This window comes from Manis pentadactyla, chromosome X (assembly GCF_030020395.1).
Source record: "Manis pentadactyla isolate mManPen7 chromosome X, mManPen7.hap1, whole genome shotgun sequence".
NCBI lineage: Eukaryota > Metazoa > Chordata > Mammalia > Pholidota > Manidae > Manis > Manis pentadactyla.
Window position 1 is genome coordinate 70,999,678 of NC_080038.1, and position 72,089 is coordinate 71,071,766.

General features: G+C 38.2%; 2 protein-coding genes across 2 annotated transcripts; both read left to right on the forward strand.

Moving 5' to 3' along the window:
* Window positions 1-25,510: 25,510 nt before the first annotated feature.
* P2RY10 (P2Y receptor family member 10) lies at window positions 25,511-53,773 on the forward strand. The gene is made up of 2 exons (XM_036930004.2): window positions 25,511-25,632; window positions 51,480-53,773. The coding sequence occupies exon 2, from the start codon at window positions 51,529-51,531 to the stop codon at window positions 52,513-52,515; it is 987 nt and encodes a 328-aa protein (XP_036785899.2). The 5' UTR covers window positions 25,511-25,632; window positions 51,480-51,528; the 3' UTR covers window positions 52,516-53,773.
* Window positions 44,828-48,827, forward strand: LOC118922871 (transmembrane protein 47-like). Its single transcript, XM_057495529.1, has one exon. The coding sequence runs from the start codon at window positions 45,087-45,089 to the stop codon at window positions 45,630-45,632; it is 546 nt and encodes a 181-aa protein (XP_057351512.1). The 5' UTR covers window positions 44,828-45,086; the 3' UTR covers window positions 45,633-48,827.
* Window positions 53,774-72,089: the final 18,316 nt, after the last annotated feature.

Here is a 72,089-nt window from a genome sequence, read left to right on the forward strand (position 1 = left end):
CCAGTGTTCTCAACTCCCCATAACACTCCAACCCTCATTGGTGTCCAGCCCTATTAATTCAAATCCCAGTGCAACTGGGTCTTGTCTCTTCTTGGAGCAAATCTCCAGAGTCAGGTGTGCCCAGTTCCTGAACATTTATCCTCTCTGCACTCTGTTGCTCTCCCTCCTGATTGTAGGATGGGATGATGGAAGGGCTTGGATCCTGATTGATTATTGCTCTGCTGCCTTACTCTTTTCAATGAGGTTTTCTCTTTGCCAGATCTATAGTCTGTTCTGTGGCTTTCAGGTCATTTTCAGTTAGTTGTATTCAATGTAGCTATTTCCTCAATGTGTACATGAGAGGAGGTTATCACAGTGACCTCCTATTCTGCCATCTCCCTACAACCCATGTTTCATCTTTCAAAAATATTTTATATGTCTTTGTTGAAGCTCTCCCTGTGTCATCCACTCTTCTCTCACTTCCTGTTAGTATCTCTATAGCCATTACTTAAAACTCTTTATCAGGTAGATTGTTTAACTCCATTTAATTTAGTTCTTTTACTGAAGTTTTATCTTGTTCTTTCATTTGAAACATATCCCTCTGTCACCTCATTTTATGTAACTTTCTGTGTTTTTATCCATGGATTAGGTGAAAAGTTTACCTCTCCCAGTATTGAAGATGTAGTTTTGTGCAGTATTGTCTTCTGAGTAGACTTCATTTGCCTGGTTGTTTTGGCTGGAAGCTGAGTGAACACGGTCAACACGTCCTTGTGCCAGGGCCCCTAGGACATGTTCCAGGGCGGGTTTCAGGTGGTTATTGTTTGAGACTGCACTGATTGGGTAGCCTGGGGTGGAGAGAAATATTCCAGGGGCCTCCAAATTGGGTGCCTTATGGGGACATGCTAGCAGGGCAACTGGTAACAGAGAGGTGTCATCCTTCAGCATCCCAGGTGGGTGCCAGGCCAGAGCTATGCTCACTGGTTGATTGGAGGTGGAGAGGCATGGTCCAGGTGTCTCCCATGTGGGTGTCATTTCAGGGCATACCAATGGGTGTCCAGGAACTGAAGGAGCATAGTTGGGTGGAATCTAAGTGAGTGCCAGCTGAGGCTGTGCTGATTTGTTGGCTGGGATCTGAAGGAGCATGAGCAGGGTGAATCAGTGTGAATGCTATGATGGTGATCCCTGGTGCATTGCTGGATCTCTGGAAAGTGTGTTTGGGCCTGACTGGGGACCAGGAGGTCACATTGGTTTCATCTAAAACTGTGTGTACACCCAAACTCTGCTCCCATCTGCACTATGTGTGGGGACAATGTAAACAATAGTGCTTACTGGCACCTCCAATTCTGGAAAGACCTGGCAGTTCCCCTGCCATTTGGTGGGTGTTTATTTTGAAAAGTGTCCTCCATCACATGTAATGTAGTTTCCCCTAAACTTCATTTTTTCCTGTGCCACAGGGTAGGTGAATCTGTATTCTAGTCCCTCAGTGATATTCCTCCCTACTTCTGTCTCGCATTAGGAATGGGGTTCCTGTCATTATCTTGCTTCCATCTTTCCTGCCATTTTTGTGTGATCTTTTATCACTCATTATGCAGAAGATGTTTACTCAGGCCTCAAGAGGAATTGTTCCCTCAGGAGGAATTGTTTTGTGTGTAAGTGTAGATTTGGTGTGTCTGTGGGAGGTAATAGGATCAGGTTCTTTCTACAGCACTATCTTGAACCCAGTCAAATGATTTTTTGACAAGGTGGCCAGGACCATTTAACAAAGAAAGATAATCCTTTGAATAACTAGTTTTTGGAAAGACTAAATATACATATGCAAAGTAATGATCCTTACCTTATACTATATAAAATTTTACTCAAAGTGGATCAAAGATCTAAAAGAAAGATCTAAAGCTATAAAACTGTTAGAAGAAAATATCTGAAACAAGATTCATTACACTGGACTTTGCAATTATTTATTAGATAAAACTTTCAGAACTAATCATCCACAAACAAAGGCCAAAAATGTTAAGAAATATATAAGTTGGACTTCACCAAAATTAAAAACTAGAATAAACAGAACAATCTATAGGGGAAAAACAAAGTTAGAATTGAAAATCGGAGTATTCATACTTCTTGATTTCAAAAGTTATTATCCAACTACAGTAAATAAGCTTATGTGGTACTGACATAAGTATGGGCCTATAAATCAATGGGGTAGAACTCACAATCCAGAAATAAAATAATACATTCATGATCAATTGATTTATAACAAGAAGACCAAGACATTCAAAGGGTTTATGAATAGTCTTTTCATAAAGAATACTTGGACAATTGTGCATCTATTAACATATAATGAAAATTGACCACTTCATGCAACCACACAGAAAAATTAACTCCATGTGTGTCATAAATATAAATGAAAAAGCTACAGATATAAAACTCTAAGAAGAACACAGGGTAAACTATCCTTGAAATTGTGTTTGAAAATGACTTCTTGGGTATGACACCAATGACACCAAAAACAGTCAACAAAAGTAAAAATACATTATTAGATTAAATGAAAATTGAACCTACTGTGTACTAAAAGACATGATCGATAGAATAAAAAGGCAATCAAGAAAATGGAGAAAATATTTGTAAATCACATATCTGCTAAAGTGCTAATACCCAGAAAATATAATAAACTCCTACAACTCAAATACAAACACAAAACATAAATTAAAAATGTGCAAAGCACTTGAAAATAAATTTCTCCAAGGAAGATATACATTTAATGAAATAATCACATGAAAAGTTGCCCATTATCATTAGTAATTAGGGAAATGCAAATCAAGACCACTAGGAGCTATCACTTCACACCCATTATGGTGGCTATTATAAAAACAAACAAAATAGCAAGGATGTGGAGAAATTGGAATGCTTGTGCTCTAGTGGTAAGAAAGTAAAATGGTAAAGCCTCTATGGAAAGCAATATGATGGTTCCTCAAAAAATTAAAAATAGAATTACATAATACAACAATTCTTCTTTTGGGTATGTACATAAACGAATTCAAAGCAAGAATTTGAAGATGTATTTGTTCAACTTATGTTCAAAGCAGAATTATTCACAATAGCCAAAAGGTGGAAGAAACCCGGGTATCCACTGACAAATAAGTAGCTAAGCAAAGTGTCATAGTATAAATACTGAGGAATGTTATTTAGTTTAAAAAAGGAAACAATTTCTGACACATGCTACAACATGAATGAACCTTAAGGATATTGGCCAAGTGAAATAATCCTTTCAGAAAATTAAAAAACTATTATTCCACTTATAGGAGTTACGTAGGGTAGTCAAATTCATGGAGCCAGAAAGTAGAATGGTAGTTTTCAGGGGCTGAGGGAAGAAGGAACAGGGCATTATTGTTTAATGTCTACAGAATTTCAGTCTTACGAGGTAAAATGATTCACGTGCTGGATGGTGGTAGTTGCTCAGCAATATGAATGCCCTTACTGCCACTACACAACTAAAAATCTACACCTAAAATGGTTAATATGGTAAAATTTATATTAAGTGTATTTTACCACAATCTGAAAAAAGTTTAAAGGTTGTGAAAATCAAAGGCACACTAGGAAACTGACACATATTAGGGGAGACTAGGGAAACACAATGACTAGATGTAATATGGTCCCCTGGGTTCGATCCTAGAACAGAAAAGGGATGTTATTGTGAATACTGTTGAAATCTGAATAATGTATGGACTTTAGTTAATTATATTGTACCAATATTTATTTCTTATTTTGAAAAATATACCATTGTTATGATAACATTAATGGAAAATAGATATAAGATATTTAGGAACTATCTCTGTACTATGTCTGCAGCTTTTTCCTAAATGTTAGTTACTTCAGAATTAAAAGTTTGCTTAAAAATTATTTAGACAAAACATAGGAGAAAATTTTCAGGACCTTGAACTGAACAGAGTTCTTATATTTGACGTCACAGTTACAATCTATCAAAGGAAAAACTAATATGTTGAATTTCATCAAAGTTAAAAATTTTTGCTCATGCAAAGACCCTTTTAGGAGGATAAAAAGACAAACTATAGACTGATAGAACATATATCCAACAAAAGACTATTAGCTACGATATATAAAAAATTTTAAACACTCAACATTTACAATAGCTTGAAAATAACAAAATGCTGAACAGACACTACACCAAAGAGATATACAAATAGCAAATAAGCACATGAAAAGATGTTCAACATCATTAGCTATTTGAAAACTGTAAATTAAAACCACAATGAGATTCCAAATGGCTAAAATAAAAAACAGTAACATCAAATTCTGGTGAGGATGCAGATAAATTGGACTGTTCATATATTACTGGTGGGAATGTAAAATGATATAGCTTGTTTGGAAATTTTTTCTTATAAGCTAAATATTTTATAGTTTATGAATATCTTATGCAAATATTTTCTTATAAACTAAACATGCATTACCATAAAACCCAGCAACTACACCCTAGAACATATTCCCCAGGGTAATGAAAACCTATGTTCACATAAAGACCTGTATAGAAATGTTAATAGTAGCCTTACTTTTAATATCCCCAAACTAGAAACTACCATTATCTCTTTCAATAAGTGAGTAGTTAAACAAATTAGGGTACCTACATACCACAGAATACCACTCAGCAATGAGAAGGAACAAACTTTTCATACACACAACTTGAGTGGTCAAAGGCATTACACTGGGTGAAAAAAAAACCCAAAATATTATATACTGTGTGATTCCATTTATACATTTTTGAAATAACAATATTATATAAATGGAGAATAGTTTAATGGTTACTAGGAATTAAGGGTTAGAGAGTAGAGGATGCATAAGGTGATTGTAGCTATAAAAGGACAACAGGAGGGATTTTTGTGGTGGAGCAACTGTGGTATCTTTATTTTGGTATTGGATACACAAACCAGTATGTATGACAGAACTGCATAGAACTAAATAGCTCCAGCCCTCCTGTTCCCCAAATCAGTACAAGTAAAATTGGGTAAATATGACTAAGATTAGTGTATTGTAATGTCAGTATTCTGGTTTGATATTGTACTATGGTTTTGCAAGACTGCATGATTTTGCAAATTATCATGGATAAATGGTGCATAAGATCTCTGTGTATTATTTATTAAAATTTCACTATTATGTTATTTCTTACAAATTTCTCAAAAATTTATTTTAAAAAGTCACAGCTATGGTCACATTGCTTTAGAAGAAAATCTTTAGTAGTTCCCCAATTTCAACTAAAGTCCAGACTCATTAGTCTGGAATTTAGGCACATCTGTGACTACCCTCAGCCTAACTTCCAGTTCCTGTTCCTTACTATTTCTTCACATGTAATCTTACACACCAGTCAAATTCTATTACTCACAATTATTTTCACATAGACTCATAAAACTATCTAATAGCCCCCTCCAACATTTGCATAAATAAACAGTAATAAAAAGTCTTCTTTTAAAAATGCAGAATGATAAAATGGAAGCTGCTTATGTTGAAGTGCTGGCCTTTTACTGCACCTGGAATGTCTGCCATGGAACAGAGTATGGTTTAAAAGCTCTGATACAGTTGAACACTTTCATGTAAAAGATAAGGAAGATGAGCTTTTGATGGCTAGAGATACTATGTGACTTGTCCAAGTTCCTTATTAAATTAGTGATAAACCTGGAATTTCACCTCATGTTTTTTGAATCCTAAAATTTGTGTTCCTTTCATTATTGACATTATTTACATTACACTCTATCCTACTTCTATGTATCTGTCCATGCCATCACCTCCATAAGCACATTGAAAGACCACCCCAATTGCAACATATGTGTGCATGCAAAGAGTCCTCTCCACATACATTTCTCCATTTTTAAAAATCCTGTTGAGAGTTCGAAGCTCTTCTTCCTACATGAAATTTTTCCTAATTTCCCCAGTGAGAAATGATAGCTCTAACTGAACTATCTTAGAATATTTTTCATTCATTTTTCAATTTATTGAGATTCATTTTGTGGCCTAGTATGTAATCTATTCTGGATAACATTCCATGTACACTTGAGAAAAATGTATATCCTGCTGCTTTTGGGTGGAATGTTCTGTGGATGTCTGTTATGTCCATCTAAGCTAATGTATTATTCAGTGATTCTGTTCCCTTATTTATTTTCTGTCTGGTTGACCTGTCTGTTTATCTGAGTGGTGTCTTCAAAATCTACTAAAATGAAGTCGTGGCAATCTATTTCCCCCTTTAATTCTACTAGTATTTGTTTCACATATTTTGATGCTCCTATATTGGGTGCATAGATATTTATAATGTTTATATCCTCTTCTTGGACTGATCTATTTATCATTATGTAATGTCCTTCTTTGTCTCTTGTTATTTTCTTTGTTTTGAAATCTATTTTGTGTGATATAAGTACTGCTACTCCTGCTTTTTGCTCCCTATTATTTACATGTAATATCTTTTCCATCTCTTCACTTTGAGTCTGTGTATGTCTTTGGGTCTGAAATGAGTCTATTGTAGGCAACATTATGGACGGGTCTTGTTTCTTTGTCCATTCTGCCACTCTATGTCTTGTGATTGGTGCATTCAGTCTACTTACATTTAAGGTAATTATTGATAGGTAGGTACTTATTGCCATTTTATTCATTATTTTCTGTTTTTATAACTCCTATCTGTTCCTTTTCTATTCTGTTATACACTTCTCTTGCTATTTGATGGCTTTCTGTAGTATTGCGGTTGGGTTCCTTTTTAAAAAAATTTTTGCATATATATTATAGGCTTTAGGTTTATGGTTACCTTAAGGTTCATTGATAGTTTTGTGACTATATAACAGTCTATATTAACCTGATGATTCCTCTCTTTCAAACACAGTCTGAAAGTACTTCTTTTTTCTTCTTCCTCCTCTTCCACACTTTATGTATTAGATGTCATAATCTTCATTTTCTGTTTCTTTGACTGACTTTGTATATAGTTGGTTTTACTACTTTTATTTTATTTTCATACTTGCTTGGTAATTAATTGGTCTACTACCTTTACTGTGGGTTTTTCACTGGTGAAAACTATTCAATGGTGAAAACATTTCTATCTTCATTTATCTGGGAATTGTTTAATCTCTGCTTTAATTTGAATGATAATCTTTTAGGGTAGAGGGTTCTTGGTTGAAGGTCCTTCTGTTTCAGTACACTGAATATTGTACACCACTCCCTTCTGGACTATAAAGTTTCTTCTAAGAAGTCTGCTGATAGCCTGATTGGGTTTCCTTTATAAGTAATCTTTTTCTTTTTGTATGCTTTCAATACTCTTTTCTTATCCTTAATCTTTGTCATTTTAATTATTGTATGTGTTCATTTTGTCTTCCTGGGGTTACTTTTGTTAAGGCCCTCTGCACTTCCATGAGCTGAGTGTCTATTTCCTTCCCCAGATTGGGGAATTTTTCAATAATTGTTTCATCAAAGAGACTTCCTATCCCTTTGTCTCTCTTCTCCTTTTGGTACCCCTATTATGCAAATATTGTTTCATTAGGATTGGTCATACAGTTCTCTTATCATACTTTCATTCCTAGAAATTCATTTTTCTCTCTGATCCTTGGCTTTGTTGTGTTCCTTTTCTCTAATTTCCATCTCATCGACTGTCTCTTCTACTTGCAGCAATTATTCATTTCCTCCATTGTATATTTCATTTCAGTTAATGTATTCAGCTCTGAATGGATCTTTTTTAGATCTTATATCTCTTTGTCGAAGTCTTCCCTGAGATCTTTAATATTTTTCTGCAGATAAGTGAGCATATTTCTGACTTTTATTTTGAAATGTTTATCAGGAAGATCGGTAATGTCCATTTCATTTAGTTCTCTTTCTGTTGTCTTATCCTGCAGTTTGTTTGGAACATATTCCCCTGCCTCTTCATTTTCTCAGAGTTTGTGTGTTTTTCCTTCGTATTAGATGGATCTGTTATGCTCCCTGGTCTGGAGAGTAAGGGCTTTATGAAGAAGACATCCTGTGGTGCCCAAAAGCTCAAGATTCTTTATTTTCCAATGCCTGATTCTCCTTTGTGGTGGTGCTCCAGTTGCTGTTGGTGGGCAGTGGGCTGTGTCAGCTTTCTTTCTACCTGCCAGCAGTGTTCTCAGTCCACTGCACCTGGAAGTTTGCCTCATACAGCCCACTGTGATAAGAGCAGTAGTTTCTCTTGAGTTTGTTTTGAGCAGGATGCTCTCTGCTTGCCCTGCAGAGATAAAGGTGTTGTTAGGAACAGTGTGGGCAGGGTAGTTGCATGGCTCTGGAGTGGGTTGGGGCACAGTATATCTTGATGGCCAGGATTTCTGTCACAGTCAGTTGCATGGGTGCCACCTGGTAGTGGTGGGGCATGCAGCATGGGGCTTTTCTGCTTGCAAGGAAGAAGGAGCTCTCAGAGCTGGATCCTGTAGGCACCTCCCCAGATGGGCTAAGATAGGACTGAGAAAGCTGGGAGATCTTCCCTCTGCCCACAAGTCAGCAAAATCTGATGTTGCTGGGCAAAGTAGACTGGCACACCTGTGGAGCACAGGGAAGTGCCTGGGGCTGAGCCATCAGTGAGGGAGATAGAGTGTCTGGAGCTCCTGAGAGTGCCTTACTTATTGGGCTGAGAGAAGCCTGGGAGGTATGTCACCCTCCTCTTTCTCCTGCAGAGAGAACTCAATCCAAACCTTGACACCCTAGTACCCCTTTCTACACCATTGTTGGCAAATCTTTCAAATTGCCACTACTGCTTTGGGTCCTCCACATGCAGCTGGAATCTCAGCCTTCCAGAGTTTTCCAATTGCCCCTGTTTTCCAGCTCTGCTAATCACAAGAACCAAATACTATGTGGACTTGGGCTCCCAGAACAGATCTCCAGGACCAGGTGGGCAGAGTTCCTGAGTGCCTATCGCCTCCCTTCTCTGTTCTTCCTTCTGTCTGTGGTCTGGCATGGGGGAAGGGCTTCGATCCCACTTGATTGTGGCTATGCCACTTCACCATTTTCTGTGTGACCTTCTTCACCAGGTGTACATGGTCTGTTTTGCAGTCTTCAGGTCATTTACAGGTTTAGTTGTATTTTCTGTAATTACTTCCTTGGTGTGTGTTGGGGGGACAAAGTTTCCACCTTGCCTTCCTACTTTGCCACATTTTCCCCCCAGCTCCCTTCATTTGTATTCTTGATGATGGTCCTCAAGTCTCAAAACTTTGTTTAATTTTTCTTCATTCTTTTATTTTTGCGTGTTTATCATAAGGGAAAAATTTTAATTGCTCAGTCTTCAGGTTTACTTATTTCTTTTTTTTCTGCCTGAACTATTCTGCTCCTTTGTTTATCTAGTGAATTTTATTTCTGATTTTGTACTTTTTAACTCAAGATTTTCTGTTTGGTCCTTTAAAAAATATTTAACTCTTTTTTGATATTCTCTCTGTGGTGAAACATTATTTTCACACTTTTCTTTAGCTTTTTAGCTATGGTTTCTTTTAGTTACTTGTACATACTTAAAAGGAATTTAATCTTTTTGTCTAGTATGTCTACTCTCTGGGTTTCCTCCAGGACAGTTTCTTTTGATTGCCTTACTTCTTTGGATGATTGCATACTTTCTTGGTTATTTACATTTCTAATATTTTGTGTTATAAGCTGAGTATTTAAAATAGTAATACCCAGCTATTTTAGAAATTAGATTCTTCCCCTCCTTTATATTTGTTTTTACTGGTTGTTTTTGTTCTTTACTGTTGTTATTCGTTTGGTGACTTTTCTAAACTAATTCTGTTAATTCTTAATGTAAATTCTATAAATTATTTGTTGTGTGTTGCCACTAAAGTTTCTTTTCATTTAGCCTATTGATTATCTAATCTTTGAACATAAATTGCCTGGAACCAATGGGTCTCCCAGTTTTTCTTCTGGGGATCTGTATACATATTGTGGCAACTCTCAGCAAGTTTCAAATCTGCCTTAGATTTCACTTGTTCCTTGTACAAGGTCTTATGTTTGGCCATAGGTGAGGGCTTAGAGTCTTCTCAGGTATTTCTTGAGTGTGTGCATATCTCCATGCACAGGGAAGCCCCTGGGGCTGAGCCATGAAGATTTCTAGGAATATGATACAGCTTTTGAAAGCTTCTTTTTGACTTACTATTCCATAGCTTTTCCTTCTAAATACTTTGTTTAGATTATTGCCTGTCCCAGTTGCATTTACCACTTCAGGCCACTGGAGTCTTAAACAATTACTACCAATATTTTGGAAAATTCTGTTCATGCTGGAAGATCTCTGCTAGGTCCAATAAGCACTATTAGTGGCATTTTCAAGGAAGGTCTAGACAGGTCCAATAATGACAATTCTCTGAGAATGTAGCTTTGGAAGGCCTAAATTTCATTTTGACCTCTCCATCAGCTGCTGGGCTGCTGGTTTTCAATTGTTTTTCAAAGCTATTGGTTTTAAGGGCTACTGCAGTTGTTGGGAGAGGGTTATAGAAGTAGAGCAAGTTAAAACATCAGTGAGATCACTGCTCTCCCAAAGATTTAACCATTTTTCCTTTAATAATCATTCCCTGGTTGTTTCAAGCATTTACTCAATTTCTAGAGTACTGAAAAAGTTGATTTTGACAATTTTCCCAGTATTCTTATTGCTTTTGATGAAGTAGAGCACTTTCAATGGTCCTTATTCCATTTTGAATCTGCTGTTCTTAGTTCACTGAACTTATTAAATGCATAGATTAATGTTTTTCATCTAGTTTAGGACATTTTCAGCAATGATTTCTTTGAAAATGCTTTTGCTTCCTTCTCTTTCTTCTTTGTTTCTGGTACTCTCATTATGTGCCATGAACTTAATAACATCCCATATTTTTCTGAGGCTCCATTCATTCAGTCTCCTTTTTCTGTCTCTGTTCTTCAGACTGCGTAGTCTCTATAAGTCTATCTTCAATTTTACTTATTCATTTTTTTTCTGCCAGTTTAGATCTACTTCTGAGCCTGTCTAGTGATTTTAAATTTTTTAATTACACTTTTTATCTTCAGAATTTCCATTTTAAAATATAATTTCTGCAGCATTTTAGTGACTTGGCTAGGTTAACTCAACGAAGTCTATTTATACTGCAGTATGAAGCAGAATGTTATTCTCAGAGGGCAGTCTTAGGCCCTCATACTGAGACAGGGATGGTGAGTGTAGTCAGAGTAGGCTGAGGGTCTCTGGGAAAAGCAGGGTAGAATATTTACAGTAAGAGCAATGTAACTGTGGGCAAAAAAGACCCTATTGAAAGTCTGTGCTAAGCATAATGCAAAGTCAAGGTCACACTAATTCTCTAGGGTAAAGATATAGACATTTTCAGTGAGATCATTTAAAGGTAAAAAGGCCAGGAGCAACTTGGCCTGGAATGTTTGACTGTTCTGCAAGGGTATCAGCATAACCTGTGACTCCACTGTCAGCCCTAGCAATCAGACTATGACCTAGCCCACCTCGAGGACAGGGCAGGTGATGCAAATCCACACCCCTAAGTTTTTTCATGTTCTCGAAAAATCCTCAACTGCCTATAAAACCCCCTAGACAACACACCACTACGGACTCTCTTGTCCCCTCCTGTGTGAGCCAGGAGCTTTTCCCTCTCACTTTATTTCCAAAATAAGCCTGTACCTTGCTCTCCTACCTTGAGTGTTTGTGAAGCTCATTCTTTGGCTTCGTGAACAAGAACCCCAGCATCACTACTATCTTTCTTATAACTAAGATTGCCTTAATTTTTACCTGGGAAACTTGAAGGATTTCACATTAATCAAGGAGTATATTCATGGAAAGTAGCATATTTATGGAGGTATTGGATACACTGAATATCTGCTGCAAGTATATTGTTAAATTGTTAAATCTGTTCTTGAGCTTTGCGTTTATTATGAGTACAGATTTTGATTTTTGATGAGATTACTGAGGAGTAAAGAATAAAAGAAGCCTAATGGTAAGCCTAAAATATTGAGATGTAGAGATGTAAACCCTATAGGAGGAAGAGGAGCTAGAAATAGATTTTAAAAAAGGTTTAAAAAAAGGTAAGGAAGCCAGGATAATGAATAAAGCAAAGTGGGCATTGCATGGAATGTGGAGAAAGACAATTAGAATTTACTACAAGTTGATTATGTTAAGACCTTTTAAACAAGCAATTACATTAAATTCTCAGAATCAGCCTAAGAAATAAATACATTATCTACATTTCATAGATGAAGTCACTGATACTCAGGTAAATAGTGTAAGATAGGTTGGCTACTAAGTGGCAAAATAAATATTTGAGCCCATGTCTGTTCGAACTCTGATGTATTTTCTTATCTATGGTGTCTTAAAACTGGCTAACCATATCAAATTTGAGAGTCCAAGAAGGTTCAGTAATGAAGAAAGATCCACCAGAATAGGTGATTATGAAGCATTTGATAACTTTTCTTAGATCAATTTTTAGTATAGGTGAGGAGATAGATGCCAGATTTCAGAGATATTATTTGGGAAATGAGCAAAGAAGATTGGCATGGGGATAATTGGATTCTTCAAGTGAGGAGGAAAAAAGTTAGCAGTATATTATTGAAAGAACTTTTGAGCCAGCTTATAGAGTTCAACTCGCTTTTCCAGTCACTTAACCTTGGGCATATTAATTGACTTCTTTGAACTTCAGTTTCCTTATCAGTAAAATGGAAATTATAATCTTGCAGGATTGCTGTGAGGATTATAGATAATGTATGTAAAACAATTTTTATATGTTAGGCATGTATTTATTGAAGGGACTGAGACAAGAGTTGTGATGCACAAGAGGCTGATGTTATAAAAGGGCATAATCAGAAGGATTTAACCCAGTAGCTATTTTATTATTCTCAATAACACCATTTCTTGAAGATCCCATGTTTCTTTCAGAATCTAATGAAAACTTTGAATTCTCTCCTAGAAAATTTCATAAACACCTAAAAATTTAAAGATCATTTCAGTGGCTTTACTGATCCCATGAAGATTAAAAATAATTACATATGTTAAATGTTTACTATGTCAAATACTATGCATTAACTTGTGCTTATTTTTAGATGAAGAAATAGATTGAGAGAGACTAAGAAACTTGCCTAAGGTCATGCAGCTAGTAATTAGGAGGGCTAGGATTCAAACTCAGACAACTCTACTATGTTACGTTACACATCATACGTTGAGAATGTCACATTGTGGGTAAAATTGCAATATTTCCAGAATCTCTCACTTGGCATTAGTGCATCTCCATATCAATAGGTGTTTCCAAGGGGTGGAGACTTGTCCATCTCCATATCAATAGGTAATTACAAGGGTGAGCAAGGGTAAATGTGGACTGGAGAGGTTGGGTGGGGTCCCTGTCCTCCAGCCAGGTCATGAGAGACACAGGAGAGCAGAAGTGGATGGCTGCTTGTGAGCAGTTAAACAGGTTTCCCCCACTTTATTTCTCTCTTTGACTGGTTTTTGTTTCAAATGTGTTTTGCCCCAGGATTTCCACCTGGAGTTACATCTAGTGGTAGTGAGCAGGACCTCTGAACCTAAAATCTGTATACATGGGTGCCTCAGCTAGCAATGGCTCAAAAGCAAGTTCTTCATGCCTTCCATTGGTATACGTGACTGGCCCCAATAAGTGTTGCAGATATCCAGTTAAGGGGCTATTGGAGAGGGTGCTACACTGCTGTATGTGCTCCATTTGGCCGATGTAAGCATCTGTGCCATGGCACTCTTTGGTCTTTGGGTCCAGTCTCGCTCCCGACCCGCAATGGTTTAGGGGGTTGTTACCTTGGTCAGAGCTGTTCCAGTTATGGGCTCTAGAGCCAACAACGCATAGTACACAGCAGCAAGTTGCTTCTCTTTCAGGCTGTACCAGACCTCTGCTCCTTTCCATAGTAGTGACCAGAATCCAATAGTTTGGCGTCTACATTCAAACTGCTCCCAAAGTCCCCATTCATAACCATCTTCGGTTACATGAACATTTAGCTCACAGGGCCTTTGTGAGTCCTTTAGACTCAAAGTCTGTATGGCCTTGACCAATCACTTAACAGCAGTAAAACACCTGCACATGTTTCATCCCAATCCCACCAGATGCTCTTTCATACTAACAAGTATAAGGGCTTCAGAATTTGTGCCAAGTGCAGGATAAACCCTCTCCAGTAGCCCCAAAGGTTCAAAATATCTTGTAATACTGCCACAGTGGTAGGGGTAGGGAAAGCCTGGACCTTGTCTATTACTGCCTCTGGGATAACTTTAGTTTTACCTTACCAGACAACTCTCAAGAACTTTACAGACAAAGCAGGTCCCTGAACCTTGGTGTTGTTCATAGCCCATCCTTTCTCCTGTAGATGTTGCAGCAGTCTAGGAACTGCCTATTCTAAATCTGCAAGAGAATCTGAGATGAGCATAACATCAGTGTAGTGGTACAGTCACACCATTGTGGTTTCTTCCATGTGGTAAAGTCCTGGGTTACAAGTCCCACAAATGGTGGGACCTCAGAGGTATCCCTGTGGAAGGACAGTGAAAGTCCAATGCCAGCCTTCCCACATGAAGTCTGTTTCTAAGTTTCCTGTGCTATGTCAATAGAGAAGAAAGCATTAGCAAGGTCCACAACATAATGATACATCCCTACTTCATGACTGAAGGTGTCCATAAGGGCTGCTATAGAGGGGACAGCAGCATGCAAAGGGGGTGTGAAATTATTCAATTTCTTGTAATCCTTGGTCATACACCAAAAGCTGTCCATCTTTTCCACTGGCCACCCTGAGGAATTAAAAGGACTATGAGTGTGATTTTATGATGCCTCTCTTCTAGAACTCCTGTTGAGTTTCTCCAATTCCCTTGTGTTCCCCTGGCAATTTACACTGCTTAGTATTTGTCACCTGCAAAGGTGGGTGCTGAGCATGTCCCCTCAGAACTGCCTTTACCACATGTACCCTCAGTCTGAACTCACCTTCAATGGTCTGTAACCACAGGCCCTGCAGAATATATAACCCCAAATATATTCAGGGATGCAAGAAATGTACACAGTATTCTCCGTTGGGGTTAAACAACTATTCCTAATGGAATTTGGGCTTTCTTAACTCTAATTGCCTTACCTCCATAGCCATCTTTTGCAGCAGGGGTCCCAGGAAAACACACGGTTGTCATAAATCAGAGAACATTCAGCTCCTGGGTCTACCAGCACCAGGAAACATACATTCATGGGGTATCAATAAATTGCTAATTCTACATGTGGCCTCTGGTCACCACCACATCCCAAAGATGGAGGACTTAACCTTTCCCCAGTCAAACAGCAATGCCAAATCCTCCTCCTGTGGGGGTGAGGGCTCAGGTGGATCCTGAGTACTGTCCTCCAGGAAGTCTTGCAGGGACACAGGCCACACATGGGGCTTTGCCTCCAGTTTCTGCGTCCTGGACCTCAGCGACTGGAACTGCTGCTCTGGCTTTAATTGGTGCCACAGTTCTAACAGGATCCTATTGGGCTGCTGTCATTTTTCTTTCACTACCACCACCTTTATCAAATCAACCCACATCTTGGTGCTCAAGACCTTCACGGGGCCCTTTGCACTTCTCCTTTCAGTTTTAGCCTTTACTTCCTTCTGTGCTTTTATTCTTTCAACTTCCTCCATATCTGCTCAATTACAAGTAGCCTCACTTATGTGTTGCCCTATGTGAGGGGCAAGAATAGTCAGTAGAGAACCAAAGAGAGATGGGGTAGCTGCATAGAGCACCATATTTCTCATTCCTAAGGTGAACAACTCCTTATCGGGGCCCTGGGGTTCCATATTATAGATGATATTTTTCATCCCCAGCTACCATTACACCTGCTGGAGTTCTGCATATGTTTTCCAACTTGTGGGTAAGTATAGTAAATAGCTCTATTAGGCCAAACTGCCTGATGGCTGCTGACTGCCAACTCAGAATTTCCTGATTCCCTGAAGTGTGATGGGCACTTTGCTACCACTGCCGGAGGGAAAGGTGAGTCATCAGAGAAGCCAGACTACCCATTTCAGAACCAGACATAATAATGTTTTCCACCTCCATATTCCAGGATAGCAAAAGCCATGTATACAGATGTACCAGTGGCCTCTGATGAAACTGGATGCTCATGTTCACCAGCTCATCCTGCACATAGGGGAGGAGTGGGGAGTGCTCCAAAATCTAGGGTGGGGGCGACTTCTCCCCCTGAGGATCCCATGGTTGCTGCATTTTTATTTTCTTAATTACAACTGGGAGGTCCTTTAATATGGGAGAGGCTTCTGCCTCAGACAGTGGCCTTAGCAACAGATTGGCCCTCATTCCCACCCCCTCATTCTCTCCTGACATCTCCTCTATCATCTCTGGGGATGAAGGCACCACTCCTTCCTCCCCTTCCCCCAAAATCCTCCTACAACATTGATTCCCCTGCTGCCTCCTCTCTTCCTGCTCATGTATCTTCCAGGAGCATGACCTGTCTTGTCAATAACTATCTCTCATTCTTAAGGGTATCCCATAGGTCATCACCCAGCTCCTCCAAGTGATGCTAAAGTGTGTCTCTCTCCTGCTGAAGTCTCTCTCTCTCCTCAGTAACATTTTCCATTATCTTGAGAAGCAGCTGTCCCACAATCCTGGCTGCTACATGGCCAGTCAGGGCCTCTAAGCATTCTTCTTTATCACAGAGGGCTAATTCCACAGCTTCCAGTGTCTCTACCCTTGGGGAAGGCCCAACCCATTTAGGAGGTGCTTTACCCTAGACCAATTTCCCACTAGGGGCTCCCCAGGTGGAAGCCCCATGGACAGTGGGCTCCCAGGTGAAGCTGCATCCTCTACCACTGCAGCCACTGGGGCCTCCACACCATCCACAGGGTGAGTTTTTGGCATCTCCCCACTATCTCTAGGGGAGCCAGCCAAAGGGTCACACCCTTGTAGACATATTTTTGGTTCAGAGGTCCTGCCCACTACCACGAGAGGTAACTCCAGGGAGGAAAATCTGTACCCAGTCCAGGGCAAATTACCTTTCAAACTGAAATCAGTCAAAGGAAGAAATAAAGTGATAGAAACACATTTATTGGCTATAAGCAGTTGCCCACTTCTGCTGGCCCATGTCTCTCTTGACCCAGCTGCAGAAAAGGGGCCCCACCCAACATCTCTGGTCCAGATATGCCCTCACTCCCCCTTCTAATTGCTTTTTGATATGGGGATGGACTACTTCTCTCCACCCCCTGGAAAACACCTATTGATATGGAGATGCACTAAGACCAAGTGAGAGATTCTGGAAATATTGCCCACCCTGGGAAAATATATTTGGTCAAAAGAATGACCAAATATATATTTCTTATAACTCATTATATCACTCTTCCCAAATTATACTTTAAATTCCTTAACAGCAAGGACTTGTCTTATTCATCACTGAACCTACCCCAGCATAACTTAGCACAGTATTTTGGAATTAGCATATTCTCACTTAAGATTAAGTAATTTGTAACTGCTCTTAATTGAAATGAATAAAGTGAAATAAAAGAGAATACCAAAAATACATTTGAAGACAGCCAAAAATACTCTACAGAGAAAATATCACTTTCATGTTAATATTAGAATTGTAGCATTAAAGATTGTATAACTGTGTCTGTAGTTTTTTACTTATAACATTTTGACTGAAAATTTATAACAATCCCTTTTGTGGTTACCTATGAAACATGATTTGAAACTTTATTTTACCTATGAAACAAGGTGTCTCAAGGTATGGTATGCAGATCCCTGGAGACCCTGAGACTCTTAGTAGGCCATCAAGGTCAAACTGCTTTTATAATAATACTAAGACATTTCTTACTTTTTTCATTGTACTGGAATTTGCACTGATTTTCAAAACCCATGGAGTTTTAAACTTCTGGTGCCTTAATACAAATCAAGGTAGTTTTATCAAACTATACTAGTATTTTTCACTGCCATATATTTATGAATATAAAAAGCAGTTTTGCCATCTCCTGAATATAAGCATGAGCAACTTCTTCCTGAACCCATCTCCTTGAGAAAGGGAAACAAAAGCAAAAATGAACTCATGGGACTACATCAAACTAAAAGTTTTTGTATGGCAAAGGACATCATCAACAAAACAAAAGGGCATCCTACAGTATGGGAGAATATATTTGTAAATGACATATCCGACAAGGGGTTAACATCCAAAATATATAAAGAACTTACACACCTCAACACCCAAAAAGCAAATAACATGATTAACAAATGGGCAGAGGATATGAAGAGACAGTTCTCCAAAGAAGAAATTCAGATGGCCAACAAACACATGAAAAGATGCTCTACATGACTAATCATCAGGGAAATGCAAATTAAAACCACAATGAGATATCACCTCACACCAGTAAGGATGGCCAACATCAAAAAGACTAAGAACAACAAATGCTGGCGAGAATGCGGAGAAGGGGGAACCCTCCTACACTGCTTTTGGGAATGTAAGTTAGTTCAACCATTGTGGAAAGCAATATGGAGGTTCCTCAAAAAACTAAAAATAGAAATACCATTTGACCCCAGAATCCCACTCCTTGGAATATACCCAAAGAATACAACTTCTCAGATTCAAAAAGACATATGCACCCCTATGTTTATCACAGCACCTTTTACAATAGCCAAGATATGGAAGCAACCTAAGTGTCCATCAGTAGATGAATGGATAAAGCAGATGTGGTACATATACACAATGGAATCCTATTCAGCCATAAGAAGGAAACAAATCCTACCATTTGCAACAACATGGTTGGAGCTGGAGGACATTATGCTCAATGAAATAAGCCAGGTGGAGAAAGAAAAATGCCAAATGATTTCCCTCATTTGTGGAGTATAACAATGAAGCAAAACTGAAGGAACAAAATGGCAGCAGACTCAGAGACTCCAAGAATGAACTAGTGGTTGCCAAAGGGGAGGGGTGTGGGAGGGTGGGTGGGGAGGGAGGGAGAAGGGGACTGAGGGATATTATGTTTAGTACACATGGTGTGGGGGGTCACGGGGAGAACAGAGTATCACAGAGAAGGGACATAGTGGATCTCTGGCAACTTGCTGCACTGATGGACAGTGACTGCATTGGGGTATGGGTGGGGACTTGATAATATGGGTAAATATAGTAAACACATTGTTTCATGTGAAACCTTCATAAGAGTGTATATCAATCATACCTTAATAAAAAAATTTTTTTAAAAAGCAGTTTTGCTTAAGAATGTCCTTGGTGAAGGATAGTAGTCCCCCACTTGTCCATGGGGAATACAGTCCAAGACCCCATGTAGATGGCTAAAACTGGATATACCATATATATTACTATGATTTTTCTTATACATACATACATACTTATGAAAAAGTTTAATTTATAAGTTAAACAAAGTAAGACATTAACAATAATAGCTAATAATAAAATAGAACAACTATAACAATATACTATAATAAAAGTTATGTGAATATGGTCTCTTTCTTTCTCAAAATAACTTATTGTATTGTACTCACCTTTATTGTGTTTATGTGAGATCATAAAATGCCTTTGTGATGAGATGAAGTGAGGTGAATGATGTAGTCATTGTGATATAGCATTAGGCTGCTACTGACTTTCAGACAAAACATTAAGAGGATCGTATGTTTCCAGAATGCAGTTGACCACGGGTAACTGAAACCACAGAAAGTGAAACTGCTGATAAGGGGGGGGGCTACTGTAATAAAAGTTGATTTTATCTTGATCCTTGAGTACTCATCTTTTTAATGTTCTGTGACATTAGAAAAGGGGAACTATATATATAAATTACTCCTTGACATACATACTATTTCACAACTATATGTATATATAATATTCTGTGACAAAAGGGGAACTATATATATGTAAGGTACTTCTGCATATTGAAGTATCATGATTCTCTCAAATAAAAGCACTTGTAAAATTATTTAAGCCTGTTGCTTAACTAGATCTTTTTTTTCATGGAACACCAGTTTTACTTGAAAGGACTGAAAGAAAGTTGTGATTATTCAGACAGGTATTTCATAGAAATACATGTTACTTCAATGAAAAACAATGGCAAGTATTTGTTACCAATGTTAAAATTTCAGTTCTCAAGTAAAAATTAGAGCTTTGGATAACTTGAACCCATAGCCATGTGCTCAACAGACACCTATTACTTAGATAGTTTTCTAATGAAATCCATGATGATAGTAACAAATATGATGCATTTTTTATTCTTTATACTGAATTGCTTCAAAAGTTGCATGATGTAAAGAAACAATATTTTCCAAAAGACCAAAGCATGTAGTTACAAACAATGCATGACTGAAAGACTCATTCAAAGTACAAGATAGATCAATGAATTTTAATGAAATAGAGTAGGAAAAATTTCTTAATATACTTTCATAATCCACATTGCAATTTTCCCATAAAAACCTACTACTTATCTAGCTTTGTTGTATCAATGAAGAATATGTACATTTATGTGAAAAAGTTATTTAAATGATCCTCCATTTTTCATCCACATAACCCATGTAAAGTCAACTTTTTTTCTCTTATATTAAAACTAAAATAATATATCACAACAGATTGAATGAAAAAAACAGATAGGAGAATCAAGCATTCTTCAATTAAACCAGACATTAAAGAGGTCTGAAAAAAAATGTAAAATATTGTTCTTCTTCTTATTATTTTTTGGTATATTATGTCTCATAAACTATTTTTATATTACCATATGAATTTATTTTTACATGGATTAATAAATTGATATTTTTAAACATCAATCTTTATGTCTAATATCATATATGTTGATAGATACAATCCATATAAACAAAAGCTCTTTGGGGCCCTAAATAATTATTAAGAGTGTAAAGGGGTCTGAGACCAAAAAGCTTGAGAATTGCTGATTTGAGAAATTGGTTTTAATTGCTGATTTTAGGAATGTTGATTTGAAGAGTCCTTTGCTGTTTGTCAGTGCATGAAATTCCAGACACTTGGAATCAATTATCTTGCATTTGTAAGGTTCAGTTTAAAAACCCTTTTCGGTTTAACATTAAGGATCTGCTGAGATTACATTATTTTGTGACAAGAACCCAGAGGTCTGGAACAGCACAATATCCTTGGAGAGAAAGCTGAACAAAAAGGCCAACAAAGGAAGTGTGAGACACATATGTAATCTTCATCTATTCCACCATTTTTCCTGAGGTCAGTCCTAGTGACATGTGAAGTTAATAAGTCTCATAGCTAGGATACCAAAATAAGAAATTAAGACAAGATATACAATTGTCACATCCCTGTCTTCTTGCACATTGTTCATGGCTTTGACTATATAGAAACCAAATAGACCATCATGAATTTGGTGAAATCCCATCATTTATGTTAATTCACAACATGCATACCCCACCAGCCACTTAGTTAGCTGAAGGAAGCCTCTTTTTTTGGAAATTCTCTGGAGTATATTTCTTTAGAAATTCACATCCTGTGAGACTAACCATTCTATTTTCAGGAGGTCTCAAGAAGTTGCCTTGTACTGATACCTGTCTCCAAAACAAACTTCTGTGTTTCAGGAAAATGAAGTCCTCTTCCAGCTACAAAGTATGTTTTTCTCACTGAAGAAAGATAACTCAGTGTATGACTTTAAAAATTTTAGTGAAAAATATGCAAAAATTAAACCCCTTAAAGACTGATTTATTCCTACTTGTGAAGATTCATTTCCTCTTTCACTTAACTGACTACAGTTTTAAGTGCTTGTTTGCAAAACATAACTCTTTTGAAATTATACTTTATCTTCATTCTTACTGTCACTGTCCTAATCCATGCTCTTATTACCTTAAATTTGTTATGGGTATGTCCTCCAATAGGGATCCCTACCTCCTACTTCACTCCCTTCTCAAATCTATTCTTTATACTTTTCTCTTAGCAAAAGTTTTCATGGAGAGGTAGAATATAGGTTGGATTCTAGAGACAGACAGATGTGGGTCTGAATCTTGCCTATCCCACTTGTATAACTGTAGGGAAATTAACCTTTATGTGCTTCAATTCACTCATCAGTATCCTAGGAAATAGTAGGCCCTACTATATACAGTTTTCTGAGGATTCATTGACATGATATGCCTATAATGATGACCATTACATAAAAAGTACTCAATAAAAGTGTTTATCTCCTTCCCTCAGCTCTGCTTAAAACCCTTCATGACTTCCTGTATCCTATGACTTCTATAGTCTAAAATCTTTGTATGGTTCTACCCTTCAGACTTCTTCCCACTGTTCCCTAACATGCTCTATGTTTTAGTCAAAATTTGGTCCTATGTACCACCCAACTAACACATGTTTACTCTTCATTCATATCCTTAGCAATATTCCTTCTTTTTTCTGGAATCCTTTGCCTTTTCCCTTCTCTTTGTTTTGGTATTTGCCAAATTTCAGATGCTCAAACTTTCTTCCATAGTTTTTGTTATGTTGGCTCACCCTCTATACTTTTATTTGTGTTTGTATTTGTTTAATCATACTTTAAAAATATTAGCTTCCTATTTTAGCCTCATTCTAAATAATATTATCCATGAAATTATAGATGTGAAATGGTAATTTTTATTACATTTAAAGTCTTAAGACAAATGTATAATGTGAAAATTATTATAAAGCTATTCCTTGTACCACCAAAAATAACCTTGCATGCCCCCAGTGGGACAGGTTCTACCCAGTGAGAATGCTGGTTAAATCAAACTTGCCTATTGAGCAAGGACCAGCAAACCTTCCCAGACAGGTTCAGTAGGTAGTGATCTCACCTTCTTAACTTTCATTTATTGAATATTAAACCATATATTATGCTATTTTTTCTAATTCACTTATGAGTGACCAGCTTACCACTTAAACTGTGGACTCTTGTAGGATAGAGCATATTTTATTCTTCTGACCCCCACCCTTACCACTTACCGTCCAACACAGTTGCTCATTGTTGTAGCTTTTTATGTACTTGTTGAATGATTAATTCCAAAAAAGTTTAGGGATACTCTGTGGATATAGAATCTGATATGGAAGCTCTTGAAGACAGTTTATCTAAGACAATTAATATTCACTAATTCTAACAAAGGAATTGAGGTGACAGTTTACTCTTTTTCTTTTTTTTTTCTTTTTGTTCCACTATTATTCCAGGAAGGATTAAATGTCATTTTAAAGGTTGCATATTAAAGCAAGAAAATAGAAATGAATGGTAGGTGGAAAAGAATAAATAAAAAATAAGCAAGGGCATAAAAATAGAGCCATGAAAGAGGATAATCAAAAACAGCCCATGACATAAAGATCTCCAAACTTGTTATAAGTAGACTATCAATTAGTTCCAGCTGAGTTTCAGCGTACACTGTAAAGAGACATGGGACACAATTATCAGTATCCATTAGAATCAAATCAAACCAATTACTTAGGAATAATAGAGTTCTTCCTAATACTGGGATCAGGTCATACTGTTGGGTTCTCCTAGAAAATACAGTATATTATTATGAATAATGTCCTCAACAACAGCTATCTCTCTTAATCTATTGTTACTGTTAGAGAAGATCAGTAAGCACCAACTCATAAACTTTCCCCAGCCTAGGGAAGATAAGATGCAAAAAGTAATCTTTGAGGGGACACATAAAAAAAAAGAAGAATTTGGAACTGTGGGCAAAATGGGTCAGCTGTATTGTTTATTAGACTCTTATACTGGATATTTTTTACTTGGTTTGAAATGTAATGATTCCTGGATAATCAATTATAACAAAGAGAAGTCTTAAAAATGTTAACTGAAAATTGTTAATAAGTTATCAGCTCTCTTGATTTGTCAACAGCTTTTCTCCTTTTAATTAATACTCAAAACTTTACCTGGATTTAATTTTTCTTTGCCTAAACTAGATCACTGACTTTTGAACTACTTTTACTTCCCCTTTTATGGCCAATGATTGGAGAAAATACTTGCATGCAAGATAGAAATATGGTAATCTGGCAGGCTTGCTTCTTATCAATGTTAAGGTGTTTTCTACGAAGAGAAAGTGGAAGGTAGCCATAATAGCTAATTGTTAGGACAGGGTTCCTTTTCTCCCTCTGTCTCAGAGTATGGATTTACAGTTCAATGAGCCTACAAACCTCTTTGTTTGAACAAGAATCATACACTAGGAAAACAGCCTCATACTGCCCAAACTCACAAGGGATGAATTTGTACCAGAAAGCCAACTTCATAATTTATAATGTGGAACAGAACTGCCAAATGGACTGAAATATGTGTTTGCCTGTCAGTGTATTCTCCTTTCAGTAGGGATGCCAAGTCAGAGAACTAAATTAACAACAGATTGAAACTGGATAAATACATGAAATTAGAGTTAAGTTAATTGCAAGGTCAAGCATGTTTCATTTAATATACCTCAGCCAGGATGGGTACCCTTTTTCTTTGACAGTCCTCACAAGTCATGGATTTTCCATCAATCATTTCAAGCTCTTAGTTTCTAGTGCTGAAAGTGTTTATTTTCCATCTCTTGACACCCTTGCAGTTTGTATTAGAGATCTCTGAGTGTTGGGCATGGCTCCGTCTAGTTCTTAAATGGGCCTGGTTCTATGAAAGCATGTTGCAGATCCAGATTGCCCTACTACAAAAATGCTGTCATACATTTCATTCTTTAATCGGTTTTATCCATAAATCCAAATGCTGCTGTTTGACTTAACCCACAGTGCTTTCTTTTTCTCCTTTGCTGTGGATATTACCAAGAAAAATCTTAGTAGCTCCAGGTTCTGGGCTCTGAATGTGGTTTCCTTACATGCCCACAGAGTTTTGTGCTGCTTACTTTGCAAGCCCTTTTTCTCAGGTCTAGACTCAGACTTGGCTGACTCTATAGTCTCCAAGTGTATTATCTTCATTTACATACTGATAAAGGCCCCATAGACAATATACATAAAGACCAAAATCTTAATACACTAGAGGAAGACTCTGTAATCAACACTGTTCATTTATTTATTCATGTTATTTGAACTTCTATTTTTTAAATTCATTCCCTCACTTATTCATTCAACAAACATTTGTGAAATTGCCTTTTACTGTACTAGTTAGGTATACAGAAATGAGTCAGATATTCTTTGCCCCCAAGCAGTTTGCAATATAGTAAGAGGCTAGTAAGTGAACAAAAATGACTAAATTACACCTTAAATTATGAGACTTGAGAGGTTGAGAGAAAGCCACTGTAGATGGAGGGAATGGCTAAAGCAAAGGTAGTCTTACAGCTGTCATTCTGACTTTTATTCTTGAGGTTTCCTGACCCTTTGTCCCTCAGGTTTGAAGGAGCTGTAACTTTCTTGTTCAGATAAACTCTTCAGATTTTGCCTCAAAGTCCTATCTTGCCATGGAGCCTACTGGAATCTAATGAAACTGTCATATGGGTTGTGGTGGAAGGAGATAGGGTGAGAAACAATGAGAAAGGCTGGTATCCAGTCATTGTTTGATTTTGAATAGCCTTTGGCTCCCGGTTCTTTGCATTTCTCTGCACCAATGAAATAAAAATGAAATAAATCGAACAGCGTCATCTGCTCAAGGGACTTACCTTCTGTTTGTGCAAATAAGGTTTCTGTGGTGAGACACCAAATGCACTGAACTTCCTCTTTCAACAACAAATTTGTCAGTTATCAGCAGGATCCATGCCACACAGTTAGGCTTTTTCATACCCAGCTCCCTGCAAAGAAACAAGAGTGCTAATCTCATCAAGGCTCCAAGGTAAGTTATAGCATAATATCTGGGAATTGGTGATTCCAAGCAGGAGGACTGGTTGAGGCATGAAGATCCAGGACAGAAGCAGATATGGGGCCAGTGTCTAAATTGAAAATGGTTTGTGGTTTCTCATTTTAGATTTCTTGCAACAGGAGCAATGTTGATTTCCCTTTAGTCTGACTTGAGCACAAAATTAAGATTAATGCCAACAGTTTCCACCATTATTACCAGTCTGTGATGCAGTTCATTCTTTGCTAAGGACTCTATTTCTTCATGAACTAGGGAAGACGACACAAAGTGACAAGGGAAAAAAAATGTGCTCGGTGAGGTTCACTGGGACTTGACATTTTCAGCCAGAAAAAGGGGATTTGAATTTCTATTCTGTATAATTTAGTTTCATAATAAATGAAAAATTTATGTAAAATATCTTTGCTTTGGTAAATTTAGCTTTCACAGATAGTTACAGATAGTATATTCTTTTAGGAGAGAAGGAAAAAAGTCAGGTCATAGATTTTGGAGTTGAACAAGCTCTTAGAAATCTAAATTCTTCACAAACCGAGAGCCAGTGAAGTAAAGACACTTAAGATCACCCAACTAGTTAGTGGCAGAGCTTAAGTCACCCTGTGTTTTCTAGATCATGTTCTCTTACCCCTACAGAATCCTGTATCTCCCAGACAATATGTTGGATTTTTAGGTTAAGAAAGGAGAAAATTTCCCATATTACTTTGGTGAATTGATATCAGAGTCTGTTCAGAGATTATTCTTGATCCTTTGAAAGCTGATTTTTGACCCAAGTTCTGCCATACTGGATAGCAGAATCCAAGAGAAGCATGTATCTTTTCAGTGATTATTGCTCTTATTACTCTGGGTGCTATCATTATTCTCTGGTTCTCAGCCAAGATGACTGAGTCTAAAGAGGACTTCCAGTGGGGGAGTCCTTGAAGATAGATTGTACCATACCAGTTGGTACCAGGATCATTCTGGATAGAATGATGACAAGCTTTGTTATACTTTTGGGGGGAGTAGCCTCAGCTCCAAGCATCCTGCAAGTGGGAACATTTTCATTTTAGCTCAAATGGATGCAGGGAATCATTGCAATTTCTATTAATTGAGGAGTTTATCTATTAGCTATTGTGACACAGTAAAAATATTTAATCTTGAAATCAGGTAGTATGCTGGTATACTGAGGTGGGAAATGGCTTAAATTATACTGAGAAGTAGGTCATGCATTCAGGGTAATTGTCTTTGCAATGCTTTTTTTGAACACAGGTCCTCCTTTGGACAGAAGCAGTTTCTTTTTAGGCTCAATCAGGAAAGTTTTTAAGTTCAAGTACAGACTGATCAAATCCTGGCAATGGTGGAACATAAGACTTTAAATGGATGAGCATACCTCTGGGTGGTTTTGGACAGCTCTTCATGGCCAGTTGTATTTGAAGTACATCAGTTGGTATCCCAAGAAGCAGGGCCGCCTATAGCTCTTAGTCACTTCTTTATCAAAGAGGATAGATCTGTCTGTTGAGAAATCACCATTTCGGAGAGTCCCAACATTCAGGGCAATGATTTGCAGGGAATCTGTGTTTATCTTGAAACTTTTGGTTTAAAAGGTTACTTATACTCCACAGTAGGATATTTTTTAGGAAAGTTTTCATCTAGTAGTGGTTCACATGTATCACAGGCAGAGTGATGAAGTAGATGGATCTACACAGAGAGTCAAGAAGTCTTGGTTCTAGCTCAAGTTCTGACGATGACTCGCTATGTGCAGCCTTGGACAAGTGGCTTTATTTCTCTTAGTCTCAATATTCTCACCTAAAATGATGGCGTAGAGCATGGAATTGGTGGTCTTTAGTTTCCTTCTTAGCAATACAATTATTTGATTATAGGCTTCTAAGTAGCTGTAAAGAGTTATATATCATGTAGTCATAAATAATGGGGCCATGGTAGGGAAATCTAATAATAGGGGATCTTCAGAAATTAAAATTAGATCTTAGAGGGAACATATTATACTTTGCCTAGGGCCATTTTATTGCTTTCAGAACAATGTTATCATGAAAGCTTCAACTTTTAGACCACAGACAAGTGTTTTGTAAATAATTTCTTTTTTTTAACGATAAATAAACAAGTGAAAGTACTCTGAAGCTCAATTTGCACAATGACAATGTCACTCAATTTCTCAACTTCTTAAAATCAGGGTTCCCTTTGACAAAAATACAAACTCATTAAAAGGTTACTGTGAACTTAATTCTCTAGGAGTCAAATCCTGGACTCCTAGAAAAACCTACTCCATCACATTGATATTTTCCAAACTGTGCCCAACAGCCAAAAAGATATTGTAGATCTGTGCTTTCAGCAGTTTGTATTAGAGGGATAGTGATTTTGATTTCCAATATATTTACTATAATAAAGAATATTATTTATTTCAAGTAACACCCTTCCACTTTGAGAATTGTCTTAGTCCTGTCAGCTATCTCTCACAACCATACTTTATGGGGGATTTTCTAAACCCGGAAAAGTACAAGAACCAGCCAAAGGCCTGTGGTGATAACTCTCTGTACAAGAGGAAATGGGCTAATATATATTTAAGGTATTATTGATATACACTCTTATGAAGGTTTCACATGAAAAAACAATGTGGTGAATACATTCACCCACGTTACCGTGTCCCCGCATTACCCCATTGCAGTCACTACCCAACAGTGTAGTAAGATGTCACAGTGCCACTATTTGCCTTCTCTGTGCTACACTGTCTTCCTCATGATCCCCCCACACCATGTGTGCTGATCATAATACCCCACAGTCCCCTTCTCCCTTCCTCTCCACCCTCCCTCCGCCACCCTCCCCTTTGGTAATCACTAGTCTGTGAATCTGTTGCTGTTTCGTTCCTTCAGTTTTGCTTCACTGCTATATTCCACAAATGAGGGAAATCATTTGGTATTTGTCTTTCTCCACCTGGCTTATTTCACTGAGTATAATATCTTCCAGCTCCATCCATGTTTTTGCAAATGGTAGGATTTGTTTCCTTCTTATGGCTGAATAACATTCCATTGTGCATATGTACCACATCTTCTTTATCCATTCATCTACTGACGGACACTTAGGGTACTTCCATATCTTGGCTATTGTAAATAGTGTTGCGATAAACATAGGGGTGCATATGTTTTTTTTGAATCTGATAAATTACATTTTTTGGGTAAATTTCTAGGAGTGGAATTCCCTATTCTGTACATTTTTCATCCCTATAACTTTTATTTTATAGTCAGAAGTTTATAGATCACTGGTTTTGATAGAACCTTACCTTGACACCTGGTGGGCAGTCATTTGCCACATATGCATAGCTATGAAAGTGGTAGAACTATAACAGAGAATAATAGCTTCTTAATCTTTGAAGAAGTCTTATCCACAAAAATGCCTTTTTAAAATATCTGTCTGTGCAACAAGTTGTTTGGGTAAGAATAATTTTTTACTTTCTCTGCTCATGGAAGACCTTATTACAACTGATGTCATATAGCTGTGACTTTGATAAAGAAACTTAACCTTGCTAAGCCTCCATTTTCTGATCTGCACAGGGGTACAACAATTCACTCAGAGTTCTTACAAGGTTTAGAGATAACATATGAATAGTGCTTAGCTAGTGATTGACAGGATGTATGTGGGACATTCTTGAATTGGAATTTCACTGAGACTTAGGACTCTGTTACAAATTCTGATGCCAAATACTTTTTCTGTACTTTGTGAAACCACAGTGTTTAGAAAGTTTGTTGGAAGAGGAAGCTACCTTGGGTAGATGTTATTGGGTACCTACTGAGTTCTTGGACTCAGTACCATTGAGTCATATTTAAAAGACCTAATATACCTTTGTGTTCTGAGACAAAATCTGGTTATTTCTGTAAAGTGAAGTATTTAATAATGAAATTCTCACTAGAGCTTATGGGATTCCCACTGAATTTTAAACAAAAAGCTGGGACTGCAGGCCTTGGAGCTCTAAGGTGTCCTAATTTATTATATAACCTTATCCTTGCCTTGACCACATCTTAAGTAACAGAGAGAAAGATAATGGCTGTTGCTTGGGAAAATAGCTCATGGGAGAAACATTAGAAGTAAGACTGCCTAAAGCTCTGCTAATATGTGCCTATTCTTTATACCCCTTACCTTTTCAAACCAATGCATATGAACTGAGCCCCTACTGCATGCCCTAATAGCCTGCTAAGCAAAGAGAAGAATATAAAAGTCTAAGATAATCTTCCCTCAGAAAGACTACATTCTTACGGTGCAGTCTGTAAGTCTAGTAAGAGTACAAAGGAGGAATAAATCAAATTGGGTTACCCTGAGAAGAAAAATATGAGTCCAGTGGGGCCCTTAATAAAGAGGTACAATATTGATCTTTCTGAAATGAGGTCCAGGGATAAAGAAGTTTGATGGAGCTTTAGAGATAACTTTTTAACATTTTTTGGACACAAACCACTATTAGGAACATCTTTAGAATCACACATTGAAAGTGAATCTTGTTAGCTCAGAGATGGTAGCTGATTTTTCTGCTCTGAGTATTAGCTTAGAACTATGTGCTGGTCATTCTCTTTAGAGTTTGGCTCCTGTCACCTCATCACTCTTTCATGAGGAGAGACAATCATCTCCATAGTCTTTGCCTCTGGTGTAGCCATTGTGTACCCTGGACAGAGCACTGAATACTGGAAAAATCAAGAGGCATTTACTTCTATAAGGGTAGTATTGGAGGCACTGGGAATTCTGCTCACATTCCATGTGGGTGGTTTATAACCACAGGGGCTAATGTATAGCATAAGGATATGACATTTTCACATGTTATAATATTGTTTGACCTTTATTATCTGTGTGTTCATGGTTAGCTGAGCTGGTTATGCAAAATCAGTGAGGATGAATCCTTGGGATTAATTCCTACATGGCTCAGTTAACATTAATTTTTAAAAATTGTGGTTAACTTGCTTACATTTCATTTATTTTGATGATATGGTTACAAAGGAATAAAGACGTTAGGCCTGATCTATTCATTATTAAGACAATAATCACTAACGCTGTAAGAGAACTAAAAATATTGTAGAATAACTCAGTAGAAAGGTTTAAGAAGAGAGCTCAATGGAATAAATTACCTTTTGGTTTTCAGTGAGATACATAATTTAACTTTTTACAGGATTGAAGAAAATTTCCTTTTAAGTAGGTTCCCTTAAAGACACAAAAATCATTAGCCACTTTCACAGCTTTCTGAAAAAACTGTCAAACTATCATGAAAGCCATTAAAATAAAAGGTATATATTTATGAAGATTTATGTATATATTGAGAGGTTTTTCTAGATAGTTTAAATAGATTTTATTTTTAATTGAATTATATTCAATATACCATATGAGATTGGTTTCAGGTGTATAGTATAATGATTCAATAATTATGTACATTATGAAATGCTCACCACAATAAGTGTAATTATCATCTGTAACAATACAAAGATACTACAATATTATTGACTATATTCCTTATGCTGTACTTTCAGTCCCCATGACTTATTTATATTACAATTGGAATTTTGTATCTCTTTATCCCTTTTAACACCAGTTAAAGAAAAGCTTTCATAGTACTATATGTTTAACCTTGTTCTAGGTTTAGTGAGAAAGAGAGATAAAGAAATTTAGGGCTTGGTTTCCAACTTCACAAAACTCACAGTCCAGTGTGAAGAGGTACACAAATAGTTAAGCAATGTAAGAGTTGTTACAAGACAGATATCTGTTCAGATATTTACTGAATGACTATGTGCCAGTAATTCTGCTGAGTTCTAGAGATTTCAAGATGAGTAAGGGATGGCCTTTTCCTTTAAAATGTTCACAGTTTAGTTAGAAATACAAATACATAAATGGAAATATTTAATATAAGGCAATGAGCATATTGTTAAAGCAATTCCTGTAGTGACATGGTAGACTAGATTTGCATTTTTGATGTATCATTTTGGCAGCAGAAAATAGTTTTTAAGAAGGCAATCCTTGAGGAAGGTTGGTCAGTTAATGACTGCTTAATAATCCAGAGAAAGAGAGGGAGATGAAGAAATTGTTGTTGATTCAATGAAAGGAAAGAAGCGGTCTAAGATTATTCTAAGGATTCTGGCTCTTATAACTGGATAGATGGTCATGTACAAGGTCAGGGAGCAGGATAACTTTTGCTTTGGGCATATGAATTTTGAGATGCTCTGAAGACATTCAAATGATAAATCTTGGCTGGAAGTTGGACATATAAGCTTAATACCTAAAGAGAGGCCAGGCCTGAACAAAGGGTTATAAGAGTCATAAGGATATGGATGGTAATTGAAGCCATATCCTGTGGATATGAAAGTGGATATTCCTTAGCATGAAGATACTGAATAAGAAGAGAAATGTAGTTCTAGGGAAACAAACACTTAAAAATTTGTGGGCATAAAAGACCATGAGACTCAGTATTAATTGACAGAGAATAAAGAGAAGACAGAGTGGCTTAGAAGCCAAAAGAACAGAGCATTTCAAAAAGATGGAAGTGGTAAGACTGTGTCCAGGGCAGAAGAGAAGTCCTACATGATTTATCACCTTGATGCTCACTTGTCACCTTTGCTAAAGCAGTTTCAAGTGAGGTTGTGAAGATATGCACACCACCTTGGAGTGGATTGAACAATAGTAGAAAGTGAGGAAAAGGAGGCAATCAGTGTAAAAACTATTGTGAGTTTATTTAAGAAAAGAAAGGACAAAGAGCTAGAATAAGATGCATAGACAAGAGATTATTTTGGGGGTTGGAGAGACTTGATGACAAAGATCTGAGAGTATACAACAGCATGATGATCTAGGAGTAGAGGATCCTGAGATAAATGGAATGAATTAAGAACATGGGAATTCATCTTGAGCAACAGGAAAGGCAGCTGTGTTGAGAAGTATGATGGATGCAGTTGTAGATAATACTATGTGTGTTGGAAGGAAATAATGATAAAATTGAGTTGCATCTTGCCCAATAACCTCAATTTTCTCTGTAATTTAAGAAGTAAGACCCTGTACAAGAAAAGTAGGGGAATGAGAGAACTGAGGAGAAGAAATTTCACTAATGGAGTTGTGAAGATGCTAAATGGAGACGGTGGGAATAGAAGATACTAATCAGGGGTGTGCAAAAAAGGCTGGTGAAAAAAGTCTTAGGCTGGAAATCATGTTTCTAGTTTTGGCCTTCCAAATGGATGATGGTATTTTTAATAGGATCATTCAGCCATTTTAACAGTTAAAAAAGAAAATGGATTGTGGACTTGATCTGGAATTAAGGGCTTGCCAGGCTGGGACAGCAGAAGAATGGTGAACAAGGTAGTTGGGGGTTCTTGAGTGAGAGTAGTTAATTTGACCATTTAATCTAGTCTGGGCAGGGAAGGAAGTAAAATGAGGGAAGGTGGCAGGTCAGACCAGGAGAAATGAAGAAACTTGGAAACTTAAGGTTGCTGGAAATGTATGGTGGAAGCTAATATGGTGTAATTTGTAGTGAAGCTCAGTAATTATAATGTTCAAGAAATAAAACCATTTGAAGAGTCAGGGACTGATAAAACTTGGGAGAGAGTACCAATTGGAAAATTTCTGAAACAGGGTGAATTGGCTCAGACTGTCAGGAAAGGTGAATGCTGTTAGCAGCTGATTTGAAAAGGCTTTCAAAAACTGAAAAGTTGTGATACTTTTATTACATTTCACATGTTTTATAAATGAAAATACCTTTGACTTTTCAGTTAACCAGTCTAGAAAAGTGGTCAATTCCAAATTTGACTTTTACTTAGAATTCTAATATTCCTGCCATACCAAGTTCAGAGCTTATTTTTTATTACTTCAACTGTTACAAGAGTAGGGTGACCAACTATCCTGTTTGCCCTGGTCTATCATAGTTACAGTACTGAAAATTCTATGTGTCAGGAAGCTCTCGGTCCTAGACAAATATGAACAGTTGGTCACCCTACAAACTCTCAGCTGTCTCTGATTTCCCATTTTTAAATTTCATCTTCCACACTATTGCCAAAGTTATTGTTCTAAAAACACAAGTATGGTAATGTGTCTTTTGCCAGAATCTCCATAAAACCCTCCATGATCTGGCTGTATCTACCTTTTTAGTCACTTTTCCCTTCCCCTACCTTTTCCCACTCTCATCTGCCACTGCACCTTCCCCATAATCTCTCCCTGTTCTCCAGCTGGGCTAGAACACCTATTATTCCTTTCTACAGGTCATTAATTTTTATACCTCAGGACATTTGAATGCTATTTGTTTATCTCTGGAACTCCTTTCTAATTCCTGTTCTACACTCTGCCCACCTCCACAACTTCTTATTTAAAATGGACTGATCCTTCAAGTTGAGCTTCCAGTCCTCCTCTATTGTGCAAGATTCATTTCAACTTCCTTTGCCTGGGGAGACATCCAGAGAAAAACTTATTTGTTATTTATTTCATGGCACATTCAAATAATCTATTATGGTTAGTTATCTTTATATCTCTTTCCTAAATGACTATAAACTTTTTGAAGACTTCAGTCATATAATAATTTTTAATTTATTGAAATACAGTTGATATACAATATTATATTGGTTGTAGGTATACAATATAGTAATTTGACAGTTATATACATTTCTGAAATTTTGCCACAATTAGTGCAGTGACCATCTGTCATTATATAAAGATATTATTTACTGTATTTGCTATGCTGCACTTTTATCCGTATGATTAATTTATTTTATAATTGGAAGTTTGTACTTCCTTATCCCCTTTTCCTATTTTACCCATCCCCCACAGTGCCACCCCCATTTCAACCACTGGTCTGTTCTCTGTTTATGAGTCTGTTTTCTTTGTTCATTTGTTTTATTAGATTCCATATATAAATGAAATCATAGGCATTTGACTTCTCCTGTCTGGCTTATTTCACTTGAGATAATACCCTCTAGGCCCATCCATGTTGTCACAAATGGAAATATTGCATTATTTTTTATGACTGAGTAATAATCCATTGTATATATGTACATTTTATTTATCCATTTATCTATAAAGGGTACTTAAATTTCTTTCGTATCTTGGCCATTGTAAATAATGCTGTAATAAACATAGGGATACATATTATATCTTTTCAAATTAGTGATTTCATTTTCTTGGGTTAAATTCCAAGAAGTGTAATTACTGGGTCATATGATATTTTTATTTTTAGCTTATTGAGTAACTTCCATACTGTTTTCCATAGTGGCTGCACCAGTTTACATTCCCACCAACAGTGTGCAAGGGTTCCCTTTTCTCACATACCCACCAGTACTTCTCATTTTCTGTCTTTTTGATATTAGCCACTCCAGCATGAGGTGGTATCTCATTGTGGTTGTGATTTGCATTTCCCTGATGATTAGCGATGTGGAGCATCTTTTTCATGTGTCTGTTAGCCATCTGTATGTCTTTGGGAAAATGTCTATTCAGGTCTTCTGTCCATTGTGTGTTTGTGCTGAATTGTATGAGTTGTTTGTATATTTCAGTATTAACCCCTTATGGGATATATCACTTACAAACATATCCTGCCCTTCAGTAGGTTACCTTTTTGTTTTCTTGAAAGTTTCCTTTGCTGTGCAGAATTTTTAAATTGATGCATTCCCACTTGTTTATTTTTCCTTATGTTTCCTTTGCCTGGGGAGACATCCAGAAAAAAAATTACTAAAACTGATGTGAAAGAGTATACTGCCTATGTTTTCTTCTAGGAGTTTTGTGGTTTCACGTCTTAAATTTAAATCTTTAATCCAATTCAAATTTGTTTTTGTGTATGATGTAAGACAGTGATCCTGTTTCCTTCTTTAATATTTAGATGTCCAGTTTTCCAAATGTCTTTTTGCCATTTTATATTCTTGCCTCCTTTTTCTTATATTAACTATACAAGCGTAGGTTTTTTCCTGGGCTTTCTGTTTTGTTCCATTGATCTACGTGTCTGTCTTTGCATCAGTACCTTACTGTTTTGATTACTATAGATTTGTAGTATAGTTTGAAATCATAGTATGTGATACCTCCAGCTTTGTTCTTCCTTCTCAGGATTGCCTTGTTTATTTTGGGTCTTTTGTGTCTCCATATAAATTTCTAATTATTTACCCTCATTTTGTGAACAATACCATTGGTACTTTGATAAGGATTAAATTAAGTTTGTAGATTGCTTCAGACAGGATAGTCATTTTGACAATATCAATACTTCCTATACATGTGTATGGAATATCTTTCCATTTATTTGTGTTATCTTCAGTTTCTTCCAACCATGTCTTATAATTTTCAGAGTATAGGTCTTTTACCTCTATGATTAGATTTATTCCTAGGCATTCTATTCTTTTTGATGCAATTGTAAATGGAATTGTTTTCTTGATTTCTTTTTCTGTTATTTTGTTATTTGTATACAGAAATGTAACTGATTTCTGTATATTAATTTTTATATCCTGTGGCTTTACTGAATTAATTTATCAATTCTCCTAGATTTTGGTAGAGTCCTTAGCATTTTCTATATATAGTATCATGTCTATAAGTAGTGCTAATTTTACTTTTTCCTTACTAATTTGTTTACCTTTTATTAATTTATTCTTATAATTGTGGCTGGGACTTCCAGTACTATGTTGAATAAAAGTAGTGAGAGTGGGCATCTTTGTCTTCTTCCTAATCTTAGAAGAAAGGCTTTCAGCTTTTCACCATTGATCTTTTGGCTGTGGGTTTGCCATATATGGCCTTTATTATGTTGAGGTATGTTCCTTCTATAACCACTTTGTTAGGAGTTTTTATCATGAATGGGTGTTGAATTTTGTCAAATGCTTTTTCAGCATCTATTGAGATGACTATATTGTTTTATCCTTCCTTTTGCTAGTGTGATGTGTGGCATTGATTCATAGACATTGAGTCATCCTTGCATGCCTAGAATAAATCCTACTTGGTCATGTTAAATAATCCTTTTAATGTACTGTTGAATTTGTTTTGCTACAATTATATTGAGTATTTTTGCATATGTTCATTAAGGATATTGGTCTTTAATTTTCCTTTTTTAGTGTCTTTGTCAAGTTTTGGTATCAGAGTAATGCTGGCCTTACAGATTAAGTTTGGAAGCATCCCTTCCTCTTCAATTTTTTGGAATAGTTAAGGGATAGGTATTAGCTCTTGTTTAAATCTTTGGTAGATTCATTTTTGAAGACATCTGGTCCTGAACTTTTGTTTGTTGGTAGTTTTCTGACTCCCAAGTCAGTTTTCTTACTAATAATCAATCTGCTCAGATTTTCTTTTCTTTCATGATTCATTCTTGGAAGATGATTTTTTCTAGGAATTTATTCATTTATTGTAGGTTGTCCAATTTGTTAGCATATAATTTTCATAGGATTCTCTTATAATCCTTTGAATTTCTGTGATTTTGGTTGTAACTTCTTTTTCATTTCTGATTTCATTTGAGTCCTCTTTTTTCCTTGATGAATCTTGGGGGCAGTTTTTAAGTTTTGTATCTTTGTTTAAAGAGTCAGCTTAGTTTCATTGATTTGCTTCTATTGCTTTTTTTTCGGCAGGCAGGGAAGAAGTGTTGGGAGGAGAGATCATGCAGGAGGGAGATGAGAAGAGATGTTGGGAGGAGAGTTAGAGGAACAGCTGAAAGGAAATCCAGGAGGAGAATGGGAGCAGGGGTGGGAGGAAGGGCAGGAGGAGGGAGATGGAAAGAAGGATAGGAAGGGGGGAAGGGAGCCAGAAGAAAAGGCCTTAGGAGAGGTGGATGGAGGGGAGCAACAGGGGGACTAGGAGGAGGAGTGGGTAAGAGAGGCAGGAAGAGGCCCAGTAGGGATGATCATCTCTCCAGGTGGCAGTGAGGAGCCCTGGTGAGTCTATATTTTTGCTTTTTAATCTTTATTTTATTTATTTATCTCTCCTACTAATTTTGTGCTTTGTTCTTCTATTTCTAGTTCCTGTTTTGGTAAGTTTTTATATTTTTAGTTTGAGACTGTTCTTGCTTCCTGAGGTAGTCCTCTATCACAATAAACATCCCTCTTAGAACTCCTTTTGCTATGTCCCACAGATTTTGAATGATTATATTTATTTTTGTTTGTCTCCATGCATTCTTTCAAATGATTTGTTTGTTGACCCATTGGTGGATTCGTTTAGCCTCCACATGTTTGTGTTTTTTTTCCACTTTTTCCTGTTACTGATTTTTAGTTTCATGCTCCTGTGGTCAGAAAAGTTGTTTGATACAATTTCAGTCTTCTTACACTTATTGAGAGTTGTTTTGTGGCCTAGCATGATCTATTCTGGAGAATGTTTCATGTGTATTTGAAAAGAATGTGTATTCTGCTGATTTTGGATGGAATGCTCTCTATATAAGTAAGTTCTAATGTGTCATTCAATACCTCTGGTTGCTTGTTCATTTTCTGTCTTAATGATTTATTCCTTTATGTAAGTGGGGTATTAAAATCCCTTACTATTATTATATCACTGTCAATTTTTCCCTTTATGTCTGTAGTTGCTTTATATATTGGCTGCTCTTAGGTTGGGTGCATAGATATTTACAATTGTTATAGCCTCTTGTTGGAGTTATCCCTTTATCATTATGTAATACTCTTTTCTGTCTCTTGTTAAATTCTTTGTTTTGAGTTCTATTTTTTCTGATGTAAGTATGGTTAGTCTGGATTATTTTTTGCTTCCAGTTGCATAGATTATCTTTCATCCCCTTCATTTTCAATCTGTGCGTGTTTTAGTGTGTCTTGTAGGCAGCATATAAGTTGGTCTTACTTTGCTATCCATTCAGCCATCCTATATGTTTTGATTGGAACACAGTCCATTTACATTTAAAGTGATTGTTGGCAGGTATATACTTGTTTCCATTTTGTTAATTGCTTTCTTGTTTTCATAGTTCTTTTATGTTCCTTTCCTCTTTTCTTGCCCTCTTACCATGCGATATGATGAATTTCTTGAGTGTTATGTTTGGATTCCTTTCTCTCTACTTTTTGTATGTATTATGGCCGGTTTGTGCTTATCATGATGTCCATGTATAGCAGTATATGAATATATATATATATAAATCAGCAGAATACATATTATTTTCAAGTACACATGGGATATTCTCCAGAATAGATCATACCAGGCCATGAAACAGCTCTCAAAAAATATAAGAAAATTGAAATTCTATCAAGCAACTTTTCTGACTACAAGAGCATGCAATAAAAATCAATAACATGAAAAAAGTAGAAAAAATGCAAACATGTGGAGGCTAAACAGCATGCTACTAACCCACCCATGAGTCAACAAACAAAGAGGAAATCAAAAAATACATGGATACAAACAAAAACAGAAATAGATTAGATTGCTTAATATCACACTCTAAAAGCACTATTTTATTATTATTCTCCCCTCTACATTTTGTGTATATGCCATAATTTATATATATATTTCCTTTGACTAATTTTTCTCTAATTGATTTTACTATTTTTATCTTTTGAACTTTACATTAGCTTTAAAAGTTATTGGTCTGCTACCATTACTGTATGTTTGTTTTTACCAGTGAAATTTTTCCCTTTCCTGATTTTCTTACTTCTAGTTATGGCTTTTTCTTTTCCACTTAAAGAATACTCTTTCATATTTCTTATAAGGCCAGTTTAGTGGTGATGAACTCCTTTGACTTCTGTTTATTGGGAAACTATTTGTCTTCAATTCTGAATGATAAACTTGATGGGTAAAGTATTCTCAGCTGTAGATTTTTTCTTTTCAGAGCTTCAGATATGTCCTATCACTCCCTTATGGCCTTCAAAGTGTCTGCTGAAAAATCAGCTGATAACCTTATGGAATTTTCCTTTGTATTTAAAGTCTGCTTTTCTTTGGTGCTTTTAAGATTCTCTCTTTACTTTTAATCTTTGAAATATGTATTTTTGTTGACCTTCTTGGGTTCATCCTGTTTGAGTCTCTCTGTGTTACATGGACTTGTCCGCTTCCTGGATGTCTGTTTCCAGGTAGGGAGGTTTTTCCATCTATTACTACCTCATGTAGGTTTTCAGCCCCTTTCTCTCTTTCTTCTCCTTCAGGGGGCACCCCTATTACGTGAATGTTGTTTTCTTTGAGTTGTCTCAGAGATTCTTAGTATCTCATTTTTTAAAATAATTGTTCTTCCTGTTAAACTTATTTGCTTTCTACTACCCTGCCTTTCGGATTTCTGACTCTTCTTCCACATAGTCTAATCTGCTGTTGATTCCCTCTAATGTATTTTTCATTTCAGTTATTCTAATCTTCTCCTCTGACTGGTTCTTGTTTATATTTTCTGTCTCTTTGTTGAAGTCTTACCTGAGTTCATCGATTCTTTTCTCCAGTCCAGTGACCATCTTTATAACCATTACTTTCAATTTTTTATTAGGTAAATTGATTACCTTCCACTTTGTTTAGCAATGTTTTGGTGACTTTTCTTAATCTTTCACATGGGACATATTCCTCTGCCTCTTCATTTTGTCACTATCTTCATGTTTGTTTCTTATAGTAAGAAGTTCAGCTATCTCCTTGTCTTAGAAGTAATGGCTTTATGTAGTAGGCATCTTGTGGTGACCTGATGCAAAATACCCCCTGATCACCAGAACTAGGCACTCCAGCAGTGTCCCCTGTGTGGTCTGTGTGCACCTTCATGCTGTGTCTGAGCCACAGCTGTTATAATTTAGCTGGGGGACAAAGCTGGCCCTCTGTCTGGCTGTCATAGCGACTTATTAGACTATTGTGGTTGTGCTAGTTTGCAAGGCACAATCCAGGTGTAGCTGGATGGAAATCTTGGCACAGCTCTTGCCAATGTACTGGTACGTGGGGCCAGTACTCAGCCTGGCTGCCAGCAATAGCCAGTGTTATACTGAAGATGTCCTACTCTGAAAGTCACTGCAGGTGCAGCTGGCTAAAAGGATTGGCACAGCCCCTGTGTGTGCACTGTTTGGTGGGTCCAGCCCTCAGCCTGGCTGCCAGCAAAGGCCAATGAAACTACCATGGTTGCACTAGCTTCAAAGCTCACTCCAGGTGCAGCTGGCTAAAAGTCCCAGTACATCCCTTGCCAGTTAACTGGTGGGTGAGACCAGCCCTCAGCCTTGCTGTCAGTAATGCCCATGTGACTACTTCTAGTGTGTTGGTGCATTGGAATAGGTCTTCCCTCCCCAGGGCAGCAGTCACTTTGGTGGAATGCCTGCCAGGCTGAGCATGTTGGATGGAGCAAGTCTACAGGGGAATGTTGAGGCAGAACAAGTGGTGCTGGCATGGTAGTTGTAGTGTTAGAACTGGTTCCAACAAGTGTCAGGTCAGTTTGGCTTAGGGAGGGTACAAAACTGGCATCTGCCAGCCCTCTCCTCCAGAAGAAGCTCTCACAGGCCTCCACCCCTATGGCACATGTCCTAAAGTTAATCAATCAGTATTTCAAATTACTGCTTCTGTGTCAGATTTCAGACATACTGACACAACAAACTTGTCCTCCAAGAGGGGAGATTTACCTTCCAGGTCTTTTGCAGTTAAGCCCATCTGGTTTTGAAAGCCAGATATTATGAGAGCTTGTCTTCCTACTGAAAATCTCCAGGGCCAGGCAGGCCAGGTGTAGGGAATTTATCCCTTCCCCTTTCTGTACCTCACTCCCTCCTGCCTGTGGGTTAGGATGGGGAAAGGGTTTGGATCCTGATTGATCATGACTCTGTCCCCTTTACCCTTCTCAATGTGGCCTTCTATTTGTCTTTGGCCATAGAAGGTGTGTTCTGCCAGTGTCCAGGTCATTTTCAGAGTTAGTTGTATTAGATTCAATTGTTGCCTCAGTGTGTACATGAGAGGGTGTTATCACAGTGACCCCCTATCCTGTCATCTTCCCAGAATCTTTTCCCCAATTCCCTGTGATTTCTAAATTGATTATTTTTTCTTTCCTCAAGCTTCTACAGGTACAACTTTTCTTAGTTGAAAAGAGAAGATGCAGGGAATATTGTTGATAGCCCAAATCGAAAAGAATATTTTAGGGAAAGCAGGCAGCAGAAATACATTAGTTGACATATCAGGGTTTACATTTTTGCTTAGTTCTTCAAAATAGGGACTTTAAACTATTGTGCATGCAATCCAATCCAATTTTCTTTGAGTGCTTATGAGCAGAAAGTTAATACCTGGCTCTATGGTAATTAACAGAACAGATATTTTTGTGGCAGTAATGGAGCCAACAGCACATTGGGTGAAATAACTAATAAACAAGTAAACAAACATCTATATTACAAATGGTGATCTACAAAGAGAAAAATGAAGAGAGTGTGAGAGTACATAATGATGTGTAAGATTACCTAGATAATATTAGTAGTGAAAGTCTCTGACTTGCAAACTGAGATTAAAAGGAGCCAGACTTGTGACTATCTGGAAGAAAATTCCAGACAGAGAGAGCAACATGTGAAAAGGATTTTGTGAGGAAAAACTTCTGGCTAGTTCTATAAACTGAAAATATCTCAGTGTAGTTGAAACATATAGAATGAGGGTGAGAATGCATGAGGTGATGTTGAAGAGCACAGGAATCATATTATATATTACCTTTAGGACATAGTTAGAAATCTGGCTTTAATACAATAGAGACCCAGCAGAGGATCTTAGACAGGAGAATGACATGGTATTTCAAAGAAAGATAACATGTGGAAGGGGTTAAAAGGATCAAGAGATGACATAGTTTGTACAATCAAAGAGTGTTAAATCTAAAGAGAAAAACATGTTGACAGAATTTCAGTAAATGTGATAAGTGCCATGACAAAGGTAAGGGAGTATGGAGACAAGCATGAGTTCCAATTCTAATACACTACCTCTATACCATGCAAGTTTTATGACCTTGGCACAATGTATTTGTATTTAACTTCTCTTCATCTCAGTTTCCTCATTTGTAATATGGAAATAATGACAGCATTGCCATGAGGATTAATGTAATAATATGTGAAAAGTGTCAAGCCTATAAATAAATGATAACCCTCGATAAACAGTAGCCATAATTAAGGTTAATGTTAGACACAGTATGGGGAATAGACTTCAGGAGCCAAGACTGGAGTCAGGGAGTCCAATAACGCATGTGTTGCAATAGTCAAGAGAAATTATTGCAGTGGCCTGAATTAGAAGAAATGTAGATGTAACAGAGATGGATTTGAGAGATTTTTAGGAGGGAGAATCACGTGATTTCTGATTGGATATGGGCAAAATGTAGTGATAGGGGTTCGATGAATCCCTAGTTTCCAACTTGAGTATGGGGGTGAAGAATCCTGACACTGACTGAGAAGGAGAGCTCAGGTGTAGGAGTGATTCGCCAATCTCACACTTCTTTCTGGCACAGTGGGGGTGGGGGGTGGGAACTGATATGTCTAGATTGAAGGGGAGAGAGATTGGCAATACAGGGAACACAAATCAACCAGAAATAGTCAACAATAGAGTCAGAGCCAAAGTGAGAGACAGAAACAGGGAACATATTCTGACTTTTTTCCTTCTATTCAGCATTTTCCTGTTAGTGGATTCTTAGGTTATTCTCCTTTCTTACATTTCAGCCATCTCACAGATTGTCACCATCAAGCTTCTCTGAGAGACTTTATATTTCTTCCCTACTGAAAACAAATTATCCCAATCTCTCCCTTCCATGGAGATTTTACATTCAATTGTCACCAAACATATTTGGAGAAACTCTTCCTACCTTCAGTCTGGTAAAGAGAAGAGGTTTTGGATAACAGGCAATGCAAATCTCTAAACTCACAATAAACTGTAAATTTCAGAGGCATAAGAACACATAAAAAAGAAGTTGTGAACTTGACCTTTAGGTTGTTGTTCTGGCATAATAGGGCTCTATTATTTAACACAAAATTGTGAACACAACAACCCCCTTTAGTAAGTGAAAATTTCTACAGCAGTGAAGCAGAAACTAATGTCCATGTCAGTAATGTGCAAAAGTGGAAGTATGATTTGGGTGGGTGTGAGTTACTCTTAGTTCTTGGAATTGTAATGCATTTGATATGTCTTCACTTCCTCTTTCACAACCTCTGCTTGTATAGTAGGTAATAGTAGAAACAATGTCAATACTGAAGTCAAAGTGAGTGGTGAAGTGGGATGGGTAGCATGTGTGAGGACAGGTGTTTAGTTCTATCTTGATGGCCTAACTAGAATACATAAGTTTTAAGATCATAAGATCCTACTGTGTGATTAGAAAGGTTCTGCCATAATGTACCCTCCAAATGTCATGATGAGCCCCATTCAATAGAATACGAAATACTGATTACCTAATAAAAAAGAATGCTTAATACTTAATAAAATAGTCCATCCTGAGCAGGGAGATGGAAATGCTGCAACGGAAATAGCATAGACCTTGGAGCAATTCAGGCATGATAGTAAATCCTTTCTACACCATTTTCTAGCTTTGTTACATTAGTAAACTTCATCTTTCTGAACCCCAGTTTCTTCATCTGCACTATGAAAACAATAGTACTTATGTTTTAGGATGGTTATGTGAACTAAATTGGACAATGCATGTGAAAATTTCATTGCAGATTCCTGGGTACATCATTAACAATCAGTCACACCATGATAATTATTTCCTGTTTTTTCACCTGTGAACATCCCTTCACACACTGTTCTAAGTCATACCTGTATAAGCAAGATGAATGACTCTTGAGGACATACCACAGATAGATCAAGTAGGAAGGATGAAATATAAAGAGCTGGGAAGAAATGCAAGTACTCTTTAAATTAATGGTAGTTCATAATGTCTCTCTTTTACCTGTGAATTAATCCCTTGGTGTTTTGTTCTTTTATGATATTTCTATTTCCTGGAGTAGGACTCAAAATTATATAGGAAGTCATTTTACTTATGAGAAGAATCTAAAATCAGGTCATCCTTTTTTATGGCAAAATTACTGAAAATAAAACAAAGCAAAATAACAATAACACAAACCCTTATTCCACCTGAGGAACATCCTCACTACTTTGTTTCTTCCACTTCTAGTTCTAAATGCAATAAACACTCCTGAAGTATGGACAGAAGTTATGTTTGTAAATTTTGACTTTGGGAGAAAAAAAATGAAGAGCAATGTATGTAAAAAGATTGGTCACTTTGTCCCATTTAGTAGCTTTGTGGCCTTAATAAATTCCATTTCTTCTACCTATATTATAAGGGGGCTAAATTAAATGATTTTCAAAAGTCTTCTCCAATATAAACTTCTACAAGACAGTCAAAGTTAAAATAGTCAAAGAGCGCGGCGCGGGGCCGGTAGCGAAGGTCCGCGGCGGGATCGGCGTCGCTGCGGCTGCTCACGATCCCCGCCCGGCCGGCCGCCTTAGCAGACCCACCTGCTCGGCGCGGCGGAAGGGGTGCGGAGCCCCGAGGTAGCAAGTCCTCGCGCGCGGCGGCGCGGCTGCTTGACTCCGGGGACGGTAGGGCTCCGGGCTCTCCGGACCCCCCTGGCGTCCTCGCCTCCGGCGGGGCCGACCAGCCGCAGCGCCCGGGCATGGCTTCGGCGGGTAGCGTCATGGAGGAGGTGCGCGTGTCCGTGCTGACCCCGCTGAAGCTGGGCGGGCTGGTGTGCATCTTCCTGGCGCTGTGTCTGGACCTGGGGGCCGTGCTGAGCCCCGCCTGGGTCACGGCCGACCATCAGTACCACCTGTCCCTCTGGGAGTCCTGCCAGAAGCCCGCCAGCTTGGACATCTGGCACTGCGAGTCCACGCTCAGCAGCGATTGGCAGATTGCTACTCTGGCTTTACTTCTGGGCGGTGCTGCCATCATTCTCATTGCATTCCTGGTTGGCTTGATTTCTATCTGCGTGGGATCTCGAAGGCGCTTCTACAGACCTGTTGCTGTCATGCTTTTTGCAGCAGTTGTTCTACAGGTTTGCAGCCTGGTCCTTTACCCAATCAAGTTCACTGAAACTGTGAGCTTGAAAATTTACCATGAGTTCAATTGGGGTTATGGCCTGGCCTGGGGTGCAACTGTATTTTCGTTTGGGGGTGCCATCCTTTATTGCCTGAACCCTAAGAACTACGAAGACTACTACTAGAACCAATAGTCTCAAATTTAAAAACAAACAACCATTCAACAAAAGGATTACGCCTGCATCTTTTCTAACTCACTGTTTTCTAAAACACTTGTGGAGTATCAAGCAGTTTACTTACTTGATTTAATGTCTTTTGCCTTTTGGCTGTCAACATCATAACCAGCTTTTACATCCATGTTAGGGACCTGCACAAGAGAGCTGATTAGACATAGGCAAATGCTGCAAACTTCCAATACGTTCATGTCATTTTTCTTGACAAGTGAAGGTTCCTAAATGCCAGCAAGCATTGTGAGAAACTAGCTGGAGTGCAAAATGCCTGAGTCTCCTATTGCCTGCAGGGGAGCAGCTGGCATAAGCAACATTTAGAAGTTCCTTTATGCCCACAAGGATTCCACTCTCAGAGTGCTTATCACCTGCTTAGCCCACCCATTGGCCCTCGGTTATTTGAGAGAGCTCTTGAAAAGTGAACTGCCCTTTGGCATTAATGGGAGTTCTGAATGTAACTGGTTAATGGTACATATTCCACCTTTATGAATACTCTTTTTAGTGGGAGGTTATGCTCTGGCAATCAGCATCTCTCTGGGAAGGGAGTCAAGACTTAGAGACATATGCTTTTCATTATGTGGTTAGAAGTTGTGCCTCAGCCATATCTAGAATGAGGAAAATGCAGAGGCTCTACTTTCCCTGGGGCAACTAGAAAGAAATATGCATGAGTTGCTTTTGTCCCAATTGCCCTTTAAATCATTTACCAAACATTACAGCAAATAACTGTGCATATGTAACAGCTTAAAATATTTTTATAGAAAGTGAACCATTAGTATAAATGATAATGAGCTGTTCCCTAGCCCTACACCATGCATTTGCCTATTACACGTAAAATTAATGTTTGCTCTAGTGAAGTGATCTGAACACTATTTGTACACGTTGTTAAGAGGCTTAGATCGGTATTCACGCTTACTTAACGTACAAAAGCACATACACCTTAAAGCTTTTGCTCTACGTACTCTACTGTTTGACTGGAAAGTTGTAATAGAATTGTATAGGAAGAAGAATTGAAATGGTGTTGATCGGAAAATGATTCTTCTATAAGCGCTGTAGTTGAAAAGAGAGTAGCAATTAGGATGATCATTTTGTTTAAAATTCATTAAAATAAAAGGCTGCTTTTTTCAAGTATTTTAAATGTCTTTATGAAAAAGGAATAGCAATAGATTTTTATAAATGTCTAAATGTCTCAGTAGAGGAGTAGAATTCATCTGGTTATTACCTGGTCCTCTGAATTAACTAATGGGCTAACTGATTTGTGCACACAATAATGATGGATTTATGTTAAGGGAATCGTTTGCTGGCTGTTCAAATGGAAGGAAAAATCAATAATAGGGAATAAGTTTGCAACTATCTCACAATGCAAACTTGTGATAATCCTATTTAATGCACAAATTTGGATAGTTTAATTATAAACATATTTTTATATCAAATATACAGTTCTAATATAAAACTTATAAATGAAATTTTTGTTAACAAAGACACTAAAACAGTTATGTCCTGGTTTTGGCCCTCTTGCAGAAAGAAGCACTGGAAAAATCACTTAAAATGTACCTATGTTCTACTGTATTGCAAAATCCGTTAAGAGCAGGACCTCATCAGTGGTATTTAATAATTTGCTTTCCTTCCCAATGCAGAGTTCTGCTTTCAGCTTGTCTTAGGATCTGTTGCCAAAACAGCAGGAAAGAAAAACCTATTTTATTATTCAAATGCTTAAAAAAACCTCTTGCCTTGTAACTTTTCTATAGAATCACAAAGTAAACAAGAAGAACCAGGCTTATTCTGATTTTAGCAATGATAGAAGTGATTAAATGCATGCTAGAGAGAAACCATTATAAAAGTATATGATTCTATATAGAATCATAAGAAACTGTGAGTGGAAGTTTTCCAGAAGGATACTAGTATTACAGACTCTTTTGAAGCAATTTTCTTGACAAATAAGTAAAATCTGGGCCAAACTGTCTTGCAGTTAATTACCTATTTCAGAGCAGCATGAGAAATAGATTTGTTGGATAGAGAATTCGGCTAATGAACACTCTATTGTGAGAGAATCTCTTTATTCTTGAATAATGGAAGAACAGTATATTGGTGCTGACATCAATGAGGCGCTTTTCTTAGTCCTAGTAGAGGATGCAGTGTGCTGTTAGACCAATATCACATCTCAAGTTTTACCAAGTTTTCATTCTCTGTCAATATGACAAGCTGGAAAATGACAGAATATATTATAGGCTAAGGCACACACATTTGCAGTTTACTGGAAAGTAGACTTATTATATAACTTTTCCCCTTCCTGGTGAAGAGCCGTATGCTATATTTCTACCATCACTAATATTTGAAAGTGTTTTCATTACTAACAAGCTCAGTACAACATGCACGTTATTGTTGCTCACCTGAAACACTGTTTTGTCTATTAGAATAAATACAAGTGAATTTTCACCTACATTAACATAATGTTTTTGCAGCTTGAGGTTTGTTGGATGTTTTCTTATGAGCAAACCTGTTAACTACAAACCCATTGTCTATCTTAGAGAGATATATATTCACATACACATATACACATATAGCATAAAGTACTCAGCAGGGCTAGTTATTTGGATTTCTTGCACAACTGTTTAGCTTTTTGTAAGTTCAACATGTAAATTTTAAAAACAAATATAGAGAGACCTACGTGTTTGAAATATAAATGATATATATGGATTAGCATGTACCTGTATATTATTAAACATGTAATGAACTGACTGGTACGTGATGTCCAATTGTATGGCTAGCAATGTAATTTATTCAGACTGTATTTTCGTACAGAGCAGCGCACACTAACCTATGCCTCTGTGTCCTCTTTAATGCCTAAAACTGTGCCTAGAAACTTCATCTGTCTTAAAAAATAAAATATACTTCATGCTGTTTATGCTATTAGTTTCTCTCCTGCTGTTCTATATTTATTATTTTTAAATATACATGTTTACTACTTAAATATGAATTCATGGTATTGTGGTTATTTTTTGTAACAGTCCTCTGGGGAAACCTGTTTATCACTCCAGTGGTTTTGAGTTTGCAGTTCCACAATCGGTTCTTCATTTCATGGTTTTTGTAGCTGACATGAAATTATCTACATGGAAAAAATAAAAATAAAAGTGGTTTCGCTGAAAAAAAAAAAAAGTTAAAATAGTCAGGTTGTTGCTCTCTTGACATTCTTTTCTGCAGGCAGCCTGCATAAGTCTATGGCCAGACCATGAGAAGCCCTAAAGATTATTCTATATTCTCCATGTGTTGTATATAATGCAAAATAGAAATTACACTAAAGCATGAAATAAGATTTAAAAAGCCCCAAATATTTTCTCCTTATGATGACTTTTTAAATGAAAAATAAAGTATTAAGTCTTAAATTGTTTACAAGAAAATTATTTTGATAGCCTCTTTTGTTGGTGTACTAATCAGTGTTCACTGTGAGTGTTAGATAATCTGCCATGTTCATTATGTCACACCAGTACAGAGATGCCCTTTGGTGGAGAATTAGTTTCTTCTCTTCCAGATCACATAAGGGAAAGTATTCTAGTTCAGCTTCTAAATTCATATAATAATGAAATTTTTCATGTAAAATTGTAATGAGACTTAAGCCAGTAGACACAAAGTGCACAAGCACTACCAGCCCTTGTGATATAATTGATATAATTATAAGGAGGTAGCATTTCCAAGGCATTAAAAATAAGCTAAGTTATTGGCAATACAGGACAAAGGATGCAGGGCAATTTCCAAGTATTGTGGTGTCAAAGTAAGAAGTCAGGACTCAATGGGAAAGGTGGCAGATGAAGGAGAAGCAAAGGAACCTAACAGGTGAAGCTAGATTTTTATCACTGCAGCTGGGAATGAGTAAGTAGTATTCACTTTAATAAAGGCTTAGGACAGGAAATAATTGGATGCAAAAGAAACAGAATACTTTAGGAATATATTCTCCCATATGGTATGTTGCCTTTTTGTTTTGTTGATGGTTTGCTGCACAGAAACTTTTTAATTTGATGCAGTCCCACCTGTTCATTTTCACTTTTGTTACCCTTGCCCAAGAAGACATATCCAGAAAAATATTGTTCATGCTTATTATGTTCAAGAGTTTTTGCCTATATTTTCTTCTAAAAGTTTTATGTTTTCATGTTTTATATGCAGGTCTTTAATCCACTTTTTAGTCTACTTTTGTATATGGAGTTGGACAGCAATCCAGTTTCATTCTCTTGCAGGTAGCTGTCCAGTTTTCCCAACACCATTTATTGAAGAGGCACTCTTTCCTCATTGTATATTCATGGCTCCTTTATCATATATTAATTGACTGTATATGCATGGGTTTGGTTTTGGGTTCTTTATTCAGTTCAATTTATCCAATAAGGGGTTAATATCCAAATTACATAAAGAACACATATGACTCAATACCAAAAAATAAATAATCCAATTAAAAAACAGGCAGAAGACCTGAACAGACATTTTTCCAAAGAAGACATACAGATGGCCAACAGATACATGAAAAGATTTTCCACACTGCTAATCATCAAGCAAATAAATATCAAAACCACAATGAGATATCACCTCACACGAGTCAGAATGCCCACTGCCCCCAAAACAAGAAGTAACAAGTGTTGGCTGGGATATGGGGGAAAGGGAACCCTCCAGCACTGTTGGTGGCAATGTAAATTGGTGCAGCCACTATTGAAAGCAGTATGGAGTGTCCTCAAAAAACTAAAAATAGAAATACCATATGACTCAGTATCTTAACTTCTAGGAATTTAACCAAAGAAAACAAAATCTATGATTTGAATAGATGCACCACTATATTAATTGCCACATTATTTACAATAGCCAAGATATGGAAGCAACCAAAGTGTGCATCAGTAGATGAATGGAAAAAGAAACTGTGGTACATATACACAATGGAATACTATTCAACCACAAAAAGAAAGAAATCCTGCCATTTATGAAAAAATGGATGGACCTAGAGGGCATTATGCTAAGTGAAATAAACATGGTGGAGAAAAAGAAATACCACATGATACCACTTATATGTGGAATCTAAAAACAAAACAAAATAAAATGAACAATACAGTCATAGACCCATAGACACAGAGAAATGCCTGGTGGTTACCATGGGAAAGAGATTAGGTGAAGCAGGATGGGTGAGGGGGTTTAAGAGGCACAAAATCTTAATCATGGTACAAGTTGATCATGGAGAGGGAAGTGCAACATGGAGAACATAATCAATGGTTTTGTAACATCCTTCTGTGTTGACATATAGTAACTTCACTAGTGGGGGTAGGTATTTAATAATGTGTGTAACTGTGGAATCACTGTGCTGTATTCTTGAAACAAATATAATATTGTATAACAACTATACTTCCATAAAAAATAAATTAAACAGGGATAATCTAGTTTTTAAAATACAGTTAAGGAGCAAAATGATCTACCTCTATCTCCAGAAAGCAGTCTTTGAAACTCAGAGACTAAATATGGAAAAATAAAACAGATTCAAATGCTACACATTTTCTGTTGTGCTGAGAACAACACACAATATCTCTGGACATCTTTGCCTGTAAGACATAACTTAAACAATTTGGGAGAGCAGTTTGGGGATAATTCCATGGTTCCCTAAATCATTCACTGGGTGAGCTTGGATCAATAGTATATCTTCCTTGAGTATCTCCTTATTCATCTGTATACAGGTCCCTTCTAATTCTAACACTCTGTCTCTTGTAAGTATGAAAAAGGTATCCAGATTTTGGCTAAAGAACTGATTAACCATTAGACTCCTTTTTTCTTTGCTTTGTTCAGGGATCATAACTTCACGGCTTACCTTGGTGAATATACTGAAATATTCAAGATGGGTAGCAACAGTACCAACAATGCTATGACTAACTGCAGTGTCACTAGTGTGACATTTCAGTACACCCTGTATGCAACCACCTACATTCTCATATTCATTCCTGGTCTTCTGGCCAACAGTGCAGCCTTGTGGGTTCTGTGTCGCTTCATCAGCAAGAAAAATAAAGCCATCATTTTCATGATCAACCTCTCGGTGGCTGACCTTGCTCACGTGCTGTCCTTACCCCTCCGGATTTACTATTACATCAGTCACCACTGGCCTTTCCAGAGGGCCCTTTGCCTGCTGTGCTTCTACCTGAAATATCTCAATATGTATGCCAGCATTTGCTTCCTGACGTGCATCAGCCTTCAGAGGTGCTTCTTCCTCCTGAAGCCCTTTAGGGCCAGAGACTGGAAACGTAGATATGATGTGGGCATCAGTGCTGCCATTTGGATCGTCGTGGGGACTGCCTGTTTGCCATTTCCCATCCTGAGAAACACAGACTTAGCCAACAACACTGAGTCCTGCTTTGCTGATCTTGGTTATAAGAAAATGAATGCAGTTGCTTTGGTTGGAATGATTACAATCGCTGAACTCTCAGGATTTGTGGTTCCAGTAATCACCATTGCATGGTGTACCTGGAAAACTACTATATCATTGAGACAGCCACCACTGGCTTTCCAAGGAATCAGTGAGAGGCAGAAAGCACTCAGGATGGTTTTCATGTGTGCCTCTGTCTTCTTCATCTGCTTCACTCCCTATCATATTAACTTTTTTTTTTATACTATGGTAAAGGAAACCATTATTAGCAGTTGTCCCATTGTCCAAAGCACACTGTATTTCCATCCTTTTTGTCTATGCCTTGCAAGTCTTTCCTGTCTTTTGGATCCAATTCTCTATTACTTCATGGCCTCAGAGTTTCGTGACCAACTATCCCACCACGGCAGCTCTGTGACCCATTCCCGCCTTATGAGCAGGGAGAGTGGTTCGTCAATGATTAGCTAAAAATAAAATAATTTTTCAATTGTGATTATGTTTAACTATGTTCCCTGGCTTTTTCAAGGGCCAGAATGACCAACCAGACAACTCCTTTCATTGAACTTTGGGGACAACAGAAAAAAGGTCTTCTTGTGTGATATTTGTGGTCACAGGGATGTGAAGATGGAGGCCAAGTGTGACTAATGTGGGAGAGGAAGGGAAGATGAACCTTCTTTGTTTCCTCATTGAAATTGAAGGCGCTTTCTTATTTAAGAGACATAGATCATGTTTTTACAAATATTTTCAACCAAATGGAAATTGATATTTTATCTTAAACATTTATTCACTAAATATGATATTGTTAATAAGATACAATAAATAAAAGAATCTTTTCCAGAATGCAAAAGTAAATCTCTTTCATATAAATCCTTTTATTTGTAAATGATAGTAAAAATGTTCAGTCTGTCTAAGAGATAACTGCACAGGCAAGGGAAAGTGAAAACTGAAACAATGTATGCACAAACATCAGGACCACAAACCTGTATATAAATAAATAAAGGGCATGGAAATTTGCTCATTCACTAAAAATGTGTTGGATACCTATTGTATTCTGCGTTACAACTTTCCTAAGTACTTTCACATATAGCATCTTATTTGGCCTTTCTAATAAACTTGTGGAACTTTCCAGTACAAATGAATAAATGGAATCTAAGAGAGGTGAAATAACTTGCCTGAGGATAAACAGTGTTGAGCCCAAATTTGTCCTATATACACCACATATGCTTGTTAGTCCATTTGCATTGTTACATTTATTAAGTTAATACTAAACTTGACTTGAATGGTGAAAATATAAACTAAAGCTAAGGCACATGAGATAAAGACTATTTCTACACAATTTTCTTGAGATTGAAAAGTTTGTGGGTTGTGGGAACGGCATGTCAGACCTCAGGTTGCAATGCATAAAATGATAGATTGCTCTAATAATGTCCTGATCTACAGTGTCCTGATGATCAGGTGTATAGGAAACTCTAGTAGTTCATTGTTTGCCACAAAAATATATACATAATGCTTAATGTTCATCATACAAATCCCATAAGTGGATGAAAGAAAGAAAGCTGTAATGCTGAGAGGTAAATATTCTGTGAAACTCATATTTTTTTGAGGGGTCGGAGCTTACCCAAACGTTTTCTTCTTAAACTTTGCATTGCCCTGAGAAAATCTGTATTTATTACAAACTTCTCTGTGAACAGAGCTCACAGAATTGCATTATAAACAGAAAACATCACTACACCATGAATGAATGGAAATAAAGTGTGTCCTTCTGTCAGCCTTATCTTCATTTTTCTAGAGGTTACAGCTATTATGTCAGAGCCATTATGGAGTATATGAGTACAAACAATCCTCAGCTTCTCAGGTTGGCATTTATAAAACTCAGTCCATCAATTTCATCTCTTATGCCTGCAATTTAAATAGTAAAAACATCATGTGTAGGGAGGGGAAGAGAAGTGGTAATCCTCAAAACATCCATTTGAACAGACTTACTGTTGAAGAGGAAGAAAAAAAATTAACAGTAACAATGTTTCTAAGGAGGTAGAGTGATCTGTAATTATAAAGTAGTAAGACTGGTACTCTTATGCTTAATTAACCTGTATCTAAAGGCACTGCCTAATGAAGGTTTCCAGATATGCTTAAAGTTAATGGCAGCATTATCAGAATTACTTCATGGCCTCAGAGTTTCGTGACCAGCCCCACTCTAAGGTTATGATTTTGAAAGAAATCCATTTGGCACTACACATCCTCTTATGTTTTTGGAGAAAGGAACCTCCTCAGTTTTAAATAGTAATGCTTTCAAGTTTTTGACAAAACTAAAAATAGAAATAACATATGACCCAGTAACTCCACCTCTAGGAATTTATCCAAAGAAAACAAAATGTCTGTTTTGAAAAGATATATGTACCCCTATGTTTACTGTCACATTATTTACAATAGCTAAGATATGGAAGCAGTCAGTGTGTCCATCAATAGAGGAATAGATAAACAAGACGTGTTACATTAAAAAAAGAAGTACCACTTCAGACACAGGTTTTGCGGATTAGTTGGCAAATTAAATGATGTGCCTTTCATTGGGTCAGAATTAAATTGGAGTATTTTGGCTGTTTTTTTTTGACATGGAAATCCCTATCGTAGTGAGATAGGAAAAGATACCATCAAAGCAAGCAATTGTTAGTTTGGAATTTTAAAGGCTGAGATACCAGGAGGAAAGGTGGTAATACTTGATCATATGAGGTAGCTGAAGAAATCAGTGAGTCCAAGAGATACAAAGGTTTTACAGTGGATTTGAACAGTTTTCCCTGTGCTTGTCACAGGGACATGATGTAAGATAAAGAGGGCAGCAAAACGTATCCTGGAATCATCTTTTCAAAAATTCACCAAAAAAACTTTACATTGCTCCCAAATCTCTCTAAGACACTTGTCAAAATCCACTTAGGGAACATTCAGAATTTAATGACCCTAATTAAAGCCTTTTTAACCTGACAGTTTTGGTAAAAAGGGAAGGGATTTTGAGGAGTAAAATAACTTTGTGCAACAATTTATATGACCTTGAATGCAGTTAGTAAATGATTGGTTATACTGCTTATCTTTAGAAAGTTTTAAATACTAGCACAGAGTATAGATACAAGATTTATCAGAGAGCAAATCCATTATCACTATGAAGTATATACTCAATTTTATAAAAATGTTAATTATCATGCTCTTATTTGAAAATTAACTACTCTGTGATAAAATTTCTTCTATAAGAAAATCAGTTTCTCCTTTCATTCTTCTGCATATTTTCCAGGAATATAATCTACCACAAAAGTAAAGTTACTATTTATAATAGAAATTTAAAACCACATTCCTCTTTTAAGTAGTAAGTAGTTTGGATGTCTTATTAACTCTTTAGAAGTACTACTGTGCCTTTAAGTACATTAAAATACAATATCTAATTACAAGTGAAAATATACTATTATACTCTAAGGCTCTGAAAGAGTTCATTAATCTCCCAAAATTCCAAATTCACCACCAGTGAATAATTAAGTTATTTTTGCCCCCTGGTTTTTTAATCATTAACCACAATTTAAAAAATTGATTTCCATTTTCCTTATAGGTATTCCTTTATCCAAGTAATTTATATGTGCATAATTTTTATTGTACAAAATTGATAAAGTAGGAAGGGGATAATTGGTTTATAGAAACTGAATTTAAAATTGGGTAAAAAGGAGAAAGGAGAGTAACACAATTCCAGGAGCTATTAAAATAGACTAGCAAAATTTCCTGATCTTCTAGAATAGGAGGAAATATTTGCATGACCTTAAAAATTAAATTTGAACTGGGTCTTGCATGATGGGAACATTTTCAAGTTGTTGATAAATATAGAAGAGTAAGCATTCTTACTGAAAACCCTTTTGAGCCAAGGGTGGAATGAGGAAAAATAATGGGAGGTGACCACTGAATACTATGGTTTGGCTAGAAATATACACAGAAGCAGTTAGTAATGAGGCTATAAAATTTAGAAGTCTGGTTCCAGTTCAAGATGGCAATATATGGAGAACCTGAACTCACCTCCTTCCATGGACACACCAAATCTACAGCTGTATATGGAAAAAAATGCACTGGGAAAAAACTTAAAAACAGGCAGAGCAACCACTTCACACTGTAATATGAAAGGGAAACCACATCAAAATGAGTAGGAAAGGCTGAGACATAATCTCACCATAATCCCCACTGCTGGTATGGCAATACACAATTGGGAGGGGACTCAAAACTTGGAGCTTCAACTTGAAGATCAAAGGGTTCTTACCTTTGGAAAAATTGGACAATCCAACTTTTAAGACCAGTGCATGAATGACAAGACCCCAAAACATCTGAATTTAAGGACCAATGAGGCACAGCTCCATAAGACACATGGGACTGTGGAAAACTGAGAAATGGCTCTATAAAGAGCTCTCGTGCAGACTCACCCACCCCAGGGCCCAGCACAGAAGAAGCTCTTTGAAAAGCTCCTAGGTTTTATGTGAAAGAGACTCATTGCAAATTTTAAAACATTGGTCTGAAGGGCAGGGCCCTAATGAAATATACTCTGGGATGAAGGCTGATGGGCACCATCTTTCTGCTTTCCATCTGCCCTGCTAAATTCAGTGGGCACTATCTTTGTTTTCTTTTCTTTTTTCTCTATTTTCTTATTTTACTTTTCTTTTCCCTTTTCTTTTCTTTTTTTAATAGTTATCATTTTTGTACTTTCCTTCTACCTTGCTGCAGTTGGTAACCCAATCTTCATGCTCTCCCTCTGCTGCACTACAAAGTACTAGTATCTATTGGAGGTGAGTGTCTATAGGTCTGGTGTAAGTTCCCTCTACCTTGCTACAACTTGTGCACAGGGAGCTTGTGATTATGGGTCCTATGGGACTGTAACAATCAGAGATACAGTTTGTAGTGGACTACCACTCTTAGGGCACTGCACAGGTAGCAGACTGCAACACTCCCAAAGTCTTTCTGATAAAGAGGCCAATTTGTTTCTCCAGATAGTTTGGTCTGAGAAGCAGGCTTCTGGTTTGGTATACTTACAGGTGCCTATGGAGGTGCAATCAGGGAATGGAGGCTGGAAGATGTAATCTTTGCTCATTCCTTCTGAATCATTCCATCTAGCTTGGATTTTCCAGAGAGGAGCTTAAAACTTCTTCAGTGCCCTGATTTTTTAGACTACTGACAGAAAATACCTCTACAATGCCTGACTTCGGTGGCCAGAAGAGTATATAGTCACAGGTCCCCTGGAGATATAATCAATGGAAAAAGAGTTCTTAAGCAGCTACAACCCTGAGGGCACATCAAGAGGTAACAGACCCAAGAATTCAATATTCCTGTGAAAGATGTCTAATTAGCTTATTATCATAACTGCAGTTTGAGCAGCAGGGTTCTAATTAAACATACATAGAAGAGCTAACTGTAAACCTTTCCTGAGACCTTGGTAAATGAATACTATGCTTACACTCTTCTTCTGCCATGCTCTAGAAGGCCAGCATCTCTGAAGAGGGAGTTCTTATATGTGTCTGTTGCCCTTGTTTATATGTCCAGTGCCTTGGTTTTTGTGATCACTGCGCAGGGGATAAATCCTTGCCTGGCTCTTATGGCCAGGGTTCTCAAATTCTTGGGTCACATATAACAATCAAAGAGACAGTTCTTGGCAGGCTGCAACACCCAGGGAACTACAGACAGCAGAGTGAAACATCCCTATCCATTCTCTAAAAGGGGACTACTTGCTTGTCATATAGCTTTGACCTTAGGGGAAGCTTCAGGTCTGGCACACATCTAGGGACTATGGAGATGCTGACAGGGAATGCAGGATGAGGGACACCATTTTTGCACTCTCCCTCTACCTTGCTACAACTTATCAGTATCTTCCAGAAAGAAGCCTACACACTCATGTGGAGGCACATTTTTTGTGAACTGCTGCCCAGGGGACACCTCCAGATGGTTTGGCTCTAGTGTTCAGTAGGGCTTACACCTGTGGTCCCATAGGACTGTACATATTTGCACTTTTCAAAAACTGCTGCATGAGAGTCTGGTTTCCAATCACTATGAATGTAGGTGCTGATTGAGGTCATTCCCTTTGGGACACTCACTGGTCTTGGCATACCATTGCTAAGCAGAAAAGTAGATATGAGTGTGATGAAGAGAGAATGAGACCAGTAAAGCCCACTAGAAGGGACTCAAAGAGTTAACCAGTTAAAACCAGAGAGCCAGAAAAGACTCACAGAGTTAATAAGTTAATCAGTTGAAGCTCCAAAGGCCAGGAGTAACTTGGAATATGAAGATATTCACTAGATAAAGAAAAGTATCCCAGCATAGCCTATGTCTTCATTGCGTCAGATCATGCCATTGTAAGATTTACTTTAGCCGGTGTGGGGAAGTTGGGGCTCCTATGGCCAGGATCCTCACTGAACATAAACTACCTGATGTAACTGGCCTGTTGCTGAACTGCCTTTTCCACACCTTTAGGCAATAAGATATTATTGTGCTATATAGAGATCTCTGCCCAGTGCTCCGGGCAGAGGCAGAGATGCTAGTGCTCGACCTAACGCAGGGAGAACAAGCCGGGTAATAAACCCTTTCACCCCAAAGAACGTTTTGCTGTCAATTTCTTTGGTCACACTGAATCCATAGTGAACTCACCTGGGGCTGAAACCCATTGGCAAGACAATTGGCGAAAGTCGGCAAGGTTCAGTGTTGACCAAGGAAAACGACAGGCTGCCCTTATGGGAGGGGTGCTTCAGCAGGCTGCCCCTGTGAATGGGGAGACAGTGGATCAGCCCCCAGTGGGTGTGTGGTCTGAGGTGGCTTGCCTCCTAGAGGACTGCGCCCCACCTCAGGACTGAAGGCAAGAGGAGGTGACACCTGAGGCAGTAGGGGTGGCTCTTGGTAGAGTGAGTGGATCCTGTGAGAAGCAGAGTGCCCGTGAGGCAGCAGTGACCGTGGGTTGGCTGCTTCTCACAAGCTTAAAAAGGTGGCGTGAGAACGTGAGCTGGAAACTTCAGTAGATTCCCTGAGGAGGGAAATGGCATTGATGCAAGAGGCGGCACAAGAACGTGACCTGCAGACTTCTGTGGATGCCCTGAGGAGGGAAATGGTATTGACGCAGGAGCAGGTGGCACGAGAATGCGAGCTGCAAACCTCTGAGGATTCCCTGAGGAAGGAGATGGCCTTGATGTGGGAGAAGGCAGCATGGTGGCATTGGAGACGAGACAGCAGCGCTGCCAGGTGTTCTGAAGGAGGAACAGGCCATCAAAGAAAAAGACGAACTCCTGAGGGAAGCACAGATGGAGGTGGCATGAGAACGTCAGCTGCAAAGCATTGAACTGAAGGTAAGAAACCTTCTGAAGACTGAGGTAGGATTGCTGCGAGGCACAGTAGAAAAGGTAAAGGTTGTAACAGAGGAGGCACTCGGGGGAGGGGAGAGAAAGGTGCCATCAGCCCCAGAAATGGAGGAGCTGGGGAAGGATGAAGGGGTGGTGCCAGAGGCACTGGTTCCTCCTGTATTGAAAGCACGCCCAGCGGTTATAAAGAAAATAAAGACCCAGCAGCTGAAAGTTCCCCAAGGAGAGGAGCAGACCTCTCCCCAGGTCGGAGAGCACTCTATGGTCTGCCCCTATACTCAGGCTGAGCTGGTAGATTTGGGCTCCCGGTTTAGGCAGAAGCCCTCAGAGTCAATATCAGCTTGGCTCCTGCATCTGTGGGACTTAGGGGTGGATGGAATTGCTCTGTTGGGATCAGAGATGGGAAAGCTGTCTTCCCTGACAGTGCAGCCTGCCTTGAGGCAGCAATTACAAAATGCGCATCAGACCCCAGGGAGTCACTCCCTCCTCAATTGGCTTATGGCTGCACTTCCTGCTGTGTGGCCCAATCCAGGTGATCTGCCATCCTCTCCTGTTAGATGGCAGACATATGCTGAACTCCATCAGGTGCTACGAGAGCTAGGCATAAGAAATGCCATCTATAGTCCAGAGAATTATAGCCCAGATGAAGAGATTTTCACTACTGTGATGAGAAATATTGTACTTCAAATGGCTTCTACATCCCTCTTTGGGACTCTAGTGGCCATTCTTTCTTCTCACTTAGGGCATCCCATAAGCAAGGTGACACGAACAGTAGCAGACTTAGGAGAGGCAGAAGCAATGAGAATCGGGAAAGAAGAACTGTTACTCACAAGAAGAATTTACAGGGCCCTATGAAGGTTATGAGGACCCAGATGTGGGTTGATTTAATACAGGTAGGAGCAGATGGAAGGAAATTAGATGGAAAGTCCAATAGGATCTTATTGGAACTATGGCAACAGCTGAAACCAGAGTAGCAGTTCCAGCCATTAAGACCAAAGAGGCAGAGGTCAGAGACAGAACCATAACTCCAGCCTGTGTGTTTGCAAGACTTCCTGCTGGAGAACGAGCCAACCTCAACTGAGCCCACACAGGAAGGTAATTGGGGAACACGGTTTGACTGAGGGAAAGGTTAAGGTATATGCCCTGAGGGACCAGGGGGGAGACCGGAGGCCACATGTTGAAATAGCTATCCATTGGTCCCCAGTGAACATACAACATGTCCTGGCTCTGGTGGGCACAGAGGCTATATGTTCACTGATTCATGGTAACCTTGAGCAGTTCCCTGGGACCCCCACTATCATAGATGGATATTGGGGGAAGGCTATCAGAGTGAAAAAGCCCAAATCCCTTTGGAAATAGGGCATCTACCCCCAAAAGAGTATACTGTGTATGTATCTCCTATTCTTGAGTATATTTTGGGGATTGATATCCTGCAGGGTCTATGGTTGCAGAACACTGCAGGTGAGTTCAGACTGAGAGTATTTGTGGTGAAGGCAGTTCTGAGGGGACATGCTAGGCACCCGCCCATAGCTTTGGCTGTGCCTCAGTGGGTGACTAATACCAAACAATACAAACTGCCTGGAGGACATAAAGAGATTACAGAAACTCTCCAAGAGCTGGAAAAGGTGGGTATTATAAAGCCCACCCATAGTCCTTTCAATTCGCCAGTGTGGCCAGTTAAAAAGTCAGATGGCTCCTGGCATATGAGTGTGGATTACAGAGAACTGAATAAAGTTATACCCCCTATGCATGCCGCTATCCCCTCTGTTGCAGGCTTGATGGATACACTCAGCCATGAACTAGGAACATATCATTATGTGGTAGATCTTGCTAATGCCTTCTTTTCCATTGACATTGAGCAGGAAAGTCAGTAACAGTTTGCCTTCACATGGGAAGGACAGCAATGGACTTTCACCGTCCTCCCACAGGGATACCTCCACAGCCCCACCATCTGTCATGGACTTGTAGCCCAGGACTTGGCTACATGGGAGAAACTGCCAACGGTGCAGCTGTACCATTATATTGATGATGTCATGCTCACATCTGATTCTCTTTCAGATCTTGAAGGTGCACCACCTAGACTGCTGCAACATTTACAAGAGAAAGGATGGGCTGTGAACAGCACCAAGGTTCAGAGACCTGGTTTGTCTGTTAAATTCTTGGAGGTCATCTGGTCAGGTAAGACCAAAGTTATACCAGAAGCAGTTATAGACAAAGTTCAGGCCTTTCCTACCCCCACAACTGTAGCATTGCTACAGGAGTTTCTGGGTCTTCTAGGTTACTGGTGAGTGTTTATACCACACTTGGCGCAAATTCTGAAGCCCTTATACCAGTTGGTATGGAAGGGCATCAGGTGGGACAGGGATGAAACATGTGCATCTGCCTTTACTACAGCAAAATGGGCAGTCAAGGCCATGCAGGCCTTGAGTGTGATACACCCATCAAGGCCCTGTGAGCTGGATGTTCATGTCACTGAAAATGGTTATGGCTGGGGTCTCTGGCAACAGTTTCAGCGAACTCACCAACCTGTTGGATTCTGTTCACAACTCTGGAAAGGGGCAGAGACACAATGCACTTAGATAGAAAAACAACTGGCTGCTGTGTATCACACCTTGCTGGCTACAGAACCCATCACTGAAATGGCCCTGATAAAGGTAATAACCACTTATCCCATCTTGGGATGCGTATGAGACCGGACCCAAAAGCCAAGGAGTGGTGTGGCACAAACACCCACACTAGCCAAGTGGGGTGCTTACCTACAGCCACATTGTGCCCTCTCTAGTAGCCCCTTGAGTGAAGAACTCCAATGCTTGTTGGGGCTGGTGACATATACTAGTGAAAAGCAGGAAGAAGCTACTTTTGAACCATTAGTGGCAGAGAGTCCCTATCGGGAGGGAAGAGCCCTTATACCCGAAGATGCATGGTACACAGATGGCTCCAGCTGTGGGCAGCCCTCGAAATGGAGAGCCATAGCTTTCCTTCCTAAGACTGAGACAATATGGATGGAAGACGGTGAGGGGAAGAGCAGCCAATGGGCAGAGTTGTGGGCTGTGTGGCTTGTGATCAGCCAGGATCCCTCCCCTGTAGTTGTCTGCACTGAAAGCTGGGCTGTCTATCGGGGCTTGGCCCTGTGACCACCAACCTGGTACCATGCCAACTGGCTGGTTGGTTACTGACCCCTTTGGGGACAAGAATTATGGCAAGACTTACGGGCCTGTGGTCAGACTAAAATAATTACAGTATACCATGTGACAATTCATTTGCCACTGGCACCCCCAGGAAATGATGAAGCAGATAAATTGGCCCAGATACATTGGTTAGAAGGAAAGCCTACCTCTGATGTAGCCCAATGGCTACATCAGTGTTTGTTGCATGCAGGGCAAAAGACAATGTGGGCTGTAACCCGTTGGAGGGGCTTGCCTTTGACCTTCGGAGAAGTTAGTAGAGCCCGGCAGGAGTGTGTTATGTGCTCCAATAGGGACTTACACTGAGTTCCACAGCAACATGGGACAATAGCTAAGGGGCCTATACCCCTCATCAGGTGGCAGATAGACTATGTTGGGCCTCTACCTGTGTCAGAAGGATATTGGTATGCGATGACTTGTGTGGACACAGCTACTGGACTTCTGGTTGCTTTTCCTAACCGTTGTGCAGACCAGCAGACAACCAAAAGAGGCCTGGAGTGTCTCTTTGCTGCCTATGGCCGACCACAGGTGATTGAGAGTGATCAGGGCACCCATTTTACTGGACATACACTGCAAGAATGGGTACAACAGCTGGCAATCAAGTGGAAGTTTCATGTGCCATACAATCCTACCACAGCAGGCATGATAGAGAGGCACAATGGCTTGTTAAACTCCCTACTAAGGGCAGATACCAGTAGTCTGTGGGGATGGTCAGTCTGCTTATGGACTGTGGTACAGCATTTGAGAGACCCCAAAAGGGAGCTCTGAGCCCCATAGATGTGTTACCACATATGGCTGCCTCCCCTATACAACTGCAAGTATAAACCAAGGAAGAAACCCTGAAGCAGAGGTTTGGCCACCAGAATAACATCTTGCTGCCAGCACCACCTGCACTGAACCCGGGAAACTCCATTGAGTGGATGTGGCCTTGGACCTTTCGACACATGAACCAATGATGGCTGGCTCTCCTGGCACCTTGGGTCAAGGCCTGGAAACTGGCCTCCTGTGTATTCCTGGAATAACAGCAGAGTGGCCGCCAAATGTTATAATGGTATTTCCAGAACAGCCAGAAGGTTAGAGCATCTTACTGGGGAGTTTTGTTTTATCATTATGGCCAGTGCATGCACCTCCAGTAGCACTGTATATATACCCTTCAGTAACCCCCACAGGGAAAGGAGTAAAAGTATGGTACACTAGGTCTAGAAGGGACCCCCTTCCTTTTACAGTCCTATCATAGGACCACTCTCTTGCATGCCTCCTACCTGATGGACAAGATTTGCCTATGTTGGTGTCATTAAAACATGTGTCTTATCGCCCCTAAAGTCTTTGTGGATTGGGAACTTCCTCTGACTTGAGGATTATTATAATTTTTGTTATTAGGAACCTCCTCTGGCTCAAGGATTATTATAATTTTATATAAAAATATTGCTGTATCTTAATTTTTATTATCTCTAAGTTGTTGTTATCCTCTGTTGCTATCATGGAATCTGGTTACAGTGCACCAGCTTTCTCGCACAGGTACCATTGCAGAAGATTAAATGCATGTAGATTGTAAGGCAAGAATCCTGGAGGAGTGGAGTGCAGGGAAGTTGGGGTTCCTATGGCCAGGATCCTCACTGAACTTAAACCACCTGATGATGTAACTGGCCTGTTGCTGGGCTGCCACTTCCACAACTTTAGGCAATAAGCTATTATTGCGCTATATAGAGAGCTCAGCCCAGTGCTCTGGGCGGAGGCAGAGACGCTAGTGCTCGGTCTACCACTGGGAGAACAAGCTGGGTAATAACCCTTTCACCCCAAAGAACGTTTTGCTGTCAATTTCTTTGGTCACACTGAATCCATAGCAAGCTTGCCCAGGGCTGAAACCCATTGGTAAGACAGATTGTTAAATGCCCAACTTATTCTTTAACTTCACCTATGTGCTGTTTTTTCCTCCTCTGGCTTCTAATGAAGTATTATGCAACCTGGGCAGGAGACAAGCATCACGGTTAACTTTTCCTGCCTATGATGAAAAAAAGCCCAGATATAAACAGCAGAGTGAAAACAGGAAAGAGTCCATCTTAAATTTAATCCATCTTTAAGATTGCATTTTAAAGTCCAGGAAGTTAAGAAGTAAGATTGTTAACATATTCTTTAGCAAACATACAATAACTCAGCCCACATTTGTGGCAGGAAAGGTGGTCTTGATTGATATGTTCCCAGAGGGAAGATGCTGTACTGGGGAGGAAAAGACCAGTAAATTTCTTGTGTTAATTTTGAAGAATTACCTGGAGGACTGATAGTAGAAGAGAAGAGATGTAATGTCTCTCATCAAAGGTAAACATCTTGATACCCCTTGACAAGTCTACACCCCCTAGCCCTTTGTCACATTCCTGAAAAATCCTTAAAAGGGGGAACTCCCAACTTTTAGCATTTCTTTCCTTTGAGGACACATGCACTTTTTCTTAACCTTTCAGAGCACCTCTTCTCTGAGGTCATCCACACTTTCTTTCTCTTTAAATAAAACTTAAAACTTTTGGCACACCTCTTCTCTGAGGTTGCCCACACTCCCCTTTCTCTGAGTATGCACATTTTCATCTTAATTAAACTTCTCACTGCTCAATTTGTAACTTTTGTCTCTGTGCTTTTCCAGTGGTGTCTTTGTTATTTTGCTATTTCATTCTAATCCTCTGGATTTAAGCTCAAGTGTTCTCTCTTTCTGTCCTATTCAGATGAGTAGGGAGGGGCTGTTGAGAGCTCAGATCTCATATTTCAAATTACTCTCACCTGGGTGACACAGATGGAACTGCAACTGCACAATCATGCTCATTAGTAGCCTGCCTGAAAGTATCCTTTCTTTGCCTCAAGGAAGTTCACAGAGCATAATCTCACTCTATCCAGTGTTCTATGCTTCCCCCAAATCCTAGGGTGTAAGGACTCAGTTCCCATGCCATGCAGATCCAAGCAGGCACTAGATGCCAGTTGACACTGGCTTAAGGTATTAGCAGGGAATGTGCCCCATGCTGAGTAGCAATAAATGAACTTCCTCTATCACTCTGGTCTATCATTCCCTGACACTCTCACTTTAATGAAATCCTTCCTCACCTTGTAATCTGACTTCCCTGTGTCTCCAAACTGAATTCCTCCCAACAACTTTAAATAAAACTTTTCAACATTTCAAGTCACCTCTTTCTCTCTGAGGACACCCACACTTTCTCTTTCTCTAAGTGTGTAACTTTAAATAAAATGTTTACTCTGCTTCACTACTGTATTTCTGCCCTTCAATTCTTTGTTGCGGTGGGGACAAGAACCAAGGAAAATAAACAACTGCCACCTAACACCATCAAATGCCAGGAACCATTAAAAATAAAATAGGCTGTTTGGACAATCACCAGCATTTGAGAGACAGCTAAGAGCTAGAACAAGGTTGAATGATATGGTTCATCTCCTACAGAAGGCTTTCCCTTCAAGACTGGGAGAGGTTGTTTTTTCATCTCATGCACAGAAAGTAACATAAAGTCAAGTAAAATGAAGAAAGCAACAAAGAGTCAAGTAAAATGTGTTCAAAACAGAAAATTAGATAAAACCTAAGAAAAAAGTTAGTTAAATGGAGACAATTTCCCTGATAAAGAGTTCAAAGTAATTGTCATGAAAATGCTCACCAAACTCAGAAGAAGAATGGATGAACACACTGAGAATTTCAATAGAGACAGAAAATATAGCAACATACCAAACAGAAGTAATAGAGCTGAAGAATACATAAACTAAACTGAAAAATACATTTAAGGGTTTCAACAGAGACAAGGTAGTAGAATTCACCTAATCAGAGCAGCAAAAAGAAGAAAAGGAAAAAGGTGCAACTAACTTAAGACACTTGTGGGACAACACCAAGCTGACTGACATTCACATTATAGGTACCCCAGAAGGAGAAGAAAGAGAGAAAGAGGCAGAAACATTATTTCAAGAAATAATTGAAATATTGGTTGAAAATGTCCCTAGCTTGAGCTAGGACACAGACCTGCAGAACAAGGATTCCTTAGGGAATTCCAAATACCAAGGAATCACCACTAAGATTATTAGCAGATTTTTCAGTGGAAATATTGCAGGTTTTAAGGGAATGGCACAATATAATCAAAGTTCTGTAATATACAAAACCAAACCAAACAATACTTCCAACCAAGAATACTCTACCTGGCAAAGTTATTTTTCAGAATTGAAGGATAGTTTTCTAGATAAGGAAAATTAAGATGTTCATTACCACTGTATCATGCTTACAATAAATGTAAAATCAAGGGAATTATTTTAAACTGTAAAAAAGGTAATAACTAGTAACCTAGTAATAAGAAAACATAAGAAAGTATACATCTCACTCATAAAGGTAAATATATAGTAAAGGTAATAGATTAATCACTTATAAAGCTAGTATGAAGGTTAAAAGAATAAAAGTCATAAAAATAACTAACCACTGTAATCAGTTAAGGGATAAACAAGATGTAAAATATGAAATCAAAAGCATAAAACATTGGGAGACAGTAAAAGAGTAGAGCTTTAAAATGCATTCAAAATTTATATACTTAAATAAATAGACTGTTATAAATATAGTTTGTTGTATATGTCTTACAGTAACCACAAAGAAAAAATTTATAGTAAGAATGACATCACCAATATGGTGGCATAGGTTGTTCCTGACTTTGCTCTTTCTCACTAGAAGAACAACTAACAACCATTCCAAAATGAGACAGAACTGAGAGAATTCTAGATCATGGGATGAAGCTAAATAACATTCCTCTACCACACAGATCATGACAAACTACATTACAAGGGTAAGTGAAGTGGCTACACATTGACCACATTGTCCCTACTCCAGGCCAGTACAGTCCCATGAGAGAGGTCTCCCCTGAGGTTCCAGTTCTTCCAGGGGGAAAAGAAAACCCAGAGTGGGACAACTAGCCCCCATCGCAGCATTGTGAGTTGCTTTCTGGGAGCTCCTACACTAATTTTGAACCATGAGGATTGCAGGGGAATCTGCATGGCTCAGCCACTGGGAATCTGTGATGGGGAAGAGATGAAGGCCTTGCAAAGATAAGCACATAGGTCTTGGCAAACCAAGTTCAAACATGTAGTGTCTAAGTAGTAATCCTAACCAGCAGCTTTCCTCTGCAAAATAAAGTCTGGATCATACTCCAATCAGGGAACTCAGTGGGATGTAAATCTGCCTGATTTATATCCTCAAGCCAGTACTTTTGCTGGCAATAGAGTTCAATTTGCCCATGCAAGGAGCCAAATCACAGCCTCACCTTCACTGCTGTGTCTTCCTGCCCTATCTGACCAAAAGCGCTGGTGACCATGTTTGTAAAAATTACTGACCAGTGGGAGATGGGAGGAGTACCTCAGGCAGGAGGAACTACTCTCCCCCAGAGCAAAGCCAGTACCAGTTGGAACATTCCCATTCAATGCACAGGAAGGTGGATTAATTCATAACCAAGGCTGAGCATACCTCCCAGTTTGTCCCAACTCGAGATACTGTTTGGGAAATTGACAAGCCTGAAGAAGCTCCTCTCCCTCCCTCCCAGTCAAAAGATCTCTGACATAGCCCCACCCATTATGGAACGTACCCTCTGGCTCCATCTGATCAGAAAATCTAGTGACCAGTGGAAGCTGTGTAGTTCACAGTGATATGGGCTGAGAATAAGGCAGGCCAGAGTTGATAGTTTGCAGAGCAAAGACAGTGGTCTTGTTTAGTCAGGAAACTTAGGGTGCAGGTTGCCTTGAGTTAAGACAAAACAGAGCTTTATCAGCTTTAGAACTGCTTCTCCTGTCATGCTGTGCAATAAATCTAATGTATAGCCATGAACATTTCAGAATAAAGCATTCAACCTCACCAAATATTGAAATTAATCAAATCATGTGTAAATTGCATAACATGCAATGCCTGTGTGTATAGTGCCACTTGAACAAATATCACAGCCTGTAGTTTCCCATGTCTTCAGAGCAAACCCAGTGGCCTCACCTGACCATAGAATTCAGTGGACATTGTGGCTTGATTTGGGTCCCAAGTGTAAAGGCTTTGGATCCTGTCCTGCTTCCCTACCAGGGCAAGGAAGCTAATTCATAGCTACATGTATTATTGAACATAGTACCCAGTCCTGACTATCTAGTAAGGCTGACAAGAGAATCCAGTCAACTGTGGATCCTATCTTATAGCCTTCTTTGGGTAGAGAATCAAGGCAGCAATCTTATCCAGCCATTGTCACACAATGGCACACCCAACATCACTTCCGTCAGAGCATGAACAGTTGCTTCACCTAAAATTAGACCATAACAGCAGACCCCATCTGCCCAAGAACATTACAAGCAAACACACCAAGAAAACCAAACTGAGCTGAGTGTTGAAAAACTATCTCTGCCAAAGTAAATATGTAAAGTCTAAAAAAGGAGCCTGATCAAAACCGAAGGTTTCTGTGATGGCTGCCCTTGTACTGTTCACCATGTAAGAACTTATTCACTATGTAAGAATTTGTTCTCCATGTAAGAACTTGTTTGTTCTGCCTCAGAAGATTGGAGACTGATGAAAATTAGGCTTGGGGTGGATTAATGATTGCGCATTGAGCATTGACTCCCCTATACAGAATTTTATTGTTGTTAACAACCATTTGATCAATAAATATGAGAGATGCCCTCACAAAAAAAAAAAAAGTATACACTTCCAATGGTAAAATAATAAGTAACCGGGATGTAATGAATATAGTTAAGATATTGTAACAGCTTGGTATGGTGATAGCTGGTACCTAGAATTGTCATGTATATAAATGTTGAATCACTATGTTGTACACCTGAAACTAATGTAATGTAATACTGTGTGTCAACTACCCTTCAATAAAAAAATAATTATCTACAAAAATAAAAAATAAAAAAATAAAAATAAAAAAGGAGCCTGATTACCAAAATAGACATATACCAATATAAGTAATGAAGGATCATAAATGCTCAGGTAAGTATGACATCACCAAAGGAAACTAATAAACATCCAATCACTGACCGTAAAGAAGTGGAGATCTATGAACTGTCAGACAAAGAATTCAGAATAATCTATTTAAGAAAATGTAGTGAACTACAAGAAAACACAGACAACTAAACAAAGTTAGGAAAACAATGAATGAAAAAAATGAGAAATTTGACAAGGAAATATCAACCACCAAGAAAAAAAAAGCAGAAATCTTACAGTTGAAAAATACAATATTTGAACTGACTACTTTAACATAGAGTTTCAAGGAACACTGTATTGTACAAAATAAAGAATCAGCAAGCTGGAGAGTAGGACATTGGAAATTACACAGTAAAAGAAACAAAGAATGAAAAACAGTGACCTATAGAAATGATTCCTGAAAATATAGTCTTAATATTGTCAAAATGGCCATCTTGCCCTAAGCAATGTACAGATATACTGCAATTACTGTCAAAACACCAAAGGCAATTTTCAATGAACTAGAGTAAATAATCCTAAAATTTCTATGGAAACACAAAATGCCCTGAATAGCCAATGCAGTCTTGAAAAAGAAGAACAAAGCTGGGAGTATCACACTCCCTGACATCAAGCTATACTAAAAAGCTACAGTAACCAAAACACTATGGTACTGGTACAAGAACCAATAGATCAGTGGAATGAAATGGACAGCCTAGAAAGAAACCCACACATATAAGATCAACTAATATATGTATGACAAAGGAGAAAAGAATCTACAATGGGGAAAGACAGTGTTTTCAATAAATAGTGTTGGAAAAACTGGACAGCTACAAGCAAAAGAATGAAACTGGATTACTCCCTAACACTATACACAAAAGTAAATTCAAAGACATAAATATGACAAGAAACCATAAATCTCTTAGAAGAAAACATAGTCAAAAATTTATTGAACATAAGCATGAGTAATTCTTTTCTGGACATGTTTCCCCAGGCAAGGGGAAAAAAGAAAAATAAATAAGTGGGACTACATAAGACTAAAAAGCCTCTGTACAACAAAGGGCACTATCAACAAGAAAAAAGGCAACCTATACAATGGGAGAATATATTAATAAATGATATATCCTATAATGGGTTAATATCCAAAATATATTAAGAACTCATTAGCCTCAACACCAAAAACACAAATAATCCAATTTACAAAAATGGTCAGAAGACCGGAATAGACATATTTCCAAAGACGTACAGATGGGCAACAGGAACATGAAAAGATGCTCCACATCACTAATCATCAGGAAAATGCAAATCAAAACCACAATGAGATATCACCTCATACTAGTCAGAGTAACCACTATACAAAAGATAATAAATAACAAGTGTTAGTGATTATGTGGAGAAAAGGGAACCCTCCAGCATTGTTGGTGGGAATGTAAATTGGTGTAGCCACTATGGAAAATAGTATGGAGGTCCCTCAAAAAGCTAAAAATAGAAATACCATATGACTCAGTATCTTCACTTCTAGAAATTTACCTGAAGAAAATTAAATCTCTGATTTGAAAAGATAGATGCACCCCTATGTTTATTGCCACTTCATTTATAATAGCCAAGATATGGAAGCAACCAGTTTCTATCAATTTATGTATGGATAAAGAATGTGTGGTACATATACAAAATGGAGTATTATTCACCCATGTAAAAGCAAACAAATCCTGCTATTTGTGACAACATGAGTGGACCTAGAAAGTATAATGTTAAGTGAAATAAGGCAGGTGGATAAAGACAAATAACATATAATTTCACTTATAAATGGCATCAAAACAGCAGTAAACTTTTAGACACTGAGAAATGATTTGGGTGGGCAGATCATGGTGAAGGATTTGGGGTGGGCAGGTTAATTAGGTGAATGGTGTATAAAAAGGCACGAAATCTTAGTCATAATAAACTTATTACCAGTTATGAAAATACAGCATAGAGAATATACTCAATAGTTCTCCAAAATGTTTCTATGTTAACAGACAGTAACTACCATAGGTGGGGTGAGCATTTCAAAATCTATATAACTGTCAAATCACTATACTGCATACTTGCAACCAATATAATTTTGTATATCACCATACTTCAATAAAAATATAAAAAAATAAAAGAAAAATAGTGAAGTAAGACAATGGGAATTATGGAACACACAGAGAATAAACAATATTCATATTATGGGGATTTCAGAAACAGAAGAGAAAGAGAAAGGAACATAAAGTATATTTAAAGCATAAATGGCTGAAAACTCCCAAATCTTGAGAGAAATGGACATCAAGTTAGAGTAGGTCCAAAAGAGCAGAAAGAGTGTGAACCCAAATAGGATTACACCAAAACACATTATACTTAAATTGTCAAAATTTGAAGACAAGGAAAGCATTTTAAGAGCCTTAAGGGAAAAAGAAGTTACATGCAAGGGAACTGTCATAAGACTGGCAGATTTCTAAGCAAAAAGTTTTCAGGCAAAGGGAGAATGGTATGCTGTATTATATATATATATATATTTTTTTGAGAGGGCATCTCTCATATTTATTG

Coding starts and splice junctions, on each gene's coding strand:
- LOC118922871 (XM_057495529.1), top strand. CDS start 45,087: ATGGCTTCGGCGGGTAGCGTCATGGAGGAGGTGCGCGTGTCCGTGCTG.
- P2RY10 (XM_036930004.2), top strand. CDS start 51,529: ATGGGTAGCAACAGTACCAACAATGCTATGACTAACTGCAGTGTCACT.